General features: G+C 39.9%; 1 pseudogene; it reads left to right on the forward strand.

Moving 5' to 3' along the window:
• The first annotated feature begins 33,636 nt into the window (after positions 1-33,636).
• On the forward strand, positions 33,637-34,638 carry LOC140916616 (iron-sulfur cluster assembly enzyme ISCU-like; annotated as a pseudogene).
• Positions 34,639-72,089: the final 37,451 nt, after the last annotated feature.

The following is a 72,089-nucleotide window of genomic DNA, read 5'->3' on the forward strand; positions in this document are numbered from 1 at the left end:
TGGAGGGTCACAGTGAGCCTCTGAAGCTAGCGAAATCCATCAGGAAATGTGGGACCCACGGAGGCAAGGACAGAGCTTTGTCACACCTCGTTTGACCAAAGATCTAGAGTATAGTGGGAGGAAAGTAATAACCTAGATTATAATCTCACTAGCCTAAAGGTTTAGGGGCATCTAAATCTTTGGGGGGGAAATAGGGCTTTAACCAAACTTACATATTATCCATTGATAGTGAGTAGGACAAAGTTTCAGTTATCGGGGTTTGGATTGTGTGCATGAGTGTATATATTGCAGATAAGGAAAATCCATGGGTCTACAAATTGTGAAGATAATCTCTCTAGGAATTTTAGCAACCTAAGAAAAAGATAATGGAATATATTTAAACTATATATATAAAGTTTATTATATATGAATCCTGCCTTTCATAAGATGTTTGTTTAATCTGACATTTTATGCAATTTGGATAGGCAATAGATAACCACTTCTCTTTGCATGAGTATTTCTGTGGACCCCAAAAATAAACCATCTCTGTCAGGAAAGATTAATTAGTATGTGGGGGGAAGAGGTAGACTCCATTAGAGGAATGAAAATCACCTCAACTCTCCCATCAATATGGCATCCCACTAGCTCCTCCCCCAGCATAGCAATTTTGTCTCACAAAAAAGCAGGAATGGGGTGGGGGGAAGGCAGAATATGGGACTGGGAGAAGCAGCCTGGGACTATTTCCTATTGCATTTTGACTAATGATATCTGTTAACAGGTCACTCATAAAAGCCCACTGCTGTTCCCATTAATCAGTGTCAAAATTCTGATATCCTCAGCAGAAGGCTGGCCTGATGGTTAGGCCACTGGCCAAGTACTTGGGAGATCTGGATTCAATTCCCTGCTCCACCACAGACTTTCTGTGTAACCTTTGATAAATCATTCAGTCTTGCTGAGCATCAGTTCCTCAGCTGTAAAATGGGGTTAATTGCACTGCCCTACCTCGCGTGAGTGTTGTGACGATAAATACATTAAAGATTAGGAGTACTTGTGGCACCTTAGAGACTAACCAATTTATTTGAGCATAAGCTTTATGCTCAAATAAATTGGTTAGTCTCTAAGGTGCCACAAGTACTCCTTTTCTTTTTGTGAATACAGACTAACACGGCTGTTACTCTGAAACCTGACATTAAAGATTGTCAAGTGCTTTGAGATCTATTGATGAAAAGAGCTATAGATACTATCCTAAAAACATAACTCAACGCTCAAATACATTGTGAAAGGCCGATGGGCCTGATCCAAAGCCCACTGCAATCAGTGGGAATTTTTTCATTGATTTTGAATCAGGCCCAATGTCTGTTTCGAGACTTCATATCAATATGGGTTTTGGATCAGGCTCCAGAATAATGGATTTGCAATACTAGGAAACTGCCTTTTTAGTTCTCTGCTTACTCAGGTAAACAATCTCTTTAGTTTTGGGATGTGGGCGATGCTGTTTAAAAGATCTTTCCCGTTGATTTGAATGTGATATCCATATTTTCTAGACATGCTATTGGAGATTGCAACTGAAAGAGGGGCCTGAGGGCTACCTATCCGCTTAGCCTTTGTGAAGGTAATAAGATAACAGAGTCCTTAATGAAACACTTTATTTCCCGCAATGACAGGCAGCTCTCTTTTTTGAGGCCATTTTACTATGGAAGTGTTAAGAATGGAAAGCCTGAGTACATCATCCTGTCACCTTAATTGAATTAAACATCCTCATCCAGAAGTGCAGTCATAGAAACACCCCAAACTGCCAAAGGCAAAGATTATTGTCTCTACCTACCATGGAGCTGAATTGTTCCTTGTATTGAATTGAAAGGTTTACATAGCTCTTATCTTTTCTTATCAAGCTTCATTTGTTCCTCATCTCCTCTGCCCACAAATGTTCCAAGCCATGTCCTCCTGTTTGTCAGTGTCTCACACAATCACCACTGTGACTTCCTCTGTGTGGCCCTCTGTGAATAGTAAGACCATGCCGAGTTCATCTGCAAAGCCCCTAACCTGCCACATTTAAATTCATCTTCAAGACCCACTTCTGCCATCCTGCTTTCAGTGAACTAAGCCTGGCAGTGTCACCTATTATTGAGATTGTCTGAAGCTTCCTATTAAAGACCCTGTTTTCAGTTGCTCACAACTTTGCCAGACTTTAACCATTTGGGCAGAAATGTTCCATGCTGGGTGTCTGCTTCAGGCTGTGGGGTTTTTGGGGGGTAGGGGGAAGGGAATTTCAACCTAAATGGTACAGCTGCTTCTGCGAAGGAATATATATCTACATAGCAAAACAAAACATAGCACTGAGTCTCAGAACTCAGGTCAACTGACTTGGGCTGGTGGGACTTGTGCTTTGAGGCTAAAAATAGCAATGTAGATGACCAGGCTTGGGCTGGAGCCTGGAGTCCAAGACATTTCCCTCCTTGCTGAGGGTCAGAGCCAGGGCTCCAGTTCGAGCCCAAAATGTCTTTGCTGCTATTTTTAGTCCTGCAGTGTGAGACCTGCAAGCCCAAGTCTGTTGACATAGACTTTTGAGACTCGCTGCCATGTTTTTTTGATATGTGAACATACTAGAGAGGCTAGGGGAAAAATTCACTCTTTTGCTTTTAAAAAAAATTGTGATCTTTTCTCTGAACAGTTCTAGTGCCCCCTGGCTTTGGAGCAGGGACTTGAAATTTGGCATTGGAGGAGGGGGATGGCATTTGTGTCAGGCCAACTTTGTGCAAATCCACCCAAATGTAGCAAAGTTATAAGCCTTTAAAATCACAATTAGCACATGCTTACATAGTCTTTGATTTTTAGCAGCTAAAATCGAAGAAGATTCCATCCTCACTGAGCATGCTCAACCCTCCGACAGCCCCTAGTGCTGACCAGACTGCACATGAGCAATCCCCACAGCTACCAACCATGTTCCATCCAGCCTAGGGTTACAGGGATGTAGACAGACTTTTCCTGTAAAGACTACTTCTAGCTGCTCCACCCAAGGTGTGGCAGGGCATCAGAACTGAGAGCAGAGAATCTGTCTCTCCTGTGCTGTCAGACAACCCCTGCTGCCACCCAGGCAAAGTGGAGGAGGGAGCCATCTGATTCAAATGTAGAGGGGCCAAAAGTTGAACTGGGGAACATAAAGGAATAGATTGAGATGAATTTAGTGAGGATGGGACTGAAGGAGTGGGGAGAGAAAGGACTAGGTGGGTAAGGAGACTGGGAGCCATGTGTTGGGGAGAAGAGGCCAGCACTGTTTACGGTGAGGAGATATGGTCTGGGAGCTGGCATAGCAGAGGAGGCTGGGACTAGTTATGCAAAGAGGCTGGGCCTGGAAAGGATTGAGACTTGGAGCCTCTGAGGGAAATGGAGGGGATATGACTAGGAGCCAGTTGGCTGGGGTGGGGACTGGGACTAAGAAATGGGGGAGGGTAGCGGTGGTGGTGGGGAGACAGATCTGACAAGGAGCTGGAGTGTGGGGACACAACTGGGACTGGCTGGTCAAAAGAGCCGGGGACTGTGGAGACTGGGGAAAGGAGCTGGGGAGGGGAGGAAATTGGGATTGGATGAGAAGCCTGGGGACGGAGACTAGGACTAGGAACCAGAGGTGTGTGGGTAGAGGGAGAGACAGGTTGGACAAGGAGCCATGGGCAGGAACTGGGACTGGCACTGGGATGAGAAGCTTGAGGACTGGAGATTAGATTGGGTGGGCAAGGAGCCAGGGGTAGAGAAGAGATAGGGCTGAGAGACGGACAAGTTCAAGGGAATGGAATAGAAGGTGTCAAACTTGGAAGGAACTTGTAGAGGAAACTGTGAGAGGCTGGAATGGAACCAAAGATTAGAGACTCACCATTCCTCTGTTGTCTGCAAATATCTGATATCCACTGGCAAAATGTGTCCTAGGTCCCTCTAGTTCCTGTCCATATAGAGGATGACATTACCACTATCAATTACTCTGTTAGCTCAAATGGCAGAGGTCTGTGTGGTGGATGTTAAAGTTCCAACTCTGCTGATGACCCAAGTGGGTGTCAATGTGATGCCACATGATGGAACTTGTTTTTTTTCAATTTGCTTTTTTAAAAACAGACACACAATTGCACTCTACATTAAGTGAAGATTATTAACCTGTTGTCTGTCCATAGATTGAAAACTCTTCAGAGCAGGGACCATTCTTCCTTAGTGTTTAGAAAACGCCAATGCATAGTGGGCATTACCATAAACAAATAAAAATGAGATCCATTTTGCCTAAGATGTTATCTATTGCTAAATAACACACCACAAAACCTAAACCTATTTATTCATAACAATATGTTTTGGAGTTATTTAAAAACGCATATTAGAACTATTTACTGCTGTTTAAGACACTATGGATTTAATTGTATGTGCACTATTCTCTCAACAAGTTGGCTCTCTTCTTCAGAGAGCTTGATTAATACAAAAATATGTGGCTCTTCCAGGAATTTAACTTCCCTGTTTGCTACATTTATTAAATATATGTAGAAGTTAACTCTATAATTACCTTTTTACTCTGTCTTCTCTCACTGACCTTAAAACAACCCAAAAACTCTAGGCCAGTGTTTTTCAACATTTTTTACACCAGGGTCCGCTTACTGCCTTCCTAAACTGTGTCAGGGACAGGCCACTGAAAAGCACTGCTCTAGGCCATAATTTTCAAAATGACTAATGATTTGGGGTGCCCAATTTGAGAGACTTTAAAGGTACTGGATTATCAGAAACTGTTCAGCACCTGCCCTCTGAATATCCGGATGCTTTAAGGTGTTTTGAGCTGGGTACCCAAATGGTGAGGCACTTAATATAAGTAGGTATTTTGAAAATCTTGACGTCATTGAGTTATTCTCCCTACATTTAGCTGTCTCCCTAATTATTGTTTTTGTCTACTTTTCTAGCATGATTTGATGTACTCCTTTAAAAGCTTCTTCTATTTATGCATCTCCTGTGTTTGAGCTTGGAAAGAATCCATACTTGTAATTATTTTCAAAAGTTTGAATAAGAATACATGGAAAAACTAACTCTAAATTAGAAAATGTGTATCATCTCGATCAGAATATTCTAGCCTCCTTCCAAGGGAAAAAACAGTCCATTGTATAATGAGAACGCTTATAGGTCTCAATATTAGAGCTGAGTGGGAAAAAGTTTTCCTGTCCCATGAACATCTTCAAGAGTTCAATTTTTTTCTCTGTCTTGAATGGGGACAAAAGTAAATCTTGGTAATGTTGGTAAACTAAAAAATATTTTTTTTATTTTTGTTTTGTTCTGTTTCAGGTCAGCTGAAACATTTTGTGTAGATTTTGACCTTGTTCCCATCTAAGTAGCTTAAACATCAAAAGAAAAAAAATGTTTGTTTTTAGCCATGTTGATCCCAGGATATTAGAGAGACAAGGTGGGTGAGGACCAGCTTCTGTTGGTGAGAGAAACAAGTTTTTAAGATTATGAAGAAGAGCTCTGTGTAAGCTTGAAAGCTTGTCTCTCTCATGAACAGAAATTAGTCCAGTAAAAGATATCACCTCACCCTCCTTGTCTCTAAAACCAAAAAGTCATTTCTGACCTGGATTTCTAAATTTTTTTGCAATCCTGAGATTTGTTTAGAAAATGTCAAAGCAAAACACTTAGACAATTTTGAAACTTTTCCCCTCAACGCTTTTATGTCAGGAAATTCATCAAGACTGACCCTGCCTCATGACCAGTTTCAGTTGTGATGGGTTGGCATTTTTTGACCAAAAGAAAGATTTTTTTTTTTTTTCCAAAAAATTCCCAAGAAACTCTACTCAATACCTAATTAGCCAACTAGTAATCCTGAGATTTAGTCAATCAATCGACTAGCCCTAATAAACCACAGAACTTTCCTTCATGGCAATGTTGCAAATTGCTTTACTATCTGAGCTGCACAAGTCCTCCCATTTTAACAACTTCAGCAAATTCCAAAAGGGTCCTAGTAATTCAGACAATTAACTTTGATACCTTTACAACACTATGATGCTCCCTTCGGCACACTGAATCATTATATCTATATATAAATATATAGATAGATAATCCATATAATACTTATTTCAGCCAGGGAACTAGCTGTCTAGTAGAGGGTATGTAGATACCCATTAAAACCACTTTTTCTTATGTTAAAAATATTGTAAGCTTATTAAATCCTTAAAATGTAACCATTAACATTTAGCACACTGTACCCGAAACACTAAAAACATGATGCGCAGCTGATCTCTGACTCATTTAGGAAAAAACAAATGGTTCCAAAGTAGTTTTAGTTTATATTCTAATTTCAGATGATATTGCTCTTCTGTCTGTAACTTACTTTAGTAATCAATGTGACTTATATGGGTGGAAGATTAAACAGAAAAACTTTATGAAGCCTCCCAAAGTACTAATCTATGTGAGCAGTTTCCATATTTGTGATTATGATTTTCAAGAAGTTCCATTGTTAGAAATGGAGAAGTAAATTTGCTGTGGTTAAATTAATCCGTTAAATTAATAACTACTGTGTAATCCATCAAAAGTACTGACTTTATTTCCTTCCCTTTCCTTGCTGATTCCACAGATTACACTTCATATTTAATATTCATTACCATTCCTGAATTCCATTTTGAAAAAGTCTCCTTCTGCTCCATGACCATGTGAAACTGAATCATGTGACATACATGCGTTCTAAATATCGAAGACTGAACCCATATGCGCTGTCCAGAGGCTGAGTGCCCTCAAATTGTTGACTTCAGTAGGGAGTGAGAGGACTCGACACCTCACAAGAGTACTCGGCATACGGCAGGATCAAGCCCTACCTATCTGTGCATATTTCCTGGTCCTGAATTTTGAAAGCATATCAGCCATTCTTTCTAGCTTAGGAACTGAGAGTCATGGGCCCTTCTATGGAGATTGTGTGTATGAAGTGTGTGGACAAAGAGCTTCTCCCCACTTCCATGGCTCATGAAAAGGCTTTTCACAGTTAAAATCCCTGTGCTCAATGTGGTTCAAGAACTGATCCTTTGCAAAGCCTGGATCAACTGCATTCAGAGAATGCACACTGCCCCTGCCCCCGTGTGCACTGGGCCACTAGGGGATGTTTTTTAGTTGAAAATGACCTGGGCCTTTAACCAAACTGAACCTATGTATTTTCTTGCACTTTGGGGAACTTGTTACCTTCCCCCACTCTATCTTGTTGCTCTTGCAATTCTTTTCAGCCAAGTGAAAGGAGGAAGCAGAGGTCTCAGGAGAAATTATGATCTCCATTGAGATTCCTAGACCAAAAAAAACATGGTGGGCTACAGTTCAGGGGAGCATTAACAAATTAGGACACAAACCTGAACCAGATTGGAGCATCCACCTAAATGCAGAAGTTCAATTCCAGATACAAATTCCTAACTTCTGAGCTAGCACTGATCTCGGTAATGGACCAAACCAAAACACTGGGTCTGAAACTTGAGGGACTTTTGGCTCTAAATCTGGACTTTGAAGCTCAAGCCCATCTTTATATCTGAAATTTACCCTTCACTAATTCAGTGAACACACAACTCTTATCGTGCATTTGATTCTGCCATAGAAAAAGAAAGTGGTACATTGCCGAGAACTGATTATTTGTAGCAGATTCAGAATGACTCCATTGAAACGGCAGCATAATAAGCAAATGGAGTCTGCTTGCCCCTGCTACTCCAATGTGAAATTTGTCTTCCTAGTTAAATTCTGTTCTCTCCCTATATGCATGGTTTTACTTGCTTGTCAAAGGGAACAGAGCAGTCATAGGAAACTCTGGAGAGGTCCATTATAATTTAATGGCACATATATCTTAACAATAAGCTTATGGCTGAATTGATAACTGTGTGCTTTAATAGAATTCCATTGAGGTAATGCTTTTGTGAAGAGGAATCACACCTGTTCTCCACAGCGTGTCAATGAATATTATTATGGAACTAAATCTGTGATATATTAATATGCCACAATGGACACTGAATATAAACACACTGCATATAATTTTTGTTTTTTTTTATTAGAAGCCATATTCTTTGTTTGCCCTTTCTGTCTCATGTACATAGTTGCCTTCAAGAATTAGAAATTAAAATGCGGAGTGTTTGTCCGTGTCTGTCTCTGTGTCTGTCTGTCTGAATGGGCTCCCAGATCAGCAAGCAGCCTGGAGTAATGGAGTGGGCCTGGAGTTCTGGAGCAGGAATCCGGTTTTAAGATGGTGTGACTCTTCTGATTTTAGTAGTTACACTGGTTTTAAAAGAGGAGTAATGCTGGAGAGAATCAGTCTTAGTGTTTTTATAGCTGTAAAAAAAACCCTTTATAATTTGAGTATATTGTGTCTTTTTCATGAAAACAGATGTGACTGGAGGAGTCAGTTATGTACTCATTGAACACAGCACCCTCCACATTCAGGTCTTTGATCTCTTTGGTTTCTTAGTCATTGGGTAACGTCTGCAATTTTATCTTGCACAATAAAAAGCCTATGTAGTTATAATCCAAGCCTATTCTGTCACTGTTTTTGTGTATGTCAAGCATGATATCCTTTTATCTCGTAATTGATGTACATTTAAAATTACCTGACTTGCCTGTAGCTATTGACTGGGACATTAATCCAATCAGATATGACAAATCCGAGTGAAACACTATACCATTAAGACTGGCTTTATTGCATTCTGCTGCAATTACTTTGCTGATTTTGTGGGGCTCTAACAGTACGTGAACTTGCTTTGCATTAAACACTTTCAGAGGGATGAAACTAGTAACATTTTCTTCTATGCAATATGATATGCAATATATTCACAAGCAGTGGAGGTCATGAACAGAGGAACTGGAATATTTGAACATAAAGATGATACAATTTGAATAAATAAAATACCACACAGTCATTGTAGAAACAGTTTCAATGTCTACAATTTCAATATTTTCAGTGAGCTATATAACTATTAAAGATGTAGGCTTTAATCTTTCAAAAGTCAAAAACTCTGCATGGGCTGAAAAGGAGGAGAAGACTGCAAGAGAGCGAAACAACCAGAACATGGTAGGGTGGACAAAAGGACTGAGTTTAGGCAGGAAGCCTGGAACTTTCAAAGTTCTAATCCTCTGTCTTCTATTGACTTTTTCCCCCTTAAGCTAGTGTTGATTTGCTTTAAATCTGTCCATTCCCCAGATACAGGCTGGGCACTGCTGACATCCATCGGCATTTGGATCCCACTATCCCAACTGCACTCTGAATACAGATAATACCAGTGAATAATTTGTCAGACATGCCAGAAACTCCACTCACTTTCTATGTATCTGGTATCTTACCCTTCAGATACACACATTCCAGAGGCAACACCCTCCCTGATAAACTATTTTACTATGGCCTGAAGAGCCAAAGCAACAGCTTTCTACCTTTCCCATATCAGCTTCCTGGTGGCGGGGGGTCAGACACAGTTCAGAAATATACCTTTACCTTGCCCACTCTACACTTATTGGTGAAAGACCCAGAGCATCACATAGACATGACAAAGGATTTGACGTGTATCATGGAGGGGAAAGGGGAGCTTGTGTTTATGTATATAGTCTCTGCTGGTCAAATTCCTTGAGCCATAGGCAGTATGAATCCTACTATTTTACCTTCCTGTTCTGAAACTTTTCCTTCAGGTGTGTCAAAAATATCAGGTGATATTACCTGAAAGTGTCATTAAGGAACATAATGTCCTTCTACTCTTCTGCACATTAGATCCTGCACATTGCACTGGCAGCATGCAGATAATCATCACATGTGGATCAGCTGCTGCAAATTGGAGGGCCTTTTCCAGGCTACGATCTCGATTTCAAGGATCTGAGGACTTTCTCTTAATCTACCAAGATATGGTATGTGAAGAAGACTACTTGGAAAGATGAGTGTTGATTATATCACTCACAGACACACACAAAAACACCATATTGTTGGTATTCGTATATAGTGTAACCTTAGTTAAGTGAATACTGGAAACAATCCTTTATTGTTAGTAGTTACACTGGTAATGGCCTCTTTGATGAAATCTGGGTCCCTCAAGACATGAATGTAGTCCAGAGTAAACCAAGCCCACAGTATAACTCCAAAGATGGCCAACATTTGGAAAGCCAGGTACTAGAATTGTAACTTTGTAAACTAGAGTGATAGAAATGGGATGAAATTTAATAGTGCAAAATGAAAAGTCATGCATTTAGGAACTAACAATAAGCATTTTTGTTATAAGATGGGGACTTATCTGTTGGAACCGACAGAGGAGGAGAAAGACTTGGGTGTATTGGTTGATCTCAGGATGACTATGAGCCGTCAATGTGATGCAGCTGTGAAAAAAGGCTACGGCCATCCTAGGATGCATCAGAAAAGGTATTTCCCGTAGAGACAGGGAAGTGTTAGTTCCATTATACATGGCACTGGTGAGCCCTCATCTGGAATACTGTATTCAATTCTGGTCTTCCATGTTTAAAAAAGATGAATTCAAACTGGAACAGGTGCAGAGAAGGGCTACTAGGATGATCTGAGGAATGGAAAACCTGCCTTATGAGAGGATCCTCAAAGAGTTGACTTGTTTAGCCTAACCAAAAAAAAGGCTGAGGGGAGATATGATTGCTCTCTATAAATATTTCAGGGGGATAAATACCAGGGAGGGAGAGGAGTTATTTAAGTTAAGTACCAATGTGGATATAAGAACAAATGGATATAAACTGGCCATCAACAAGTTTAGGCTCAAAATTAGGCAAAGATTTCTAACCATCAGAGGAGTGAAGCTCAGGAACAGCCTTCAAAGGAGAGCAGTCAAGACAAAAAACCTATCTGGCTTCAAGACCAAGCTTGATAAGTTTATGGAGGGGATGGTATGATGGGACTGCCCACAATAACATGTGGCCCATCAACAACTGTCCATAGCAAAAATCCTCAATGGCCAGAGATGGGACACTAGGTGGGGAGGGCTGAGTTACTACAGAGAATTCTTCCCAGGTATCTGTGTGGTCGGTCTTGCCCACAAGCTCAGGGTCTAACCGATTGCCATATTTGGGGTCGGGAAGGAATTTCCTCCCAGGTCAGATTCGCAGAGACCTTGGGGGCTTTTTTCACCTTCTTCTACACCATAAGGCATGGGCCATTTGTAGGTTCAAACTAGTGTAAATGGCGAATTCTCTGTAACTTGAAGTCTTTAAGCCATGATTTGAAGACATCTGCAACTGAGCCCCAGGTTAGGGATCTATTTTAGGAGTCGGTGGGTGAGGTTCCGTAGCCTTCAATATGCAGGAGGTCAAAATAGATGATCATGATGGTCCCTTCTGACCTTAAAGTCTATGAGAATAACTTCACTCAACTCTCTGTTCCCTTCTGATTTGCATGCACCTGCGAAAAATCTGTACTTCTACAGCTGTGTGACGTATAAAAATAGAAGTATTTGCAAAAACTTCACACACTCATTGCTATTGCTATTTTGTTGCCATTTGTCTCTTGTATTTTCCTTACATATACTATTGAGTATTAATTTTGTATCTGGGGAGAAGATTTCTGTTAGCAGAGGATTCTTTAAACTAGCAGATAAAGGCATACAAAACAAATGCCTACAAGTTTAAGCTTGACAAATGCAAACAAGAAATAAGGTGCAGGGTTTTTTTTAACAGTGAGGATAATTAATATTGGAATAATTTGCCAAAAGATGTGCTGGATTCTCCATTCCTTGAAATCATTCACAGAAATTAATAGGCAGTAGGTTTAAAACAAACATAAAGAAGTACTTATTTATACAATGCACAGTCAACCCATGAAACTCATTGCCAGGGGACATTGTGAAGGCCAATAGTATAACTTGGTTCAAAAAAGAATTAGATAAATTCATGGCGGATAGGTCCATCAGTGGCTATTCCCCAAGATAGTCAGGGATGCAAACACAAGCTCTGTGTGTTTCTAAACCTCTGATTGTTAGAAGCTGGGATTGGGTCACTCAATAAATTGTACTATTCTGTTTATTGCCTCTGAAGCATCTGGCACTGAGTGCTGTTGGAAGACAGGATACTAAGATAGACAGACCATTGGTCTGAACCAGTATAGCCATTCTTATGAATCAGTAGATGAAATTCTGTGTCTTGTGTTATGCAGGAGGTCAGGCTGGATGATCATAACAGTACCTTCTGGTGGTAATAGTCACAAATCAATGAAACCTGTGACTCGATGGATTTCTGCGTTCTGGGTATCTATCTGAAGGCTTCTATTACAGAGAATTCCATTGACGGCTGAAGTTGGAACCTATGCAGGGGGCAGCACTGGTGGGGCGTACTTCTGCCTCTGCTGAAACTTCTTGATACTTATTTAGAGAGATTAAGTGGGTGAGTATCTTGCGGTGGACTAGGCCCTCTGCTGGAAGACTTGTGGCCCTGCCACACCCCACCCCAGCTAAGGATTAAAAGTGTGCTGGAGCCACAGGGAAGTGGCCTAGGAATAAGAGCAGCATCACAGTTTATTTAAAGGGACATTGCAGATGGCTGCTATCTATGGGGTCCCTGGGCTGGGACCTGGAGTAGAGGCTGGGCCTGGGTCCCCTGACCGACCCCCCTCCCCCAAGCCACTGGGAAAATGGCCTGGACTTTGTGGTACCCCAGAAGGGGAAATGAACTGTAGTGGCCTAGCTGAAGAGCTGGGACCAGAAATTCCCTGAGAGGGCAAAAACATTGCCTCCAGGGAAGGAGCCCTGAGACACTGCTCTATTCCAGAGCAGGGAAAACTTGAGGGAGACATTACAGAGATGCACTGAGAGAGAGGCCCCTTATGGACTTGTACCCCCAAAGGGGTATGCTTTGCTTTTATCTCATAGACAGACTGTGTATGACTTGGCCGGAGGGCTGAGTCACTGAAGACCCACCACAAACAGAGCGAGAGAGCAGGCACACGCACTTGGCCAGGGGGTGCTTGCGAGAGGTGAGTGCGACCTCATTACAGTGAGGTAGTATCTTTTATTGGCCCAACTTTCAGTTGGTGAGAGAGACAAGCTTTTGAGCTACACAGAGCTCTTCAGGTCTGAGAAAGGTACTCAGAATGACTAATTAAATACAAGATGGAACAGATTGTCTATGGTAAGTAGTTAACACATATTGTCAGAGACACTTCAAAGTGAAGTGACCTTTGTGGCAATAGGACAAAAAAGGCAGGGGGGCGATAATGGGTTACAGATTGTTGTGATAAACCATAAATCTAGTGTCTTATTCAGACTATGATTTTTTTTTTAGAGTCCAGCGAAGTTATGCATTTAAGCTCCCAGGCTCTTTTGAAGGTGTTGTGCAGGCTTTCTTTCAGGACAGAAGACTGAGAGATCAGATATATAATGATTGTTTGATGAAAAGTGTTCATCTATGGGCAGTAAGGTGTTTTTTGTCTTTTATAATTTTTCTGTGTGAGCTCATTAGAGAGTGTAGTGCCCATCTGCTCCCTGGGATGCTTCTTTCAAGAAGCATTCCCAGGTATTTGTCTTAGCTGACTGTTCCCTGATCTTTCCTTCCCAGGGTGTTTGGTTTGTCACTATATTGTGCCATATTGAACTTTTCTTTTTGGTGGCAATGAGAAGTATGTTATAGCAGCTGTTGCTTAGAGCTAGTGTGGCCAGGAGTTCCACAGTGAATTCATCCTCGCCATTCTGCAGTGATCTGCAGCCAGTAACTGAACTTGTCTCACACTGTATCTTGTTAGAAGGGGTGTGTTTGAAAATGACACTGGCACAGCTCACTGAAGAGGAAAGAAACATTCACTGCCACTTGTGTGTGTAATCTGCCACCACGCTGTCTGGAAGGTGTGACTTGTTTTCAAACGTTTTTGCCTTTCTCTAAGTTGATGATCAGATACACACATTAGCCTCTTCATAGGTAAGTGCAAATTTGCTCTTTTGGAAATGTAGCCCATCTTCTCACTAGCAAGGAGCTGACTTTGAGAGAGAGAAGATACAGTCTTCACTTAAGATGCCAACATCAGCTCTTTCCATATGCAGCATCACAAAAATTCTAATTTGATTTAGTCCTTTATTAGCTGTAGGATCTGAGGACAGGTGGGGGACATACTGGTGAGCTACTTCTCATATATGGCCAAATGTGACTTTTCAATAGCGCATTTATTAAACAGCATAAAGTTCAAAAGCAGAAAATATAAATCATAGTGCTGTAAAAATTTACAGGAATAAGAACGGCTTAGAACATTGAGGGTTATATATGCTGAACAGTAAGTGAACCTAAATTCTTTGCTCGCTGTATAAATAGATATGTTTGAAGTCAGGGAAAATGCATTGTTTTTTAAAAAAAACAAAACAAAAAAAAACTGTGAAAGGCCTTTGACAATGTAAAATACATCCCTTCCCAAGCTGGCTGATCATAAAGAATACCACCTTTTAACATATCCCCAGAGGAGCTTTAAAAATGACTCAGTGGATTGTAGAACAACACATTTTCTTTCCAATTATTTTTGAAGGGATTCTGACAAATGTTTTATAAGGGAGGAATGGCAGACTGTCTATTTTGTTTTAGTTTTATGGGACTTTTTTTATCCTGTCAGGAGAAGCAAATGGCAGAGCTATGATTAGGATAAGCCGGGTAAGAGGGGCTCAATCTGCACAATGTATGATACAGCTTTCTTTAATCTGTCAAGGAATGTGTGTTTTATGGTCTTTCAATGAGGATAGAGCTTTGGTTACGTATGTTAATAAATTCTATCCAGACAACCTCAAAAAGATGCCAACAATTGCTGGAAGTGCTTGGAGCAGAAACTGTCTGAAATCCAGAGAGGACTTGTCCTGGCTATATAAATTTATTTACAATAAATAAATACATATTTTGACATAGTATTAAAAATTAAAGACATCTTTTTGTTTTAATAGTTAATTTTAAAAATAATACTAGCCTGTTAGGATAAATGGCTATTGTGGACTATCCATTATGAGCCAGTGTGACTTTATAACTACCTTACTTCTGGGGTAGGGGAAACAGTGATCATCAGCTAGTAGGAGGAGAGGGAGAAGCACATTGGTCATAATTTTAGAAACATTTCCAATGTTGACAGCAAAGCTGCACAGTTTAGATTTTTTTTTTCAGTAGCAAGATGAAGTGTTTTTTAATACAAATCAAGTTGGTTGTATTGACCATTGACCATTGACTATGGCATGATATTATAATAGAACTGCCAGTGTAAAGGAATATGGTATGGCCACTAAGCAGCCACTCCATTTTCATGTATGTTAGTAAATATTGGTATGTTACAAGAGACCTGAAGTTCTGCAAACAATTTTGCAGCAGTTCAAAAAGTAATGGAGTACTTGTGGCACCTTAGAAACTAACAAATTTATGTGAGCATAAGCTTTCGTGAGCTACAGCTCACTTCATCGGATGCTGTAGCTCACGAAAGCTTATGCTCAAATAAATTTATTAGTCTCTAAGGTGCCACAAGTACTCCTTTTCTTTTTGCTAATATAGACTAACACGGCTACTACTCTGAAACCTGTCAAAAAGTAATGTAATTGTGAAATAATCTAATTCCCTCCACTTGTATGGATTACAGCACATTAAGAAATTGAGATTTACTACTGCTAATGATATTTTGCTCTGATGCAGTTTATTTCAGCATCACTCTAGACCTAAGCATTAATCAAGCTACACTGAACAAAAAAATAAAGGTCTTAAGATATATCTGTTGGAGCTTTACATAAATAACTTGTATTTATCTATACAAGTCTTTATTGAACTTTCACTATATTGTGATTCTGGTTCTTCTGTCATAATACTTTATATTGGTTTAGCTCCATTGACTTCAATAGACTTACTCCTGATTTCCACCAGCATGACAGGAGAATTAGACCCAATATATGCATTTATGATTTGTATCTTTAGGTTATACAACAATTTAAATAAACTGAATAGAACATTCTTGTAGAGTCGTGGTCATGGTAAAATTTAAGGTCTTTAAACTGCAGAAAGAAAAGGAGTACTTGTGGCACCTTAGACGAACAGATTTATTTGAGCATAAGCTTTCATGAGCTAGAGCTCACTTCATCAGATGCTAAGGTGCCACAAGTGCTCCTTTTCTTTTTGCAAATACAGACTAACACGGCTACTCTGAAACCTGTCTTTAAACTGCAGACTTTCCAGATAACCCTCTTAGACAAAATAAAGTAGTCCTCTGCACTGGGGCGTGAAAGAGGATACTGTCATGTGTATCTTGTATGGGTTGTGAGTGTGTGTGTACCATTCACATCTCAAAGCATCCAATTTCAGTGAATCCTGTGTTTTGCTGAGGGCAGGAAAGCTCACACTTATGGTCAGCTTCCACTGGTGTCAAGCTGTTCCCCAAATAGTGTAGTTTTCTAGGCTGTAATAAAAGAAAAGTCAAAGAAAACATATTAGAGTGTGATCATCTATCTCATTCTTTGTGTGAGTCTTTTGTCTGTCTAATGAAAATTTGCATACAAACCTGAGCAAAGGTCCATGATAACCATTCCTACCCAACACAGAACAAAGCTGTAGAAGGCAGCTATTAAAGTGAAATTGTAACCTGACATTCACTGAAGAATCAAAGCTGATAGCTAGGAATGGGAAATGTGCAGATTGCTTAGGCCAAATCATCTTCAAAGGAAACATCTTTAAAATTTTGCCTAGCAAGGATTGAGAGAAACTGAGCTCCCTAAAAGCAGGAAGACAACATTTTGCAATTCTTATGCAAAATTTGCATTGACTTTAAAAACGATTTTTTCTTGAGTGAGGACTGCAGAATTTACCCATGCATTTCTGGGTTATGCCATATACTTAGCTGGCAGAATAGCAAATGGTGTGGTGATGCTAATCTCATCAAGAAAGAGTGATCAGAGGTTCACTTAACTACACATGTGCAACTACAGTGGAAAGGAAAAGATTATCTGAAAAAATGTATTGACTACCTAATTAACATTGTATCATAATCCCTATGTAGAATGGACAGAATTAAGGTTATCTATTCAAAATTAACATTTGCATTGCCTGATGTGTGTGCTTAACCTTGATTTTAAAAAAAATTAAAGGTTTTGTTTCTATTATGTAACCAAAACCAGTTACTAGATTATAAGCATATTCCATGCATCTTAATAAGAGGGGGGAAATGTTTTCACTACAAACTCTTGAATATGCTATTATTTGTTCATTGTGCTCAACCTAAGTCTCTGGAAATATATATGTATTTTTGTTTGTTTTTGGCAAAATCTGCAAGATGGTGAATAAAGATACAAGCTTTAACAGTGATCACATCATTGAGGAGCACCCCATATTTCCTAGCATTCAAATTACATTTGAGTAGTATAGTCTCTTCTAACATTTAACCATCTCCGATATTATGAATGATTGGGATTTTATATAGACAGACTAGTACAGAGTGCCCTCGATATTGCTGATACAGTCATATGGAATGTAATAGTGATGACACCAATTGGGTTCTGTACAAATTACTCTGAAACCTATCCCCTGTTCTATGGAATAATAGCCTCAACCCTCTATAAACTGGCATAAAAATTCAACAAAGTTATTCATTCCCTAAACTTTATAAAACTTCTACCATAATAAAAATACAGACTAACATATTCCTGGAACCCATAGAAATAAAATACAGAAAGTTCAGTATTCAAACAATCTCTTTGTAAGGTCATTTTTTGGAAGCTAACCTGTTTGTTTTACAGCCAGATGCATTTAATAGGTAGATTTTGTGAAATGGTGTTAGTACAGTGCAACCTGAAATAGCTTTATAAGAGATTTTGGTGTGTCTCAGCAAAAAAATCACTGCAGAATAATTCAATCAATTCCTGGGAGAACTTTGTGATGTGAAGATATAATTGAATGCTTGACATCTAACTGTATAGGTCAAAAATTGAAAAGGCAATATCTCAGCAATAACCTGAGATGAAATTGTGGAATTTTAGTTGTGAGGTAAGTTTGTGGTTTCATGGAATAGATGAAGTGTGAGACCCTGGGCTTCAGAAAGTGCTTTCTGTGAGGTCCATAACTTTTATGGAATTGCAAACTTTATATAAAACTCGGGGGGGGGGGTATATTTTAGAGGGGTTTCATTCTGATAAATTTCTAAGTAACTTTTTTTCCAGCAAGATAAAGATTCCAGAAGCTGTTTGACCTATGGCCTAGTTTCATAAAGATCATTTGTCTGTTTTTGGATTAGTAGACAGAGTAACCATATTTCCTATGCTGAATACAGGACACCTGGTAAAAATACTTGTATTCAAACAAGTTCAATGATAATCAATCAGAACTATGCAATACAAACATTCAAATTAACATCAAGTTGACTGAGCCCCTGTTAAAATGAAATACTGCATAGTTGGATTCTTTTTATTTACCTTCTTATCTTTAAGGCTTTTGGGTTCACACACACAGTGGGGGTGACTGACCTACCTGGTACTCTCTGCTCTCTATGCCTGGCTGGGCCCCCGGGACGCACCAGCTATTCTGGTACCTGGTGTCACGTCTTCCTGAGGCAACATGGGGGCAGGGGTGAACGCAGGGTCACATGCTCCCCATCCCCAGATTTCTGCCAGGGTTCACATCAGAATGTGGCCAGCCGCAGCCTTTCAGTACTGTGTGGGAGGGACGGGAGCTACTTCCAGCCAAAGGGGAGGAGCAGGGGGGATGGATGACCTGGTCCATGTCTTTGCAAGCTCATCTCTTCTCCCCGCCAGCCCCCTTCCCTTGCATGTCTGGAAGCAGCTTGTCCCTGCCTGCCTGCACAGTATCAAAAGGCAACTAACACCTCCAGGCTCCTACTGGCCACCGACATAACCCAGCTGCCTCCGGCTACAGGGTGAGCAGGAAGGGGTTTAGCCCTAAGGATGCATTGTGCGCCAGGGCGCAGGGAACCTGACTGCACAGGCTTCAGGGAACCTGGCCAGAGGTTTCTCAGCAGGGGAGGGTGCCTAGGGGATAGAACAACCCCATGCTCCGTGAGGGCAGGAGGGAGGGTAGTGAAGAGGGTTCTAAGCCCCTGCCCTGGGAGCACGTAAAGGGCCAATTGGTGGATAGCGGAGGTGACACATAACTGGCCGCTGCCTGGTGCCTGCCCACACTTACCAGCCACCATCACGATGAGGTATAAAGCCATTATAAGGTCTCATGAGGCCTGTCTACACTAAGGACATTTCCCAAATAATAATTGACATTTTTATAGTCAGTTGAGTTTTAAAACTGGCTGGAATAGGCCTTAAGATTGTATTGTAACTGATTATTTAAAATGGCTGCCTGAACCCAGTCTACGCTACAGCTCCAATCAGTTTTTAAAACTGTATTATCCAAACCAGTAATATATTTTATCATCTGGTTAAGGTTTTTGGCTTTCATCCTGCACTGAGAACTGCACAAGGAGACATCTGTGCATCTGCTAAGTCTCATGATTACAAGAAGGCTCTCCCTGGATGCAGGGTCCTCCCGTGTGCTTCTCCATGCCTTAGTCATCCTTTGAGTTTATTGGCTCTCAGGATCTACCTGGCAGTGTGGGGAAGGTAGAGAATATCCTTCTAATACACTCCTCACTCCCTCTCATTTTTTCATTTGTTTGGTTAATTCTTTATCAACTCCATACAGACTTTGGAGGAGGGGGATATGTTCTTCAAGTCCTGAGATTGCACAAACAATCTTTCCTTTAGAGAAAGCAAATATAAGAACACGTGAATTTCTAGTAGCACTGCAGTAATGTATTACAAATGACCGCTGGGAAAATTACAGGTGTAATGTACTATATATATATAATCTGAGAAGAGTGAGAAAACATTAATTACAGGCATTGGTGCAGTAAATTAGTTTATACACTTTGCTAGTTTTGCACAAAGAGTAATTGTTCCCAATATTTCTTGCAAAGATTGTGGTTTGATACTTGATTTTTTTTCTTTGCAACATGAAACATTTGTTTGAATAAATCTAATGTGGTGTGGAATAAGCAGTGTTTATTTCTTACTGATTAATGTGGAGTAATTTCTTTCTATTTCTCCTGTTTTATTTTTAAAAGATTTTAAGGTACAGTAACCTAGCAGATATTCAGGCATTATAACATTCTCGTCGCCCTCTTTAATATGGTCCTAATTCAGAAAAGCACATATGCATGTCCTTAATTTTAAGGACATGCTTAAGTCCAATTCAACTTCAATGGGAGTTAAGCATATGCTTAAAGTTAAGCACATACCTAAATGCTTTCCTGAAAAAAAGATACTTACTTGAATCCAGGTTTATACTATGAATTTTAAGTAATTTCCGTTTTACGCTTTTGCCCTTATTCATTTAATCTCCTGGCTGCTAGAATTCCTTTGTGTAACTGCCAACGGAGTCCTAATACTGACATTTATTACATAATTATGAACCCAATAAAATTTGGAACTGGACTATAATTCAGTAGACAAGCAAACAATAAAACAGCAAGGTAATGGAAAAAGGCTTGTGGTTAGCTACTCACAGCTGAAACTCTATCAGCTAATCAGTTGTTCCCTTTCCTATTGCCAATTTTATAATTTAATATATAAAGATAGATTATGGCACTTTCACAATTTTCCTGGGGGATATTTTTGAACCCTGAAAGGATTCATTATCAGGAAAATCTTCCTGATATTCAGCCAACATTTGCTCTGTCAATCTCATCTTGTTACTGTTATTTAAACATTCTTGTGCCATCCAAAATTCCTCTCCATGCTTAGAATTTTGTAGACTATACAGCAGGTTCACAAAGCTATTTAGGTGCCTAACTTCACCCTATGTCTACTCCTTAGCTTTTGATCCTGCAAACCTGATGAATGTATCTAACATAACTCACTTAAATAGTGTTGCTGAAGTAGGTTTTTGTTTTTTGTGCTGGCTGGCATATCTTATTTTGGTCTGGGGTATGAAACTTTTTAAACTAATATAGTACAACTCATAGTGTGGACACACTTATATTGGTATACATGAGCTTTATGAGGGTATAGCTTTTCCCCTTTCCATATAGGACTACTTATATTTTGCTAGTTTCCATACTGGACCATATTTTTTTGTTGAGTACCCAAAAACAGTCTTTCATGTCTGAGATTCTGAGCAGGGATCCAAATTAATTATCTGGTCCCTTCCCTTACCACCACTTTTTTTTTTTAAGTGATCTCCTAGAACTTTTTGGATGCCTTAAAAACTGAATTGTGAATATCCCTGCTTAGACTCTGTTTTTTCCCCTTTAAGGTTGAAAATGAACACATTTTCATGTATTAATTCTAGCATAGTGGGCGATCATTGTAATGGAAGCCATCATATATTTTAACATTCTTTTAACGGATGCATGAACTCATTATCCTTGCTTTTTAGTTAAAGCATATGTAGCTTGGGTATTGGTCTATTAATCATGAGAACCCAAAGGCCTGTCTTGATTTAAGAACCCTGAACTCTCCATTAAACTAACTTCTATCTGTCAGTCATTACATTAATGATATGATTAATGTACACACAAACTATGTTAAAGTAACGTTAAAGGATCTGATTTAAACCGAGGAAAGAGAGAACATTCATAAGGAAGATTTCTGCTTTGCTCTCTGCTCACAGATGATTTCCTATGTAATGCAAATATTCTACTATAATGGGAAAAAAATAAAGCCAAGAAAAATCCACAAATGGTCAATATTGTGTCATTCCTATAGCATACAGCTCATTATTACAAAGATGTATACACATAATTAGAAATCAGTGCATTAAGTGGTTATAACTCATTCAAAATCCAAATTCAGTGTAGAATTAAGGTTGGAAAATTAAGCATAAAAATACAGGAAATTCCTAAAAAAGCTAAGATTTCTATGGAACTATTAAAACAAGCTATGTAAATTTACTGCACACGTTTAACAGCACAAATGAATATGCTAGGGATATATTATACAAGGAAAGCAGGAATAGAAAGTACTACATCAGGTTACACTTTACAGTCAACATGGCTAAGTTAACATTATTGTAGACCAGGTACCAGCATATTTAGCCCACGCTAAATGGATGTGATTCCACAGAAGCCAGCTTTGAGTTTCTCAATTTTGGGGCATACTTGTTTTCTGAATCTGAATATTGCAATAAACACCGGTTTATGATCAATAGAGTAAATTGTTCTGGAGGAGGGGTAAGAGAGAGTATATTCAAAGAGGGCTGTGCAAACAATGTAAATTCAAATGTTAGAAAACTAAACAGATTTTCTTCAAACTTAATGAGTTTCTCCTTTGTCAAGTGAAGACTTCAATATGGAAGCCAAATATGAAGTTTATAGTATCAGCTGTATTTGAGTTGTGCAAATTCTACAATTTAAATCCAACTATACAAATATATTTTTCGCTTCTTGGCCAAGACTTACCCCAATACAGCTTTTCATCCAAAGCTCTCAAAGCACTTTAAATACACTAATTAAACTTACAACATTCTGCCGAGAAAGGTGTGGTGTTCATCAGTTTAAAACCATAAATCTAAAAGTATGGAAACTAGATAAATGCTGTCTTCTTAGTGATAAACATTATTGTATACACTATGCATGTGTAAATGAGGAATAAAAAGATTAAGGCATTGATGTGCTCAGTGTTGCAACACCTAACTGATTTAGGAGCGTAAGCTTCATTTTCAGAAGTCATTTGGGCACTTAGAAGCCTAAATCCCAATGGAATTTTGTCTCAAGTGCCTAAATCTCCTTTGAAATGAAATGTAGGCTCCTGATCAGTTCAGCATTGAAACACTGACTGCAGCATAAGAAGATAAGAACAGCCATGCTGGGTCAGACTGAAGGCCCATCTAGCCCAATATCCTGTCTTCCGACAGTGACCAATGCCAGGTGCCCCAGAGGGTAATCATCAAGTGACCCATTTCCTGTTGCCCATTTCCAGCTTCCGGCAAACAGAGGCTAGGGATGCTATTCATGGACCTATCCTGCATGAATTTATCTAGTTCTTTTTTGAACCCTCTTATAGTCTTGACCTTCACAATAACTTCTGGCAAGGAATTCCATGGGTTGACTGTGCATTGTGGGGGGGAGAAAAACTTCCTTTTGTTTGTTTTTAAAACTCCTGCCTATTAATTTCATTTTGTGACCCCCTAGTTCTTGTGTTATGAGGAGTAAATAGCACTTCCTTATTTACTTTCTCCACACGAGTCATGATTTTATAGACCTCAATCATAACCCTCCCCCCTTAATCATCTCTTTTTTTCAAGCTGAAAAATCCCAGTCTTATTAATTTATCCTTATACAGAAGCTGTTCCATACCCCTAAAATAATTTGTTGCACTTTTCTGAGCCTTTTCCAGTTCCAATATATATCTTTTTTTGAGATGGAGTGATCACATCTGCATTCAGTATTCAAGATGTTGGCGTACCATGGATTTATATAAGCAATATGATATTTTCTGTCCTATCTATCCCTTTCTTAATGATTCCCAACATTCTGTTCACTTTTTTGACTGCTGCTGCACATTGACTGGATGCTTAAATACCTTGGACAAATCACTTAGGAACAGATTTTTAAAAGGCTAGTGTGTGAGTGAATGGAGAGCCAAGTACAGAACCTAACAGCCTTGGGGCTGAAGTCCTGGTCCACTGAAATCAGTAGCAAAACTCCTATTGATTTCAGTGGAGTCTGAAGGTCACTCATGAATTCTAGTTCTATACTCTCTACGTATAGATCCATGGTTAAGTAGCATTTATCTGTCTGATTCCTGTCAATCTCAGAGAGACGGAGGTATTAGCAAGTTTGTGGCAGAAGTATCTTTAGAACTGGACTGAGACTACTAAACAATCAGCACTGGATTTGGTTATATAGAGGTGAGATATCAACATTCATCCAGTTCCTTGAACTGTACTGTGACATACTATACCTTGGGGGAATGTCTTGTAACCCCCATATTCCTCATTTTTATATAATTGTGATCTTACATATAAAGCATGCCTTGTAAGGTATACGGAGAGAGGTTATGCTCTGCTAAAAGTCATTTCTCTATCCATATATGTATATCATTAATGCATATGAAATTATGAGAGTTGTGCTGTATGGTGGTCACTAAAACATGCTGTAAATTGGGGAATCAGCCAGGTATTAACTCCCCAGAGGCAACAGCAAGGAAAGTAACCAACACCTGGGCAAGGTGTTAAACAACCCATCAACAAGCATTGTCCAGCAAGGAGCTAAAATTAAGTGACTCACCTGCATGAGGCCACACCAAGGGAATTGCTTGACCTTGGCTGGAGACTCAGTAATGCTCCCAGACATGCCTGGACATATCTGAGGGTATAAAACAGATACAATGGCCACATGCTGGACTTTTCTCCTTCACCCACCTACACTTCAAGCAACAAGGACACCCTGAAGACTGCAAATGAGGGGACTGGCCCAGATTACAAGGGTGAAATCTATGTACTATGAACTGCAATATCCAGTGAGGAGAGAAAAACAGTTTAGTCTAGGTGTTGCCCAGTCTAGTAGGGTTGAGAGTTTAGACTGCATGCTTACATTTTATTTTTATTTTTGGTAACTAACTCAGGCAAAAAGTCAATCACTTAATATTGCTTAAAATCTCTCGTTTGTAGTCAATACATTTGTTTAACTGTTTATCTTTACCAGTGAATTTGCTTGAAGTGTATAGTAAATCTGCTCAGGTTTTGCAAAGGCTGGTGTATATCCACTTTCCATTGATGAAGTGATGAACCAATTAATAAATCTGCATTTCTCGTATTGAGCAGTGTAAGACTATATATTCCGGAGGTGCAAGGCTGGGACCTGGGGGGATTTGGCTGGTGCCTTTCCCTGTGTGATTCCTGAGTGTCTCTGGGAGCATTCATGCAATCTGTCTGGGTGTGGGGCTCCACATACGGTTGTGCTGAGTAATAACAATGCCTGAAGGGGTTTGCTGCTGGTCACTAGCAAGGCATTGTGTGAGAGACAGCCCAGGCTGGAGAGAATTAAGGGGGTACAGTCCCAGTCTGCACCCTGGGGATTCTGTCACACATCCCATCCCTCCTAGAATCTTCCTTTAAATAGTTCTATCCATTTTTTCTCCATCCTGTGGAAGTATATAAAGGAAATTTGGATGCAGGCCTCTGAAATGAGCAGGAGTCGAGGCTAACTCTAGCTTTAATAACATGAGATTTGTAGAAGCAGGGATTCTGCGAAGCGAGTGAGAAAAGAACTGTGAGAGAGGCTGTTGTGACCTTGTATTAGATAAGAATAGAATGTAGACTATAAGAGAAATTGGTGAGAAAAATAAGATATCATGAAGGAACACGTATAAACAATATGCAGCTGTTGCTCATTATTGTCTGTAATAAAGGTATAAATGCTTGCACTAATTGTTTATCTTTAGAAAGACCTGCCTAGGTAGGGGAAACCCTGTGGCCTAGTGTGCACTCTCCCTCTGTGCAACTGCTTGAGAAAACAAAGTGTATCTGACTTGCTGCACCCAACCTGAAGAGTGAGAACTGTGTTTTTCTCTGACAATCCTAAAATACAAGGGTCCAATCTTGTGCGCGCGCACACACACATTCTGTACTCACATGAGCAGCTCATTTATTTCACAGGAATCATGGGGCTGTTTGCATGAGCCAAGGTTCCTGGATCTGGCCTCAAATCAACACACTGGTGTAGACTCCTATACAGCATGTGCTTAACTTTAAATGCTTAAGTAGTTCTACTGACTCCAAACTTTAAGCACATGCTGCAGTGCACTACAGGATCTAGGTCATAAAAGTTCTAACAAATATCCTTTATTCTTTGGGTTTTTTATTGTACATTGTTTCATATTTTAATTTATAAGAGAATTCATATAAATCATGCAGAATCAATATCAGGCTTCATTGAAGTTCAGCAATAGGAAATTTATTTTAAATGCTGTATTGATTTGTCTATTGCAATCTGAAACTTATAAATTGTTCACAAATTCTAGTGCATTAATTAGGACTGCTCTTAAGACCTTATCTCTGCCCTTACCCTCGTAACATTTTAGTTAAGAAAACCTTCTATAAAAATGGCTTGTTCACTGAAAAGTATTGTCTAAAGGGCAATTAAAATATAGTTAAATATTAAGCACTACTTTATTAAAATGACATACTCAACTATTTTATCAATATAAAACAGGATTTGGGTCTGTATTGGGAAATTGGATTTAGAACTCGGTGAAGAAATTTCTATGGAACTTTATTCTGTTGGATATGAATTTCTACCTAATTAAAACACTTTGCAAGATTGAGTTGATTGTCATTGGAATTTTGTTTCAGAAGAAAACTAGGAAAATGTTCTGACAATGCTGAAACACTCCAGTTTCAGAATTAAATGTTTTGATTTTTAATTTGAGGATTTATTTTATTTTTATTTTTATATTATTAGTGAGCAAAAAAGGCCTGCAAACATAAAATGTACTCTTTTGTAATCTTGATCCATTTTATGTGACTGGGGCCAGGGAACAAATACCAGTTTCTTACTAGCACTCCTGGATGTCATACCTATATACAATATCTAAGCATGTATACCACCCTTATCAGTGTAGGGTGTGTACTCATGTGGTGGTATGTGGAAAATGCACATTGTGCTGTAAGACCTGATTCTGGCACCTTGGCTTTCAGAAGTACTGAGCACCTACTATTTCCCTTGATTCCAGTTAGAATTGTAGATGGTCTGGAGTTCTTTACATCAGACCAAGGGGGTGGGGGGTCTCAAGTGATAACCATTGAAAAATCTGGCCCAAGAAGCTTGCCCATGATCACAGAGGAAATCTGTTTTTAAAAGTGCAAGTAGAAGAAACTCTATGGGAAAGCTGGGAACTGAGACTAGGTCTCTGATACTATTTTACTAAATTCCCAATATTTCCAGTATCTTCTCTATAAGAGTTAGAGACATGGAGACTTGTCAGAATTTTTAGATGTGTCTGCTATTTTCAAATAGATTTAAATGTTTTTAAAAGGAAGTTGAACTATGAGTGCACTATCTGCAGCTTAATAATCTGCATATGATGATCCTGCAAAAAGTATGATAATCTGAGGTATGTATAAAATGGACTAATGTGAACTGAGCAAGAACTCCAGCATATGTACAATTGCTTTATGATTATTTTCTTGTTATGCAAAGTCAGTGCTCAGGCCACTGCAGATATTTAGAATTTGAATTTCTGTAATCAGAATATATAACACAAAGTGTTTGCAATAGAATGATAACATTATAAAGTTTGAACTAAAGAAAAACCTTTTGTGAACTTTACTTAAGGGGCATGATTTTTAGTACAATCAATTATTGTAATCTCAGTCTCTTAAATAAATCCTAGCCTTCTATTGTCTGATTAGCTTTGAAGTAATTCATTTCATCTAGTTGAGGGTTTGGCTGCTCTTTAATTCTAGTATTTGCTTCAACCTTTGCTGAATTGTAGACTATTCAGGTCTTTAGTTTAAGATCTTCTTGCAGGAAACATAGTGTATAATAAGTAAATGATTTACTTATAAAATGTGCTGATGAAATGCTAAGTGTGTATTAAGGTTATGGATACATTAATTAAATAAAAGAGAACTGACTCAATCAATTAAAGGGCTCTAAATCTTCATCCCAGAAAAGAATCTCAAACCCCACCCCAAGCAAAAGCCTCTGAATAGACAGACCTTGCAGCATGCCTAAAAATCAATAAACTTGAATTTTGTTGGACCAGTGAGGTAAAATGAACCCCAAAGCACAGGCACTTGTTGCATATATGTTGCCCACAGTTTCCTGATAATTTAACACAGGAGCAGTTAATTTTCCCACCTCAAGATTTGTAGGGAAAACTCACAGGCTCAGATGCAGAGAATTGCAAAGAACAGTGTACTTTCCATTATGAAACTCTTCATGGATGTGAGTGATCAAGTGGTCATCTCGGGGGATGCCCTCCAACAATCCCCAGCCGGTCTATTTCCTTTCACAGAAATCCTCCTTCACACACAAACACTTTCTTGTGCCTAACTCTGATGTACATAGTGACCCTTCAGCTCTTCCTCTGTATTGCCCCTCCCAGAATTGGCCACAAATCTTCCTTCCTGACTGCAATCCCTCTTCATCTTGTCGTCTTTCATCCATCTCACCTTTACGCTTTCCCCTTACACCTAGCTGTACCCAATTTTTTTCTCCCACATTTAGAGGTTTTCTCCCATACAGTCCCCTGCCCCACCCCAAAAATATCCATACTACTCTCTCTCTCTTCTTCCCCACAATGGCTCCATTGAGGAGAGGAGAGGTGATTGGCTTCCTGGCTGTCTAATGGACAATTTACAGGGGAAAGCCCATCACTTCACTATATACCTGATGACTGCAAGATTCCGGTGGGGATGTGCAATATAAGGGAACAACAGATACATATGTCATGTGGTTTGCATAACACTTGCCACGTCTGGAGATATCCTTAAAAGTCGGGATGCCTATCTCAATGCCAGGAGCTTACAAACTTAGCAATGAGATCTCACAAGAACAGTCAGTTAGGGGATCATCATACCTCCTGCTTTCACTGGTGAGGAAGTAGTTCTAGGGCTCTGTTGCAAAAGAGTTTCACACATGCCTTCCTCCCTCCACCAAAGCAATTCTTTTACAAAGAAACCTCCATTTAGCAATGCATCCTCAGGAAATGAACAACCTGTCCAAGCTGGAATTCCTGCTAGCTATGAGAGTCTGTAATTCAAAGGGACCTAAATCAGATAATTCAGAAAGAAAGAAAAACTTCCTTCCAACCCTGAAAGTTTTCTATTGGCAGCAGTTTACTTCACGACTGCCTAGACAACAATGATCTACTTGTATACTTCATGTCTCCTATTTTATAGATTGCTTCTGCATCATTTAAATCTTTCCCATCCATAGATAACTTGAGCTCTACAGGCAATTATAAAGTATGATTTCTGACTCATAGTTAACACTCTTATGACAAAAAGTAAACTGCCTAAACAGTTTGGAAATCCACTAATGATATGACCTATTCCATTTGCACAATAGTTAGGAACACCTTAGATTTTTCTGTATCTTTCATAGATAAGTATGATCTATTAGCTGGTGGACTGGAGATTTTAGTTGTAAATTATATATGTGACAATTTTGGTTTCAAAAGGCCAGGTTTTCAAATGCTCAGCACCAACAACTGGGGCCAAAATTTTAAAAAAATCACCTTTTATTTAGCAGACTTTAATAAGAACCATTCCCCGCCACCCCCACCCCCACCTCCAATAATTCAGCATTCAGCAGCTCCCATTGTGATACTTTTGGCCAGGTTTTTCAAAAGAGTTCAGCATCCAATATGCTTAAATCTTTTGAAAATCTGGTCACTTATTTTGGTGCTTAAATGGAAGCCGAGATCTCTTGAGAATCCATCTGCCTAATGGTGCACATTAAGGATGATAATTTTAAAGCGGGGAGGGGGGATGCATTTCTAGCAATGGAAGATTTACTAGGAGTGGATTCTACAGGTACTAACATTTAGGAGAGAGTACAGTCCAGTGATATCCTGTCAGTAACAGAAAAGAGAGAGAAAGGAACTCCTAGCACTTTTAGATCCTGGACCTGATCCTTTACTCTGTTACAGAGGTTTTACAGTGATGTAGCTCACTGGAGTCACTGGAACTATATTGGAATAAGGGAATGGTGTACCAGGAAACCTGTCTTTTGACAAGAAGGTGTGAGTAACAGAAGGGGGGGAATTTCCCCCTACTAATTTCCCCCTAATGTTACTCTGACCTTCTTGTCAACTGTTTGAAAATGGACCACCCTCATTATCACTAGAAAAGTGATTTTTCCTCCCTTGGTATTGTACTGTTAATTGAATTGTCTCATTAGCACTGACTCCCCCCCCCACTTGGCAAGGCAACTCCCATCTTTGCATGTACTGTTTATATATACCTGCTACTGTATTTTCCACTCCATGCATCTGATGAAGTTTTCGCCCACAAAAGCTTATGCCCAAATAAATTTGTTAGTCTCAAAAGTGCCATAAGGGCTCCTTATTGTTTTTTTCAGTTTATTCTGTTGTTCCTCTTTACAAAATGACATAATTTGTTAACAACCCTACAGGACCTGGCATTATAAGATTGTACAATGTGGTCTACGTAAATAAAGATTAGATGCTATTATGGAAAATTGCTATTTACTATAAATATTACATGTATGGATTCAGTAAATAAAGCAGGCAGATGACTGATGCAGTGAGGGAATGGGAATATGATTGAATAAGTTGTCAGAAGAAATTAACCATTTCTGTCATGGCCATCACTTTCTGAAACAATCACCTAGTAAATTCCTTCTAGCTTTTCAGCTGTTACATGTCATAGCTGGTGATGGGCCTGAGCCAACCCCCTGAATCTCAATGCCACCACATATTGAAAGTTCAGATCAGGATCCAAACTTCTCCGTTAACTGTTCTGCATCATGACCTGAACCACAGCCAGTAAATCAAACACTCCTGAACTTTGGGAGACTTTCGATCTGATTCAGACTTTGTAACTTGGACTCATCATTAGAAATGAACATAGACCATGCAAGAAGGAGGTGGGAGAGGATATAATGGTGAATTTTTAAGCTCCAACTTATTCTGCTTTTCATTGTATAAAAATGTGGCAAGGGTGAGATTGGTTGATGGTATTTTTGTTTGTTTGGTTTTTTTGTTTTGATTCACTGGCTTCAGTCACAAAGTATATATAAAGATTCCTTTACATTAAATAAATGAAAACACACCAGTTTGAAGGCTTGGAAAAATAGCTTCTTTATGCAGAATGGGAGTTACTGCTTTGGATTCTCTGAGGCTAAAATGTGCTCTTTCTCCCCACACCCCCCGCTCCCCCACTTGATGGGCATAAAAACAACTGCTTTCTTGGTAGAGTGTTCTGAAATAGTCAACCCCCAGGTCTGCCCATCTCTAAATTAGGAAGGATCAATAGAAGTAATACATCAAAACAGGAGAGGCAAACCACATTGTGCAGCTCATCTTGAATAAGATGATTCCCCCTGCCCCTGCATGGATGAGTGCAAATCCCAGGGAATCCTATAAAGAATTTAAAGCAGGTAAATATTCTGAACTCACATTCTATCTTCTGTATTAGTGGTGGTAAGTTCATGTTAATAGCTTTCATTGCATTGTTCATGTTTTAAACATGATGTATGGGGAAATGATCATTACCTGTCATTCTGAATATTTCCAGAGGACATAGTAATTTCTGTCAATTACTTTACAGCCAGCTTTTGGAACTGTGTTCTGTATATATGTATTTGGTATTGTCAAGATGACGCCAGAATGCTTGAGTGATGTCTTCTTTGGGAGCAGCTAAATATTAACTATCATTAACTGTATAGAAAACAAAATCATTGAGAAGAAATTCTTTGACTCATATTGCCTATCATAACCAGAGATGTATGATCTACCTCTCTACATTCGGATGGTACAAATATGAAGTACCTCTGGCCAAGCTTTGAGAATCAAGGAATGTGTTAGAACTGCTGGGTGGTAATCTATGTTCGCTGTTAATAAATAAATAAACAAATAAATAAATGTTGGAGTCCACAGAACTGGAGTTAGGATTTTTTTTTTTTGTATTTAAAATAAATAAGTCTGGAATTTCAAATGAGACTAAAGGAATTAGGTGGCCAAATCCCCTAGAATTTCAATGAGTCTTCGGTACTCAATTTTACCTTAGAAAAGTCACAAAAGATACTTTCCGGTAAATAAAAAGAAATACAGAAACCCGGAATCAGTGACGTTTAAAACATTTTCCCCAAGTTGTTTTGAGTATTTTCTTCAAGCTTTATTTTTTATTCCTTTCATAAAAAGTTCTACTCAGACATCTCATTTTTACCACTGAGCTTCAGGAGTGCGCTGTTAGTCCCATTAGCTTTGCTGTTAGCTTCTGTTGTAGGAATTCAGATTCTTTCAGAAAAATGCTAATGGTATCTTGGCACTTGTACCCTTTTGGTTAAGTAACTGGAAGCTTAATTGGGGTGGTTTCCCTTTCTTCTTCTTCTTCCTTTTTTTTTTTTTTTTTTTTTGCATTTCAGTTACTATACAAATGCAAGCCAAATGCATTTATATATAAACAAATACATATGCCACAGGAGCGTGTAAAATAGTAACAGCTTTTATATACTGAAGTTATTTTTGACAATGGTAAAAATGTATTTATACAATATGCTCAACTAAATCTCTTTTAAAAAACAAATCTAATGCAATTGGAACTATGTTTCCCCAATTCAACAAAAATTAACCTGCTACTACAAGATCAATTTGGTACAAAACTTTTCAAAAGTATAGCCTACCTAAGATTGAGTACCGTTTGTTTCATATTTCAGATAAAACATTACAACCAATTTCATTGACATGTATTCCCTTTTTGTGCATCTTGTGTCTTAAAAATTCTACCTACTGCTGTCACTCTGACAACCAATTCAATTTCATTTTGCAGCTGTTTCCTGGGTAACCCAAACAGCTATGGGGGGAAAAAAGGAATATAATAGAAAGAAACCAAGAAGTCGGCAGCCTTTCCACTTTGTTTCAGGTGCATCCCAAGTGTGAAACCCATTACCAAATATAAAGGTACAGAAAACTACTGTATTATACCCAATGGATCAAATTCTGACTGGTGATATCCAGAGGTGCACACCAGAAAGCCTGTTTGAAAACATGCTGGAAGTTGGTTTTCTTGCTTGGTTCCAATTCAGAAAAACTGCCCTAAAGCTGCTCTACCACTGATATAGGAGAGGAGCATAACAGAATGCAGCCACTGCCCAAGCAAAAGTAGAACAGTGTGCATGTACTGTATCATAGCTGTTTGTACACACACACCTTTCTAAGTACTTCTATGAACCACCCTCTGTCTCCACCATTACATCTGAGCACTTCATAATCATTAATGTATTAAAGCTATTCAGAATATTTTTTCCCTTGAATTTTGATAGAAAAATTTGAGTGGAAATTTTCAGTTTTTGGTTAAACTTTTCATTTTCTGAGTTTGATGTTTGTTGGTGAGAAGGTAAAATCCTCTGTAGAAATCAGACATTTTTCATGGGGGCAGAGGAGGGAAGTACTCATGTTGTACTCATATCAACTCGGGGTAACAGTGGCAGACTCAGGCTCACAGTTGTTTAGTTCTGTGCTAATATGAGAGTTATAAAGAACAAAAACTTGCCAGACACTTTCAAAGAGATTGCCATAGGGAGTTTTTTAAAAAAAGGATAGAGAGCAGGACTACAGTCGAAACTCAGATTTCTACACTAATGTAACATCCATCATATATGGCCAGATCATTATTTAACTCTGTTTGGGGGTGAAGAAGGCTAAAAAACATTTTAAATCGCTACAGTGAAAGGACTTCATTTTTTTTCTTTTGATTTTTGTATCCTGAACATACAAATAACTTGCTGTGTAGGCCAGCTAAAGGCAAAAAATATCACTTCAGTGTGCTTGTGCCAAGGTTTGAACCAAACAAGTAATAAAGGTAAATCTACCAGACATTTAAAAAGTGTTAACCTTTTTTTTCTTAATTAAGGGGAATCAATTCACTGTGAAATGCTATATCACACATTCCATTGAATTTTTCATATCAAATAAGAAGCCTGCAGAATGGGGATCAATGACCTGAGGTATTACAATACAGAACAGATAACATTAGGGACGGACAAATGAAGACAAAAGTTTTCTCTCCATGGCTATGCTTGTAACTGATGTCCCATTGGATTTAATTGTACAGGGCCTGATACAAAGCCCACTGAAGTCAGAGGGAGTCTTTACATTGACTTCAGTAGGCTTTGGATAGGTCCATGGTGAAAACTCATGACTTAACCTTAAAGGGTTGAAGTTTGGGTTTGGATAAGGACACACAGGTTTGAAAGTTTATCTGAAGACTATTTATGTCTCTTAGGCCTGTAAACTTTGGCCATCTGTAAACTCATTACCCTAAGCCCTATAGGACAGGGAGTCTGGGTAAGATTCTGATCCTGTCCCCATACACCAAGTAAAAGAGGCATAGCTGTGAAAAGGGGCCCTGAAAGCCCTGTATGCAGGTGTAGGAAAAATCTCCCCAGCAATCACTAGAGAAGACAGCCATAAAGCTGCCTCCCAAGGACCCCCCACCCCTCAAAGCCCTGGTGTAGGAGGTATGATGGAGACCAGGTGAAGGAGAGGCATGTGAAGGGTGAGGCTGCAAAACAGCACACCGGCTCCTCCGGCACAAGATGGTGGTGCTGAGAGCTGGACTGGGGTGGCACCCCTGGAGCTGGCAGGTTCTACAATGGGGTATCATGAGGAAGTAGGGGATCACTAGGGGAATCCTAGAAATATGGGCTCCCTTGATAACACTGGTAAGAATATTTGTTACTGGATAAGTGGGTGCTCCTGCTTGTGGAGCTGTGATGAAACTACAGGCTGAAGTGGACAAAAACAGAAAAAAAATGTTGATACAAGATTCAAAACATTTGGCTATGGATAGGCAAGTGTCTCAAGCTCACTGGCCATGGAGTGGATTAAAGGAAAAACTGTTGATAAAGATTTGACTATCAGGAATTTTGATATCGCTAAAGAACTCTGCCATCTTCCAGTTAAACTACTCTGCTCTATGCTGGCTAAAGATGAAATCAAGGTTGCCTTGACAGATTATAAATTGAAACAGGATCCTAAGAAAGAACAGCCAGAGAAGAAAGCAGCCAAAGCCTAAATTTAATGTATGAGAGTATAAAGTTTGCTCTCTCATGCCACTTAAATTTGCAGTGCAATGACTTTAGAGATGGGAATCAGTGCACTAATAAATGAAGCTATAGGATATGCACATAAGATAAGTACAATATTCCACTGTTCCAAGTGTATTAAACCACTGTTGTCATGCTCAAATTATTGGATCCTCCTCTTCAGCTTATTTCAGCACAGACTACTCTCCTGTCTTGATTTCATATGACCTGAATGGATGAGGCAAGCAAGTACTGGATTCTGAGTGTGACCATTTTCGGCAAAGAAGGCTGCCATAATACCATATCTTTAGAAAGTTCAGCACTGTCCTCCATGAAGTTAAGAGCCATGTGACAGAGTGCTGGCTTGAAAAGCCTGAGCCAGTCTTCTGACACACCAGCTCCAATCAGAAAAGGGGTATTGGAGCTGGCTGAGTAAGCCCAGGCCTAAGCGGTAAACGGGGGAACAGCTGCTGGCCTTGTTAGCCAGGGCTACGTACAGGCTGTCAGGAAGAAAGCCGGGGGAGAGGAAAGGGAGGAGCCAGGGAGTTAGAGGCTACTTTCCCCTGCTGCTGCTGCAGAAGCTGGCAGTCCCTGAGGCTGAGAGCCTGACACTGTCTGTAGCTACAAGGTGGTGGGAACTTGTAGTGTAAATAAATTGCACTAAGCAGAGGTCTCTAGCTGGCTTGTGGGAGCAGAATTGGCCAAAGATAAAGGGGCCCACTGGCACTCTGTTACTCGTGGTGGCTTGTCTGGTATCCTGAGCCAATGGACGTGGTTGGCAGCCCAGAGATGGACAGGACCCTGCAATGGCTCATCAAACACCAGGAGCAGATGCAGAAGGTGCTGCAAGGCTTCCAGCAGTCCCACCAGGCCAAGAGATAGGCCTTGCTAACCTTGCAGGCAGGACAGCAGAGAAGCCTACAGGACTTTGTAAGAGACCAGGCCAGCGTGCAGCAGCAACTCCTGCAACAAATGGTGAGTCCTGTGGTAGGGGATGGCACCTGGCTGCCAGGCTTGGGACTCTGTAAAGTGGTCTTGGCAGATGACCCGGATGCCTTTCTCGGTATGTTTGTGTGGAGCCATGGGCGCAAGATGGAATGGGGCAACCTGGGCGCTATGGCTGGCTCCCTACTGGTGGGAGAAACTTAAGTGGCCTTCATGGCCTTGAGTGAGGAACAGGCCTGGAATTATGAGATGGTGAGGGCGGCCATCCTAGACTGTGTGGGCCTGTTGGCAGAGAAATACTGCTAAAAGTTCCGGTCAGCCCCATGGATGGGGGCTGTGTGGCCCAGAACCTGATGGACTGGGCCACCTATTGGCTGAGGCCCGAGGTGCAAACAGTAGGGGAGATAATGGACGCCGTTGTCCTAGAACAATTGCTGCAGGGCCTCCCTGAGGATAACAGAGTCTGAGTCAGGCGACATCAGCCAAGTATGGTCGATGCAGCAGTCAAGCTGACCAAGGAGTACACGGTGGCAGATGTTCCCCGAAGGGAGGGCTGACCTTACAAAGACAAAGAACCTTAGACTTGAATGGAAACATGAGAACCTTAGACAACAGAGCCCGGATAGAGCAGAGTAGAGGTAGGGAGGTATGGGGGAGATGGCCAGCCCAATCCCCATAGAGGGAGAAAAGGGGCAACTGGAACTCCCTACAATGCATCTCCCAGAGAAGAAATGGGGAGTCCAGTTGGTGGCTTGGGAGAACCCGTTGCCTGACGTGTCCAGCAGGAGGTCAGGATTGGCCTCGACCCCCTACAGGAAGGAAAGGGGATAAAGGAGAAGGGACGCCTGCAGGGGTGCAATATTTCTGAGGATCTGTGGGTGGTGGCAGAGCTATGGGGACATCCACCTTCCGACCAGTGTACTTTTTGCGGGTGGGGATGAAGGAACCCCCAGGAGATGATGCAGGTAATCCCTCGAAAGAGGGGGAGAGGCTTCCCCGGAAGAACCCCACCGGATGGGAGCGGAGAGGCCAAGGAAGCACAAACCTGGAGGCCTATAAGGGGGGAGGTGTGTGACAGGGTGATTGCTGGGAAACCCTGGGCCAGATTTCTGCCACGCCCTCTCCAATCAGAAAAGGTGTATTGGAGCTGGCTGAGTAAGCCCAGGCCTAAGTGGCAAATAGGGAACAGCTGCTGGCCTCATTAGCCAAGGGCTACATAAAGGCTGGCAGGACAGAAGTTGTGGTACGCTCCTCTGCTGGTTGCAGAAGCTAGTAGTCCCTGAGGCTGTGGGAACTTGTACAGTAAATAAAGAGCATGAGTGATTGTACCAAAGCAGTCGGAGAACACTTCAATCTCTCTGGTCACGCGATCACAGACATGAAGGTCGCTATCTTAAAACAAAAAAACTTCAAATCCAGACTCCAGCGAGAAACTGCTGAATTGGAATTCATTTGCAAATTGGATACTATTAATTTAGGCTTAAATAGAGACTTGGAGTGGCTAAGTCATTATGCAAGGTAGCCTGTTTCCTCTTGTTTTTTCCTACCCCCCCCCCCCCAGATGTTCTGGTTTAACTTGGATTTTAACTTGAAGAGTGGTCAGTTTGGATGAGCTATTACCAGCAGGAGAGTGAGTTTGTGTGTGTATGGGGGTGGGGGGGATGTGAGAACCTGGATTTGTGCAGGAAATAGCCCAGCTTGATTGTCATGCACATTGTGTAAAGAGTTGTCACTTTGGATGGGCTATCACCAGCAGGAGAGTGAATTTGTGTGGGGGGGTGGAGGGTGAGAAAACCTGGATTTGTGCTGGAAATCACTTTAGATAAGCTATTACCAGCAGGACAGTGGGGTGGGAATAGGTATTGTTTCATATTCTCTGTGTGTATATAAAGCCTGCTGCAGTTTCCACGATATGCATCTGAGGAAGTGAGCTGTAGCTCACGAAAGCTTATGCTCTAATAAATTGGTTAGTCTCTAAGGTGCCACAAGTCCTCCTTTTCTTTTTGCGAATACAGACTAACACGCTGTTACTCTGAAACCTGTACCAAAGCAGAGATACTCTGGCTGGTTTGTGGGCACAGAAGTGGCTGAAGATAGAGGGCCCACCTGCACCCTGTTACAAGGCCCTTCCACATATGCACTCCATCCAGTTCAGCCCTGTTACAAGACCCTTCCACACATGTGCTCCACATGTACTTAGCTTTAACTCCTTTCTTTGTTTAAACAGAACTTTAAGTGGTAGTTGAAGGCTCTCAGCAACTTAAAGGATCTTGGTATTAGTGTATGGCAGTGGTTTTATGGAGTACAATGGATGTATATGCAAACACAGCTGGGCAAAATTTTTTTTGTCCAAAACTTTTTCAGCTAAAAAATGCAGATTTGGATTTGGGTCAATTAATATATTTTGTGAATTTATGCTGAATTTGCGAAATTGTTTCAGTCCCTCCCTCATTCTTCTTCTTTCTCTCCCCTTGCCCCTCCCTCGTCCATGTTTGACATTTACTTCCATTTTTTTAAAAGGTGGTAATGACCCAAATGTGACCCAAAATGAATCTTTTACTTTTTTCAGTTCACTGAAAAAGGTTTTTTTTCTTGTTTTCTGTGTGTGTGTGTTTCCCCACCCCCCATTTTAGTCAGTGAAGTGAGCTGTAGCTCACGAAAGCTTATGATCAAATAAATTGGTTAGTCTCTAAGGTGCCACAAGTACTCCTTTTCTTTTTGAAAAATCAGTAATTCACCCAGCTCTACATATAAATTTAACATGGCCATTTCTTGGTGTCTGGGGCTGTGTGTTTACCACACCATGTTAATGCAGGAGGGGTCAGAGTGAATATTGTCCATATAACGTTTGTGTCCATTTCTTGACTTTATGTTCTTACCAGTACAACCTTATTTTATATATATATATATATATATACACACACACACACACACATTTAACGTAATACAATTTGTTGTGGTTAATAGGAAGCACATTATTTCAGAACAGGCTCATCCAAACTATAATCATTTGCCAATCTTATAATTATTTTACTTGCAAACATATATAATTATGTGCACTGACATAGCCCAAAGCTATAAAAGTGTTTTGAAAGTTAGGCAGTTGCTAACTGTAAAATCCATACACTTCAGAGAAGAATTTCTCCCATTATACTTGAAAATAGCTTTAATGAACATTAATGAAAATTACTGGGAAATATAATTTCACATACTGTTTAGTTTATCCTTACCCTTTTCTCCACATCTCAGAGTAGCATTTAATTGCTTTAATGGTTCCATGATAAAGTGACACTCAATGGTAGCAGATTTGTATAGCCCCTGTAAGAGCTATTTAAATATATACCCAATACTCTATTACAGTTGTCTGGGTTCTGATTTTACCCAGGCATCCAATTATTCTACACTCTTAAAAACAGGACCAATATTCATGTAGAAAGAACAAACATTTCTGTATTGCTTCCTTCCCAAGAATACCACATTCAATACTGTCATCCCCCACATGGGAAAGATTCTTGACCAAGCAAATGGATGTATTATTTCACCTATCAACATTGATATTCTGAAAATCCTTAAAGTCAGAAGTACAAACCTAATGAAGATAATTAAAAGGAATATAAGCTGTCATCTAAAACAGAAGGAAATTAGCTGGGCTATAAGGGAATTTGAAAAGCAAATAGCCAAAGGCACAAAAAAACAATATTAAAAAAACTCCTTATGTTTAACAGAAGCCTGTGAGAGGGACAGGGGGACTACAGAAGGGAGTAAGTGGAGTTAAGGAGGATCACTGACAACTGGCATACATAAGGGCAGCCTTTTGGTTGCTATAATTTGTAGGCTGTTGCAATTTGTGTTTGGAACCAGACCTGCACCTGGATGCCCAAGGACAGGTGAGCACAAAGGTACCTTACATCTACCTCCTTCTGAACAATGCTAAGTGCTTCTAGGGCACAGATCAGGATCTGGGCTATTATTGCAGTTCCCAGCAAAATCAATAGAAGCACCAGGTGATCACCACTCTGAAGATCAAATCAGTTATTTAAGTGTATAAATGAGGATTTAGATGCCTCACTTTAGGGACTCCAGTTTGAACATTATATTCTTTGATTTGTATCTTATTTAAGTTGAAAAAATCCCACCCTTGCTTGCATTTTCTTTCTGCTTCCTACTCCATCTGATTGCACTGCCCATTTCAAAATGGGCTTAGATATACACTGAATTTGTATTGAATCTACTAAATCTCCTTAAGTGCTGCTAAAGCTCCCTGTTGGGGGCAAAATACCCATCAGCAGTCCCTTATATTCCAGATATGTCTGCTGTGGAATGTTTTCATTTCCAATGAACAACATTTTGTTTTGCTGCCGTGACACACAGCAGTGATTAGGTTCTTGTCTAAATTAAGACCATAATAATGAAAGGCTTTTAAAGTCAGAATAGCAATTAGAAACTAAGACTTTCAAAAAGCATCTTTTACAAGCACAAACCCACTTGGAACACCACTAGGACTTATGCTCCTAAATCATGTAAATGCTTTTGAAAATCTACCCAAATAAAACCGCTTCTTGGTTTTTACTCCATTGATTTGTTCCATGACTTGTTAGGGCACAGTGGATGGAGAGGGAATACACAGACCCAAACGGTGGGGAGAGGGGTTTTCCATTTAGATTTAAGTAAAATTATTCAGGTGAACTGTTTTAAGATAGAGTATTGTAAATGAGCACCAATGCTACCAGAATTCAGGGCCATTGGGCTGGGATTTTCAGAAGAACCTAGTGGAATCAGGTGCCTGTCTCAAGGCACTATCTGTAGCATTTTGGTCACTGAGGTTGTTGCAGCACTGGGAAGGTTGCAGACACAACTGAAGTTAATTAATCAGCTTGTTGGGGATTAGTGACAGTTTGGTGGCAATTGCTGGGCTATGAGGCAATTAGCTCAGTAATTGGGAGGATATATATATATGGGAGGATCAGCAAAATAAGAGGGGTCTCAGAGTGGGAGCAGTGAACTAGAGAGGAAGCTGTATGGAAGTTTCCTCCTCCTCCTCCTGCTGTAGCCCTCCCAAATATATTCTTATGGGTTGAAACTGAAGATTAAAAGCACACATAGTCAAAAAAGAAACAGTTTCTCTGTGGTTGTGACAAGGAGATCATTTGAACAAACTAGGTGGCAGTATTCATAGGGTACGAAAAGGGATGCCCTGTGATAGTGCCGAACCCCCATTAAAAGTCAATGGGTGTTAGAAACATAACTCTTAGACCCTTTTGAAAATCCCTGTTTTAATATATATTTTACTCTAGCCTATAGTGTGAAAGAACCTGGAAAGAATTCCTACATAAAATAAAATCTCTAAATGAACAAAACAGAAAATGTCATTAAATTTTAGGCTAGTTTGTTAATGTCATATCTATTAAGAACATCTAAAAATATTTATAAAACTGAGATTAGAACTATTTATTGACTAGCAAACTTTCTATTTTCCTTTTATTTATATTTATATCTAAGAAGCTTGTTTATATTTTATAAAAGAAATAAACTGATCTTTCAATATGTTATCATTTCTAGGAGTTCATGTTCAAGAAGGAAAGCTGTCTGTGTCTTTCCTTCAGCATAAATCTACAGCACTGCTTCTGTGAAACCAAACCCGATATCACAGAGAAAAATGAGTTCATTAATTTGGGGCCTTATTGATCAGAGAGTTATGAAGTCTGTTTATAACATGTCTGATGTTTTAAATGGTTGTTGAATCGAACAACTCTTGTTTCCTTCAGATGTATATGCCATTACCTCTATATTATGATCCTAAGAGATTATAATAAGAAGGCATCATTTTCATTTAAAACAGTGTCAGACTGATCTTGTTGTACAGTTCAGTTGCTTATGCTTACTGTGATAAATAACTATACTGTAATACAAGAATCAACAGTGGCAGAAACAAACCTGGGGATTTCTGTGATCACTGATTACACTTTTGAAAATAGTGCAGCTCCTTAAAGTATATCACATACTATCTGCTTCGACATTCATGAATACAATTCAAATGTGAGTTTAGAGAACTCAGTCAAGTGGCTTCCCAAGAGATTTTAAATCTGCTGCCATTCAGAAGGGGACTTGGAAATGTGCTGTTTTCTCTTAAATGGCATCCAGAAGGGAAACGGATTTAATTATACTGTTTGTTTCTAAATGCGGCTTGTATTTACTGTGTTCATTACAATTAATGGTTAATAAAGGAGGCATTCTCCTCAACAGCTAAACATTTACTGCATGCAACAGCACAGCATGCACATTCTTATTGGTTACGTTGCCCAACACTGAGCAAGGTAATCAACTAGGCTCTATTCATGAATACTTAAGCTATGTGAAAGATTTACGGTCAACCTGTCCCACAGAGCCTTGGGTTTAAAATCAGATGAGTTTGCATGTCTCAACCCTGTGGATGCTTGTGAAGGTTTGGCAAAAGTGTTCCTAGCCTAGAGTAGATTTAACTAGTCATACTCCCACCGCAAACCGTTCAACAATCAATTTCATGAGGTAATCCTGGGGGAATTCTGCACCTAAAAATTATGTGCACAATATTTTAAAATTCTGCATATTTTGTCAAAATAACATAATATAATCATACCAGTTTCAATTATTTTGGTAATTTATTTCAGAATAAATGTCAGCAAGTATGTCTGAAACAATACAGATTTAAAAAAAAGATTCAGGAATTTTTTTTTTTGACAAATATACTCCTTACTAGACATATTAATATAGAACTTTGAGTAATAATTCATTTAAGTTACAATACAGCACCGTATTTCTTGCACCCCTCAGAAGCAGTGTAAAGGCTTGGGAGTCAGGAGTAACAGAGGAGCTGAGGGAGAGGGAAGTAATTGCTGGGAAGGAGCCTGACTGTGAACTTGGAGGGTTGTTGAATATGGGTGGGAAAAGTATGGAACAGGGTTTTTTTTGGCAGGGAGGGCTGGTTAGGGAGCTTCCGCCATGTAGATCCTGGCTGACCCTTACCCTCTCCCATTTAGTCAGGCACATCTGCCCCATCCCCATGTGTCCATGCATCCCCATGTGTCCTTGCACCTCTGTCCCCATGTGTCCCTCCACCTGCACACCTGTCTGTATGTGTCCCTGCACTCCCTCCCCCTCTCTATGTCTCTGAGCCCCCACCCAGCCATCCGTCTCCACCCCCCTCCCAAGGTAGTCCTGCACCCCTCAGCCAGCACTCTCACCTCATCCCCATGTGTCCTTGTGTGTCTCTATGCTCCCACTCGGCCATCCCCCTTCACCCATGTGGCTCTGCACCTCTACTCCCATTCAGCCCCTGCCCCAGTCTGTTCTCCACCACTAACCCTTATTAGCCCCTGTCTGACCCACACTGTTTGTCTCCCCATATCCCCTGTCTCCTGACCTGGCCCGACAGATTCTGTGAAGAAGGCGCTGCACTCTCTTTCTCTTCCCTAGCTTGAGTGGCTGCTCTGTTCTAGCCCCACAGCACTCTTTTGTGGGCAAAAGGCAGAACTGCAGCAACTTTCCAGCCAATGCGATTTTCTGCCCCCCCCACCCCCACCAAAAAAATTAAAATGTGTGGCACATTAATTATGTGCATGCACAATGGCACAGAATTCCCTCATGAGTAATGAGGATGTGTTAGTCCCTACTAGAAATCTGGACCTCATGACTGGACTAAAGGTGGGGATTCCTGAATACATACTTCTCCAGGAAGCCTTAGACCATCTGAGTTCTAGCTTTCATGCCTTCTTCTGTGAGGTTCTCTAGTTAGTGATTTATTTATTTAAACTCCTCACCAATGTTTAAGATTCATGTTAAAATCAAGGCTGTAATAATGAAAGGCTTTCAAAACCATGATAGTGATAAAAGACAATCAAGTGTCAAATGATTCTCATACCTTGTAAGGTTTTTTCCTATCACTGAGTTATCACTGAGTTTTTTCCTATCACAGTTGAACAGAAACTGGTGAGAGGGACTATATACCGGGAAGCATAGTGAGCAGTTAAGGAGGGTCTTTGTCAACGAGTATAAATTAGAACAGCCTTCTGAGCTTGCACTCTAGTCTAGTATAGCATGGATGTAACAAAGAATAGGAAAGGAGCCAGTGGGGTGCGTGTGTGAAGACAAAGAAAACAGCAAAAGGTGTATGTCTTAACACATAACAGATGTGTGCAAACCTAGATGTCTGTATCTATGGAATATTAAAGGTAAAAGTACATTTAAGTCAGAGGTGCCTAATTCTCTTAAAACTCTCTGAAATCCCAGTCTAAATGCTTGGTGATGAAAGGGAAATCCCACAGGTTTTCCATCATGTATGATCATGTATCTCTAGCAATCATGTAGTTTTTCTCAAATTTGTTTTGAGGTCACTACCAGGACTTTCAGTCCCTCCGGTGTTAAAAAATATTATCTTGCATTCATTCAAATGAATAGTGTTGCAGTTCTTCTCCAGTTGAAAACACTGTACTAAAAGAGGAATGATCATATAACCAAAAATCATTAGCACCACTGTAAACGTAGTCATTTAGCGTGTGAGACATGTTCATTGCCTTGTAGATCTTGCAAAATATTAAAGTACCTCAATATTATGGAAAGTAGCAATGTATTTGGGGAAATTTTGACTTCACTTGAAGACAGAGATTTTCAAACTTTCAGACAGAAATGAATCTTCTGAGGCTTGAGTTCCATTTATCATTACCTCTTTATGGGCCTTCTCACATGTTACTTGCTTGCAGAAGTACAGTAAATTAATCATGAACAGGCAGTGCAATTCACTCTCTGGAGTCCTTCTGGTCAAATTAATACAATCAATATAGCACATACTGTCAAGCACTTTTTTTTATATTCTACTGCATTTACGTATATGATAAAGTAGACCTGCTAAAATGTGGCCATTCCACAATATATGATCTTACATATAGTATAGACAAAATATTGAAAGAAGCTTCTTGTTTCATTGGAAAAACAACAAATTGTTACTTTACACTTTCTTATATGTAATTCTATGACCATATCTTCAGCAAAAGACCAGGAAAATTCAATGCACTCTGTGTATGTGTGCACATGCAAAGTTCAGCTTTGCACTCTGCCAATCCTGTGACCATAGGGGGTCCCTGAATGTAAATTGGAGCAGCTAACCGCAGTACTAATTTAAACTGATTGTTAATAGACATGAGGTGTTGTGTGCTGGGATCAGTGTAGGCATTCAAGCTCTTCCCCCTTTCCTCCAGCCATGCCTCTGCACCAGCAGTAGTGGGAGGAACAGAAATGCATTTTGTGCTGGCTCTATACCATGGGAGAATCATCTTTATAGTAATGACTTTACAGCCAAAATCTGCAGACAGTATTGCCTAAAGCCATCACCCCACATTCCAGGATCAGAGAGGATATGAATTTGCAATCAAAACAAACCAAGTCCACTAGAAAAATAATCATATGATCTCTGCCTATGAACCAGGGCAGTCAGGAGACATACCAGATGCATCCTCCTTTCTCAATTAGCAATTGAGCACTTGGACCTTGCCGTCTCTAAATAGTAATCCTACGCAGGAGAGGCTGCTCCAGTTTGATCCTTAATGGTAGCAAAGTAATTGAGTTTAATCCAACCTGATAAAGAGATCCTCTGAGATACAGTGCATGCGGGGATGCAGCACACTGAGCTTTTCCAGTAATGTGCTAGAAGCCTGTCTGCTGAAGATAGGTGATTTATGTAAAGTGTGAACTGATTTGACTACTTAGTGGGTGATCACACTGCTTTCACACAGGGAAGAGTTAATATCATGCTGACCTACCTTGTTCATGATTTATGTTGTTCAAATTGATGCTTAAGCATTGTACACTACTTAAACCAGAGAACAGATTGAAGTCTTCATATCCTGTAATTAATATTCCTCCCAAAATATTACTATATTTGATGGAGCTAGTTGCCTAAGATTTGGCCAAAAGTGCTTTGACATTAGATTCTCAAAACTTTAAGACTCAGAATAGAGTGAGGCCTGTGAAAGGCAATTACAGTGTGATTCATTTATCTTGTATAGTACAGCGGATGGCTCCAGGCTGGGTAGAATTAAAAATAGACTGTGTTTTATGTGTTATCATGGTTTGATACTATGCTTTTTCCTTAACAATTTGGGGATTGGGGGAACTTTTTCAAGCCTACAACAGCATGAGTAACATTTCTTCCAATCTTGAAAAAGCCTTCTCCCCCCCGTTCAAAAATCTATCTATATATATTTCCCCCCCCCCCCCTCTTTCTAGCACTGGTTCAACAACCATATTCTAGAGAGAGATCCGGCTTCTGTATTGTCAAGAGAAGCTAAAGTTTGTGTAGGAAAAACCACTGATTGTGTTAACCACTGAATTCTGATTTGCTGCTGTTGCTGCTTTTTCCTCTTCCTGTCTTTAGATCTGGTGTATGTCAAAGAAAATGCAAGAGCTTCAAATAAGTTTTATACAGAAACTGATGACAAATGCTTCAGTTATATGCTCGAACATGAGAAAAGTGGAATTCTTTAACTGCCTGAAGTGCAAGCACAGAAACTCCCTACATGTCATAAAACAAATCATAATTGAGAAGCCAGGAACTGATTGTCTAAAATCGGAACTGTCTTGAAGCTTAGTCGTTGCCATGAAGTTGTGAGAGACTGACCATGTGAGCTAGCTAACACAGTGCTTAGTAAAAAGAAAAGGAGTACTTGTGGCACCTTAGAGACTAACCAATTTTTTTGAGCATGAGCTTTCGTGAGCTACAGCTCACTTCATCGGATGCATACTGTGGAAACTGCAGCAGACTTTATATACACACAGAGAATATGAAACAATACCTCCTCCCACCCCACTGTCCTGCTTGTAATAGCTTATCTAAAGTGATCATCAAGTTGGGCCATTTCCAGCACAAATCCAGGTTTTCTCACCCTCCACCCCCCCACACAAATTCACTCTCCTGCTGGTGATAGCCCATCCAAAGTGACAACTCTCTACACAATGTGCATGATACATTGTGTAGAGAGTTGTCACTTTGGATGGGCTATCACCAGCAGGAGAGTGAATTTGTGTGGGGGGGTGGAGGGTGAGAAAACCTGGATTTGTGCTGGAAATGGCCCAACTTGATGATCACTTTAGATAAGCTATTACAAGCAGGACAGTGGGGTGGGAGGAGGTATTGTTTCATATTCTCTGTGTGTATATAAAGTCTGCTGCAGTTTCCACAGTATGCATCCGATGAAGTGAGCTGTAGCTCACGAAAGCTCATGCTCAAATAAATTGGTTAGTCTCTAAGGTGTCACAAGTACTCCTTTTCTTTTTGCGAATACAGACTAACACGGCTGTTACTCTGAAACAGTGCCTAGTGTTACACTAATAAGTAATATCAATAGGATCTTATAAGAGGGAAAACACAAAATGCCACATTTATTGTAAATACAGCAGTTGGCATATGCTTTTCAGGCACGCACACACACACCCACACGTCCTGCAGATGGTCTTTATAGTTACCAGTCTGTTGTAGCTCAAGTCAATCTATGTCCAGTTAGATTGAGCACGAGTGAGGAGCAGAGCTCAGTCAGTCGCGATCTGATGTTTTGAGGCTTTGCAGGATTAAACCCAGAGTTCCATGGCAAAACACCCCATCTTTATATTGTAAATTCCCATTTGAGTCCATGCATTTTGCAACGTCATCCTGTAATCATTAGTCTTTAAGTGGTGTTAATCTTGGGGTTTTCTGCTATTGTTATTTAGTTGTTGTTTCGCCTTCGGGGGCGCCTGCCTCACCTCTGAGGTCCTCAATGCTGCTAACATGTTTAGCGTGGATACAATGGATATTTTCTGATTGTCTCCTGCTGCTTCCAAGTCTCTCACTTTTTCTTGACCATCTGGACATTTGTGATGGCTTTTACACCTTATCTTTTCCTGATGCATGCATTCCTCATTCACACAAACAGTCTCTCACAGAAACCTTCAAAGGTATACAGAATACATTGTAAATTAAGCCTTGCTAAATCTTATAACTAAAATAATTCACATTGGGGCTTTAGGCCCTCAACATTTCTCTAATCTATTTATCATAGACACAATACAAAATCCTGTCTTTTACTAATTAAACTTTATAACAGGTCCTAATTGTAATGCATATGGGAAACAGGATCCCAGTCTCAGACAGTCATTCCTTTCTGTTATTCAAAAAGGGTGGCTGGCAGAATGAAATCAAGGTTTATATCAATTCTTATAGTACAATTTTAAAATTTAGCCCTACACTAGCACAGTGGGGCCCTGGTCCATGACTGGGGTTCCTACATTCCACTTCAATACAAATAATAAATGTTTAATAAAAGTTACAGAACCAAAAATCTTTAGTATACAAGCAATGTGTAAAAAGAATTGGGGTCCAGACTACCAAGAGTGTCTGAGGGTCATTGTTAACAGCTAGTATAAAGAAACGTGAAGAAAAATAGCAGGTTCCTGCCACAATAAATATTATAAAGAATATGCAAAACTAGGAACATCCAAGAGACAATTCAGCCATATCACACTGTTGCCATGATCCACTTTGCAGTATGGAATGCATTCACTTTCTGCAGGAAGGTGTTCTTCTGGTATGAAGTAAGGAGGGAGAAAAGCTATGATGATCAGGGCAACATAAACACTTGGATGGATAGATACAATTTCCTTTTTCTTTCCTTTCCCTTCAGTAATCAATATTGGTCCACAATGCACAGTAATACCTAAATCTAAGAGAGCATTAAAGTATTAAGGAAATCCCATTTAGCAGCAATCCTGTAAGGAGTCATAAGCCATATTAATGACCAAAGATTTACATTGCAACAACAAAACCTTCCAGGAGAATAGTTTGCCTTTCATTCCTTATCCCCTGTGATAAATGAAGAGGGGGGAGGTAGCTCCCTTTTATGGACACCCAGCCAGCCAGCTAGTTAGCTACAAAATTCCTCTTAGTAGCTGTTCTCTACTTGCTTTACCAAAAAAGGGTTAACAAGCTCACAGGTAAAAGGAAAGGAGTGGGCACCTGACCAAAAGAGCCAATGGGAGGGCTGGAACTTTTTAAAATTGGGAACAAACTTCCCTTTTTCTGTGTGTTGTGGTTCTCCAGGAAAGAAGGGAACAGGAAGCAGTTATGCTCTAAAAAGCTTTAAGCCAGGTATGAAAAACCATTAGACAATACCTAAAGATTGCTTATCTGAAACCCCAGAATAGTAAGTAAATTAGGTAATGTCTAGGAAGACACAATTAGTTATTTCTTTTATTTTTTTATTGACTAGTGGACTCCTCTGTGCTAACTCCAAATGCTTTTTGTTTTGCTTGTAACCTTTAAGCTGGACCTCAAGAAGGTTATTCTTGATGTTTAAATTTTGTAAGTGGGTTTGTTAAATCTGGCAAAAAGTTTCAGATGTATTTTCTTTGTTTTGTTTTTAATAATATTTACCTTTTTTAAGAACAGGATTGGATTTTTGTTGTCCTAAGAGTTTTGTGTAAATGTTGTTTAATAAACCTGTAGGAACAGCTGATTTCCTTTTTCTCTGCTCTTCCCTGGAGAGGGGTGGAGTGGAGGGTGAAAGGGCTTGAGGGTACCTCATAGGAAGGAATTTCCAAGTGTGCCTTTCTGGTTTCAAAGGGTGTTTTTTGGTTTTGGTTTTTGGTTTTTTTTTTTTTGCATTTGAGTGGTGGCAGCATCTACCCATCCAAGATCAGAGAGAAGCTGTGACCTTGGGAGTTTAATACCAGCCTGGAGTGGCTAGTATTAATTTTTAAAATCCTTGTGGGCCCCCACCTTCTGCACTCAAAGTGCCAGAGTGGGAAATCAGCATTGACATCCCCTTATTCAAAAGTTTATTATGTTTACACAGAGTAGGCATTCTTCCCCCTTTACTGGTCAGAGCAAAAAGAATTCAGCTAAGCGTGCATGCTCGCTCTCTCCAAAATATGTTGCCTAAGCTTAAACAAATGTAGCTCCCTTTTATTTCCCCTCAGTCATGTGCCTGCCTCTTATTAAAATAGGAAAAATGATTCTTATCAATAGTAGGGCAAGTAATTAACTGAATAATTGTCACATAGTCAGTAGGAAAGTACTAGTAATCTATGCTGCTCTCAGTCATTCACGCCAGTTGGCCAACCATTTCTACATTGCTGCAAAGTAACTGCATGCATTTCCCATATGCACTTCAGCTATCAGTTAAGGGAGAAAAGGTATTTCCCCAGACAATCATGTAGTAATGAATTGTAAGAGAATTAGTCAACATGGCAGAACACTGGATTAAAAGGAAAAAAATTGTCTTCTAGAGGTAATTTTTGGTTTACCTTTAATTATTGAGGTACTCAGGTGCTATGGTAATGCACACCTTGGAAATATCGGTAAATAAAATAAATATTAAAGAAAATTAGGGTTATACTTCCAGATTATTTACATCTGGATTAACAGATTCTCCCCTCAGACACACTAACATTGGACAAGGGCAGGGTTTAAGGTTTTGCTTCTGGTCTGTTTCAACTGAAAACACTTAACAGGTTTGCCCATCAGTAGCTGAAAATTAGGGAGAGGATATCATATGCTAGAGCTGGACAAAGAAAAGGAGCTGGTTGCCTAGAAGCTCTGGGAGCCTGGGCTCCCAGTAGCCCATCAAAGAGACTTCTGAGAAACTGGGAGGAACTCCTGCCTGATTTCCATTGTGATTGCTTTGAAATTGACAGGTTTCCAGGGAATGTTTTGGATTTTGATGAATCAGCAAATTTGGACAAAAATGGTTTGTTTGATTTTTTTTTTTTTCTGACTAACTCTATCAACCATTCATTTAACCTACAGTACTTGTATTATATTTTTATTATATTACCTAACGAGAGTCTGTCAAGCATCAATCCATTTGTGATATAAAACTTTTACAGTTCTACTGCTCTTCTTATTCTTAAGCGTTTCATTGGTACTTCCTGATATCTTTTTCTGTTTTGTTCATAACTTGTCACAGGTGAACTTTTCACATTACTTTACATAAGCTTTTTAATGGTTGGTAGCTTATCTCTCTTATACTCTACTAAACTTATTTTGATTGTCTAGTAGGAGATTCTGTTGTATTTCTTAATTCAGTTCGCTGTGGATTTTTTTTTTAACCAGCCTCCAGGACTATTTTGTATAATAAAAGGCTTTGAGTATATTTTGCTTACACTTTTGTTTAAATAGAATATCCAAACAGATATTATTTCCAAGAAATTTCCTTTGCAATTATCATGTTTCCTTTGTTAACAGAAGAAGATATTTCAGAGCACATGTTTTCAAAAGGGAGTGGTATAACATTTAGTAAAGTAATAGAAGTGACCATATTTATGGTGTTGTATCAGATTAATTTAGTCAATGTTGGATAACTGAGGTGAGGTAGATAGGACGGCACGTAAAAATTGAGCCCCAAAATTGTGAATAGAGGAGGATTTTTTTCCCCCTTTGACTGAATAAGTGTGCCACCTTTCTCCCAGATTTTGTGCATGAAAAATATGCTGTTCAAAATTGAGCTTCTGAGCAGAGCTTAGTGAATAATTGATTTTTCAGTTCATTGGCTGAATCAAAAAATCCAGGAAGAAAAAAATCTTTCAAACCCCAAAACTGATTTTTGTTTTGGTTTCACACTGAACCAAAACCTTGAAAAAAATTCCATTTGGGTCAAACAAAACGTTTTGAAAATGTCAATTTGAAACGACATTTTGATTTGAAAATGTCACTTTAAAACAAAATGCCAAAATAGTTGATTAGAAAACTTTGAAACAAAATGTTTCAATATTTGCAAAGTTTTGATGTTTTGATTTTTTGGGGCCAAAAAACTGTCAAATTCAACCCAAATTCCTGATTAGTTACAATGCCCCCCAAAATGCATTTTTGGGTCAATTTACTCTTCGTCCAAAAAAAGAAAAAAGCTGCCCAGCTCGACTGAGTACCAATATATAAAGGGAAGATCTATCTGTAAAACAGAGATCTGTCTCTGAACATAACTGAGTCTGCTTAGTGTAGTCCTATGATTTCAGTTCCAGCTCTTTGCTATATTTGCATTTTTACATTGTTTTTAGGAGACTTTTTGGGATGGTTGAGATAATGTCTCAAGATATCCATAGACCTAGTGACCTTGGATCCATGGATGAGCCTGAACTTACTGGAAAATGGGGGGAGGTTCTTTATTTGCATAAAGGTGACCCATTTGCTTGCAATGGCTTGCTTCCGTGGCTACTGCTGTGGCCCTTGGTTTCTGGCTATGCAATTCCACCATGCCTGACAAAGAGGTTTTTTCCACCCACCCTCATCCAACTAGCTACCAATGGGTAAGCGATTTTCTTTATATAATTAATTTAATTATTTTTAAGTTAATTTATTTTCCTACTGAGCTTGAAGAATCAAGCTTTGCCCTTAATAACCTTTTTCTTTGAAACCATGAGGGCTAGAAATTTACTTTTAAAAAATTTGATAGTTGAATGTCTCACATGGATTTAAGAAAATGCAAAATATCACAAGAGCTGTCAATGCTGCAATCTTCAAAGCTGTGAGAGCCCCAAACAAAACATTTGGTTAACTTTGACCAGTATCACACTAACACATGTCGTAAGATCAAAGGAATTAAGAAGTTCTCATTTGACATCACATTATACTCCACTTCTCAATGCCAGCTACTCTTCTCTTCCATAGATATCTTCATTCTGATTTTCAACAACCAAAGTGCAACCTTATTTCCTGCCAGTATATTGGTTATAAGCAGAGTTAGGCAGCAAATGATTTTCCAATCCCAGAAAAAAATTTGAGATTTCAAAAAATGTTCATGTTGAATCAGGATGAAAAGTTGACATCATGAAAATTGTCATGAGCAGACAATCGGGGTGATGGTGGCAAGGGGGAGTTTGCGTCAATGGCAACTTTAAAAAAAATTGTGGAATGTTTAGTTTTCATTTCAACTTTATTTCAATCATTTTTACTATAATTAGCTTAAATTACAAAATAATAATTAATAATAAAAAACTAAAACAAAAAAACCCAGAATTTTTCATTTTGAAAATGTCAAAATGTGACATTTTGAAAATTTTTCCTAAAAATTATTTAGAAACAAGAAATTTGTCAAAATTGATCCCTTTCCCATTAACCGTTTAAGTTTTGATGAACTGGCATTTTCTGACAAAATAATAGTACATTAAAATTTAAAACTATTTTAAAATTAATATCTGTATTTATAAAGTTCATGTATTTTAACATAGTGCTAGTGTGGCTGTCAGAAATTGCATATATGTGCTTTTGTATTGGTTTGTAGAAGTCAGAGAGGTGTGAATTCAGACTGCAAAAACAAATTATGCGTTTTTTTCCCTTTTAATGGCCAGGAAAAGTTCTGAGGTTGAGTGGTCTGTGGTGTTAGTGATTGCTCTACATATAATTGTAATTTTCATGTAGAAATTTCAGAACTGAAATATGAATGTGTGTGGTAGTATATTTATGGTCAGAGTTAATGCTGCAATTGGATATCCCCTTCCCATGCTTCATAGATTTAACAGATTTTAAGCAGAGACCATTATGGTAATTAGGTTTGACCCCCTGAATGATACATGACAGATAGAAATTCATCCCATAATTCCTGAATCAAGTCCAATAACATGTGATTGAGCTAGAGCAGGGGTTCTCAAACTGTGGGTTGGGACCCCAAAGTGGGTCGCAACCCCATTTTAATGGGGTTACCAGGGCTGGTTTTAGACTTGCTGTGGCCCAGGGCCGAAGACCGAGCTCCACTGCCTGGGGCCGAAGCCCAAGGGTTTCCGCGCAGAGTGGTGAGGCTCAGGCTTCAGCTTGAGCCCATGGCCCTGGCCCCCAGGTCTGAAGCCCTTGGGCTTTGGCCCCGCTGCCTGGGATAGTGGGGCTCGAGTGGGCTTAGGCTTTGGTTCCACCTCCTGGGGTTCTGTAATATTTTTTCTTGTCAGAAGGGGGTCGTGGTGCAATGAAGTTTAAGAACCACTGAGCTAAAGCAGGTTTCGGGGTAACAGCCATGTTAGACTGTAACCACAAAAAGAAAAGGAGTACTTATAGCACCTCAGAGACTAAATTTGTTAGTATCTAAGGTGCCACAAGTACTCCTTTTCTTTTCTGAGCTAGAGCAGACATAGTTCTAATGCTTCTCCTCTCTCTGCTGCATTTCCCTCACTCTCTCCACCTTCTGCCTCCCAGTCCAGTGCTCGAATCAAAACCAAATACCCGCTGTTTCTGTATTTTTTCTGTATGATGTGAAGCTCTGGCTTTACACCTCCTTGAAACACAATGCCTTCAGCAGTTCCTTCTGGGATGGCACTGCTGCTGGGCAATGCCATAACAAAGATCACGAGAGAGCCCATTATACCACAAAATACATTATTATGTTTTCCCCTTTCCAAGTTGAAAATCTCTAGAATTTCTAACTCATCCAAGTAATGTGTTCTGACATCCTCCACTGACAAAAGATGGGGGATAGAAATCCTGCTACTAGGGAATTAACCCTTCACTTGCCAGCCTTTCTTTCAATAGCTCAACCAGAGTGAAACCACTGCCAAAGTAATGAACTTCATAAAAATAAACCCACAAAGAAAACTTATTTCCTGATCTGGGTCAAATGGTATGCACCTTTCTAAAATGATTTTTATAAATTCTCTTTGCAGAAACGTTTAACGATGGAATGCAGAATGTCAACAGACTGGAATTCGAATGCTTTATTATTCCTGATGTAAAATACGTTAATTTTCTTTTTAGTCTAGCCCATGTTCATACATCATTTGCCTTGCTCTTGTGAAATGGGAATAGCAGCTCCTGGCTCTAAAAAGTGTTTTCATTGTTTTCTCTATCAAATGTTTCAAGATACATTGTATCAAATTAAAATAGAATTGAATTGCAGTAAAGCTACTAAAAGAATTCATTGCACTCCACACAGTTTGCTACTAAATATATTATGCAGTGTGAATGGGCAGTTCAATGCCAAAGGATTTGTACTTATGTGCTTGTTGTAATAAAAGTTGCATATGAATACATCATTCAGTGTATTTAATTACAACGAATAATGGTCATTCATACATGCCCAAGACTGCCTCACTGTATTAAAAATCATTTCAGTGAGATTATATTTCCTGTCTCTTCCTGGATGGAATAATGGTTCTTTTAGGTGTACTCTTCAGTAACAGATAGGCTTGGTATGCAATAATTTCCCACACAACAGTTTTGTTGACAATATCATAATTTTCCATATATTTGATGGAAGAACTCTACAACTGGAGAAGAAGCTGTGCTGACTTTGTGAACAGGGATTATGCAGTTATCTGCCTTTTAAAATGATTTACACAAACCATTTGGAACATTTAAATAATTCAACAGATTCTAGATGTAATAGCCTATTGATTCTGTTGCTGGGAAAACCGAAATTTTACAATACTAGAGATGTATTCAATTAAAACAAAATCAGTTCTTTAAAAGCCAAATTTGATTTGGTTTATGTGAAGCAGTATGATCTACTTTGATAATTTCATTGTTGTACCTCATGCTATAGATCTTTGGTGAATGGCTAACAACCTGATCCTGTGAAGTGCTGATCTGCTTCAGTTCCTGTTGACACCACTGGGACCTTAGGACACTTGGCATCTTCCAGGAAATGCCAGAGAACTGGGCCTGGGATACTATTTATAGCTTTACATGGTAAGATGCATGGGAGGGTGGCAGATAATGCTGGAAACATTCTGGAGAATGTCACTGCCTTCCTCTTGTGGGTGAAGGAGAGTAAAAGATCACATAGGAGGTAGGGAGTGCAACCTTCAAAAGTCTTTGTGGCTCTCTAGGAAGATAAAGCTCCAGCCTCACAATGTGCCAACCCCTCCATAATACTGCTTGATTCTCTGCACCTGGCCATGGCACCTTTAAGAGCCTCACTCCAATTTCATCTTATGACTACACTTGCACAATATGCCCTCTTAGAAGGAGTACAGGGGTGGGGTACATGTTAATCATGCTAGAAGCACAGAGTTCTGAAGTGAAGATGTTACAAGGATTGACCGGGGTGGGGTGGGGTGGGGTGGGGGTGGGAGTGGGGGGAATCACTCTTCCATTTTGGGCTATTCACTTCTCAAATGTAGCTTCATTTGACTGGAGATGTTTTCTGCAAAAACTAGTTTAACAAAGCAGCAGTACGCCATTATATACTATGCTGACTATATCATGGCCCTGAAGGCCAGATTCTCTCCTGCCCAATTTAAATTCCCATATAGAGTTTTATCTTCACTTGAGAACTGAGTTGTGTTCGGTTCAGGCTGCCTTTTCTTATCCTAGATCCCTAGAATGGCCACCTAGACCTAGGAAGACAGTCCATTATTATTTACATATTATATTCTAGGTAAAAACAAATCAAATTAGGATGTGTAATGTTGCCAAATTAAACACAACTTTTCAGTTAGTGGGAACAGGGACAAGCTGTGTTTAACATAATGTCAGCTGATTGTGGTTAATGATACGTCTAACACTGCCAAAGAAACCCCACAGTAGCATGTCTCAGAGCCCGAGTCTATTGACCCAGGTTCTGAGACTCGCTGTGTGTGTGTGTTTGCATTGCAGACCTATTCTAAATCCTACTGGAATCATAGGTTTAACCCCAGCAGCTGGCACAATGTTCAAGAAAACATATCTTGTCTCTGTCTATACCAACTGCAAAGTCATATTTAACATCCTGTTATTTAACATGACCCCTTGTGGGTGGGAAGCTTCATAACAGTTTCATTTGCAGTTTCCTTCCAATTCTTGCATGATGCAGGAGGGGCAGGGATTGCTTTTTCTCCCCCAGAAGTGGCAGGAGTTTCTCCCCATACAACCCAAGGATCAACACGATAACTTTAAAGGACTTGGCTGTATCACGTGAATTATTGGTGAGAGGGTGACCCTGGGGCTTGCTTGCCTTCAGTGATCCAAGCTGATGGGAGTTTTCCAGATACTCCACAACATGTCAAGGTTTTCGCTGCACTTTTCCTCCCACCATTTGAATTTTTGGCATGCAATGGTGAACGAGGCAAATGTCCTTCATGGGTCAAAGAGGCATTAAATAGAAGGCATTGCTTCTGAAATGCTGACTAAGCATAGTGAAAATAGAGATGTCGTGAGTATTTGGAACACTAAAATAATGAGTGGGAAAGAAGAAAAGAAAGGAACACGAAGAAAAGCAAGAGGTTCTTCTCTCAAATTTTCATCCTTTACCTATCCTTCATATGAAAACAGTTTGGAGTTTTCTGAAGTCCTAATGTTGTCTTTGTGAAGGTCTTTTAGTGTTGAGGGAACTTATCTTTTTGGCCCGCTTCCCTACTTAAACAATTTTATGATTTGAAAAGATGTCTTAATGACAATTCCTTGCTTTATGGCAATAAGATCATTTTAGATTGATGTTAGTGCATTAAAATTATAGGACGTGAAGATGTTAAGCATAGAAAATGCAACCAAAGCAGCATAAAAGGTCATAAAACCACTGACATGATTGACAATTTACCAGAAATTCAGGGGGAAGGGAAGGGGAAGGCAATATAAAGTTTTTTTTCCTTTTAGTTTAGATACTATAATTCCTCAGAAAAAAGGCTATACCCATTCCTAGGCCAGCAATAGACACTTATAGTTAGCAGTCTTTCCTTCCTTTTCACGATATTTATTAATATAGATTCATTCACAATAGAGTTAAATAGTTAATACAGTATCTGTAAAAATTAATAAACCCATCGGAGCTTTGGAAATTCAGTCCAGATAAACACTCAAAGGTTCAAGTTTTCAAACATGGCTAGTTATTGTTGTCTCAATTTTTGGGTGCCCAAATTGAGATGTCTTAAAGAGGCCTGAGTTTTAAAAAGTATTGGGTGACACTGAAGTAGAGAGAGAGTGTGATCCCTGCCCAACCAGTCAAATCCTACTTCCTGCTAGCTATGCCTGCTCATGCATCTGCAGTGGCTCTAAAAGAAACATGCTTTTTGTGCCCTGCAGTGAGGAAACTTGCTTTCTTACCTGCTGTGATGGCCCTTCCGGGAAAGGACTAGATTCATTTCATCCCTATTATTCCATCGTCCAGAAATCTGTCACCCCACCTTCTGCTTTCTCTTGTTTAAGGCGGGACATCCCACCTTACTTGCCTTTAGGGCCAGCATTTTCTAAAGCAGGTGCCTAAAGTGTGCCCAGTGGCAAGTTTGTTCTTCCTCCTAGAGTCAAGGAAGGAGGAGACATACGTTATTTTATGATGTTTCACTGCTGGAAGGTACTCCAGTAGCGCAGAGATGGGGGGGCCGTATAGGACCTAGACAGACTTGGCAAGAGCTGTTCCTCTTCCCCAATAGTGATTGTGAGGTTCAGGAGTGAACTCAGGGAGTTTTAGTCCTGGGAGACAAGTTAGGTCAGAAAGAGAATTGGAACAATGTTCCCTTCAAAACAACTTGTAAGTAAACAAAATTGGTTTTGCCAAATTCTCCAGTTTCACAGATGTTTTCTATATCCCAAACGTATGCATTAGAAACAAATGTCAAATGAAGTTCACATCAGTTCTACTCACAGCAGCAGATGGGCATTATTATTTCCAGTGTATAGATAGGGAAACTGAGACACAGAGGATTCATAACTTGCACAAGTTTAGCCTGCGAGTCAGGAGTAGACACGCTGCCTCCCACAATATAAGCTGCTTCCTTATTCAGTCTTTGTTTATTGCTCATCATCACCCTCAGTCTTTGCAAATGTAATGTATTTGTTCCACAGCCTGTTTTTAGAAAGTAATATATATATATATATATATATATAGGAAAAAAGACCATATTAAACAAGTGTTCCAAGTATTAGGGCCTGTTTCACTTATCTCCATGACTATGATCTTTACAGAGCAATTTCATGGACGATTTGAACAATAACATATCAAATTTGGATTCTCAGTGTCAGGTAACAGGAAAATAAGAAACCTATTCAGTTTATGCCAGAAGTTTTGGATTCTGTCTCCAGTTTATTGACCCCCTAGGGCAGTGCTTTTTTTTTTTTTTTTTTTAAATTCATTGTACACTTATATAATCCAACAAGCTAAGTCCAGGAACATTTCTGTCTAAACCTAGACTGAGAACATGTGCTATACGGTCTGCTCAGCTGAGATTTCTGTCTAAATAATTAAAATATTGTCCCATAAAGATTCTCTGTCTCAGGAAATTTCCCATCATGACAGTCAATCATTTCAGAGGTCAACTCAACCTTTCCTGCATTTACTTTCGTGTAAATTAACACCTGGCAATAAAGAAAAGGGTATTGCCCTCAGAGTTAAGTTGCGGTGTTTTAACATCCCACTGAGGAATGAAAAAGACGGTGCCAATATAAAAAGAAAATAAGGGAGATGTCTGGACAACTTGCCAAAGGTCTGTATCATTCTTGGATTTATTGGCACTGAGTTAGCTATGGGAAAATAGCAGGACAATAGAATTTGTTTCTATAAAGTGGCCATGAGCTGTTTGCTAGTTGTCACATAACCAGTTCTTCAGATTGCAGAGGATAAGACACAGACATTAACTATTCCAGCAGTTACCGTTTAGTGTAATTAGAGCCTCATATTTCCCTCCATGTATTTATGTGGAGAGGACCCAGGAGAGTTGCACCTCTTTGCCATGCATCCCCTTCCCCGCCATTTCATGGAAGCTCCTCTGACAGTATTGCATTGTTATGGCAGGAATCAACAAGTGGCTCTGTTACACAAAGGCTTGCAAATTATTTTTCTTAGCATGCAAGTAGTGTACAGTCCTTGAAGAAATGCTGTATTGTTTGTTTGTTTGCTGTGGCTTCTTACAACAGCAAAAATTTTCTTTTTCTCTGCCTTAATTTCTTTTACTAGTCAATTGCTTAGGATAGAGTTGCTTCCTGATGTTGATCATATATGCTGGGTATCATATATACATACCATATTAATATGCATTATCCACACCATAGATAGAATATAGCCTACATCGGACTATGGTTTTTGTATAACCCTGATCACTTATGCTAAGTATCTCATAACCTCTAGGAACTTACTGAAGTAAGTTTTGGCTTGAGCAAATAGGCAAGCTGTCAAGATCAGGACAGATGAGTGCTTAGTGCTTTACTATAGCAACAGAAAGGAAGCTTCTTTCACAGGTCTGTGCTGAAATGACTCAAAGAAAGAGGACAAGACATGTGATTGTTCAACCCTAGTACAAACCTAGAAGGTGCTGCCATGCCCTTTGGTACCTGAAATGCATGTATCCAGAATAAAGACATAAGGAATACACCATGGTACCAGAAAAATAAGGTAGAAAGCTGATTGGCTAAACCTAGTTTCAAATGTTGTTCACAGTTCCTTTTACTTGTGAACAGGTAGGGTATAAAATATATCTTTACATATATAACTTTGGGGAGAACACCTTCTGCATAAGGTGAATGTAACATTGCTGCACAAGATGCTTCCCAGAGACTGGTAACATAGAATTTTTGTTGTTGTTTTGGTACTGTATTAGCTTAGAGCAATAAACTTGACTGACATTGGTTATTTGGCCTTTTGAATATATTTCATAATGAATCAAAGTATGGTCAAGAAACTGACTAGCATTTATCAACACTGGGAATGAGGTATTTGTGTTTTAGCTGAGATTTCTAAAAGCCGGGTTCATCTGCATGCTGTTTGTGACCATATCTGTTTAAGGACTGGTGTACATAATGTAATAGACTATAGTAAGAAAGTACCTTTGTCACTGATTTTCCTCCAGCAGGAGGTTGATCTACAAGGCCCTGACATCCACTACTTCTTGGCATAGGCGCAGCAATAGTAAATTGTGCTGGCCTGTTGCTCTGCTCTGCTGAACCTCACTTGAAAGTGAGGGGTTGTCCAGGGAAAGTGGCAAGCAGGAGTATCCCCAGCAGCAAGGCTGTAGTGGAGCTGCTTTGCCAAGGAATTGGAAGTGACTCTGAAGTCAGTATGCATGTGCTCATTCTATGACCTATACATGAGGTTTTGGATACATATTGAATGAAAACACTTAAAAGTGCCATTTGGGATGTTAGCATCTTGCTTCCCATTTTCTGAGATTTTAAAATTTGGAAATTAAAAATACTCCCTGGCATACAGAGCAAAACCCCACAGTTTTCTGGAATCTTTTTGGTGCAATCTTTCAATGTTTTTATTGTTTAACTATGGAACACATTTAATCGGCCTAATTCAGCCCAGCTGTTTGCATCTGCCTCTCTCAGGCTTCACTGGCTTCCTGACAATTCCTCATGTGTGAGTGGGTGGATGTTGGGGGAATCTTCAGCACATCTCCTGGTATGGGGAACTCCATTTCACTCCTCTCAACAGTATTGGAAGCCAATCAGAACTGCTTCTGCTGCCACAGATGCTCCGAGTCACAGACCTGCTTTTGGTCCCCTTCCAAGCCAAGGGTAACTGTTCTGGCCAATCTCTCCTGTCCAGTGGCAGCCTTGCTGAACACAAAACTGCAACTGATTGCAGTGACATTACATAGCGAGAAATTTAGGGCCTGTCTACACTAGCACGCTACAGCGCTGCAACGTTCTTCCTCAGGGGTGTGAAAAAACACCCCCCTGAGTGCAGCAAGTTTCAGCACTGTAAAGCGCCAGTGTGGACAGTGCCCCAGCGCTGGGTTTTGTTGGTTGTGGGTTTTTGTTTCTTTTTAATAGCACTGTGGGAGCTCTCTCCCAGTGCTCTGCTGTGACTACACAAGCCATGTTTAAGGGCTGCTGCGGCTTAACGGCAGCGCTTAACATGCACAAAACAAATTAATAATATAACATGCTCCACAACACCTGAGGCCAATTGTCCTTTAATTTACAGTGTTTTTAACTAATTACACCTAGCTTCCCCTGGTGTAAGTAAGAGGGAAAACGAGGCCCACCCGATGAGTTTTCTCCTAGGTCGGGGTGGCCAACCCGTGGCTCCGGAGACGCATGTAGCTCTTCACAGGTTAATATGTGGCTCCTTACATAGGCACTGACTCCGGGGCTGGAGCTATAGATGCTAACTTTCCAACGTGCGGGGGAGTGCTCAGTGCTCAATCACCTGCCATGCCCTCACTCTTTCCCCCGTCCCCACCAGAGCCTTCTGTGCACTGTGTAACAGCTGATCGCGGGAGGCATGGGGCGGGAGCAGGAGGCTCTGATTGGTGGGGCTGCCGGCGGGCAGGAGGCACTGCAGGTTGGAGTTTGAGGGGCTGCTGACATGTTAGTGGTGGCTCTCTAACAAAGTACATTGGTAAATTCTGGCTCCTTCTCAGGCTCAGGTTGGCTGTCCCTGTCCTAGGTATTCACATTGCTTTATTTCTTGTGGGGAGGAAAGTAGGAGAAACTTAAAAGCTTCTAAGTACTAACATACACTAAATGCATCCCGGAAATCAAAATAGTTTTAAAATGAAATCCTTGTTTTTATTGGGCTCCAAAGTACTAAGAATTCAGTGAAACAGATGTTGTAGAACTAAAACAGAATACTTTGTATCACATGGTATAAATAAAAGAAAGAAACAAACACAAAACCTTAAAGGTGCCGGGCCTCTGTGTTTGAAATTCTTTTAGGCTTTGGCTCTTAATAGATATTCTTTACTATGTGCCTTGTTTCTTTCTTCCAATCCTCCTCTTCTCTCCCAACCTGTTTATCCATTGAAGTCAATAGGAGTTAAGGATGTATTAAATGCTTCGCTGAATTGGGAACCTCTGCATAACTTAGCTTCCCTGGCTCATTCTTTTCTTCAAGCATCATTCTTCAGATTTCCCACTACAATCTGACCTATTCTTTGTCAGTTCCATCAGTCAAAATTGCTCCCAGGGCAGTTGGAGAGCACCATTAAAAATCAATCATTGATGCCATTTTGACTCATGGGCTGTGATTTCCTTCTTCACAGCTAAAATTCTTGTAGAAGTTGATCAAAGAGCAACAAGGCAAGAAACTAATAGAGAAAGAAATGTGTTCTACCTGGCTGAATATTAATCATACCTGAACTTTCTTTTTATACTCATTTGTAACAAAAACAAATTTTGAAACGTTGGAATTTCCTGTGGAATGTAACATCCATTTCCCAACCAGTTCTAAGTGTTCATATTTGAATGAGCAGCTTAAAAAAAATGTCCATAATTAATTAAGAAAAGGAGTACTTGTGGCACCTTAGAGACTAACCAATTTATTTGAGCATGAGCTTTCGTGAAAGCTCATGCTCAAATAAATTGGTTAGTCTCTAAGGTGCCACAAGTACTCCTTTTCTTTTTGCAAAGAGAGACTAACACGGCTGTTACTCTGAAACCTGTCATAATTAATTATTATCTTTGCCTTGTTGTTCACTTAGTGATGTCTCCAAATTTACTAATTAACTCAAACTCATATAGAGCAGAAATATATAATTTATATTTCTTCCTTTTTTTGGCTGTTAAAGTGCATCTCAACAGTAATTCTTGTACTTTGTGTGAAAACATGCCACATTCAAACTATTACAGATCTCTTGTTGGAACAGAGATTCAAGGCAAAGTCTCTTTACTGTCCTTTTCATACCTGCACATATATGTTGGCTAATTTTGAGTTCCATGCAGTTAACTGAAAATCTTCAGTTTGCAATCCATGCAGTCCCATACAGATAACTCCTTAAACTCGAAAAGAAAAGGAGGACTTGTGGCACCTTAGAGACTAACCAATTTATTTGAGTATAAGCTTTCGTGAGCTACAGCTCACTTCATCGGATGCATACTGTGGAAAATGCAGAAGACATTATATACACAGAGACCATGAAACAATACCTCCTCCCACCCCACTCTCCTGCTGGTAATAGCTTATCTAAAGTGATCACTCTCCTTACAATGTGTATGAAAATCAAGGTGGGCCATTTCCAGCACAAATCCAGGTTTTCTCACCCTCTGCCCGCCCCCCCCACACACAAACTCACTCTCCTGCTGGTAATAGATCATCCAAAGTGACCACTCTCTTTACAATGTGTATGAAAATCAAGGTGGGCCATTTCCAGCACAAATCCAGGTTTTCTCACCCCTCACCCCCATACGCACACAAACTCACTCTCCTGCTGGTAATAGCTTATCCAAAGTGACCACTCTCCCTACAATGTGCATGATATTCAAGTTGGGCCATTTCCAGCACAAATCCAGGTTTTCTCACCCTCCGCCCCCCCCCCCCCAACTCACTCTCCTGCTGGTAATAGCTCATCCAAACTGATCACTCTCCTTACAATGTGTATGATAATCAAGGTGGACCATTTCCAGCATAAATCCAAGTTTAACCAGAATGCCTGGGGAGGGGGGTAGGAAAAAACAAGGGGAAATAGGCTACCTTGCATAATGACTTAGCCACTCCCAGTCTCTATTTAAGCCTAAATTAATAGTATCCAATTTGCAAATGAATTCCAATTCAGCAGTTTCTCGCTGGAGTCTGGATTTGAAGTTTTTTTGTTTTAAGATAGTGACCTTCATGTCTGTAATTGTGTGACCAGAGAGATTGAAGGCCTAACAACCACATACCACACAAAAGAACCACTAACTCAGGAACCTATCCTTGCAACAAAGCCAACTGTGCCCACATATCTATTCAGGGGACACCATCACATGGCCTAATAACATCAGCCACACTATCAGAGGCTCGTTCACCTGCTCATCCACCAATGTGATATATGCCATCATGTGCCAGCAATGCCCCTCTGCCATGTACATTGGTCAAACTGGACAGTCTCTATGTAAAAGAATGAATGGACACAAATCAGATGTCAAGAATTATAACATTCATAAACCAGTCAGAGAACACTTCAATCTCTCTGGTCACGCAATCACAGACATGAAGGTCGCTATCTTAAAACAAAAAAACTTCAAATCCAGACTCCAGCGAGAAACTGCTGAATTGGAATTCATTTGCAAATTGGATACTATTAATTTAGGCTTAAATAGAGACTGGGAGTGGCTAAGTCATTATGCAACTTAGCCTATTTCCCCTTGTTTTTTCCTACCCTCCCCCCCCTCCAGACATTCTGGTTAAACTTGGATTTATGCTGGAAATGGCCCACCTTGATTATCATGCACATTGAAGGGAGAGTGGTCACTTTGGATAAGCTATTACCAGCAGGAGAGTGAGTTTGTGATTCTGTGTTTTGGTGGGGTGGGGGTGGGAGAACCTGGATTTGTGCTGGAAATGGCCCACCTTGATTTTCATACACATTGTAAGGAGAGTGGTCACTTTGGATGATCTATTACCAGCAGGAGAGTGAGTTTGTGGGGGGGAGGGGGGGGCGGAGGGTGAGAAAACCTGGATTTGTGCTGGAAATGGCCCACCTTGATTATCATACACATTGTAAAGAGAGTGGTCACTTTGGATGGGCTATTACCAGCAGGAGAGTGGGGTGGGAGGAGGTATTGTTTCATGGTCTCTGTGTATATAATGTCTTCTGCAGTTTCCACAGTATGCATCCGATGAAGTGAGCTGTAGCTCACGAAAGCTTATGCTCAAATAAATTGGTTAGTCTCTAAGGTGCCACAAGTACTCCTTTTCTTTTTGCGAATACAGACTAACATGGCTGTTATTCTGAAACCTATCCTTAAACTCAGAGGTCCTGTCCCTGCTATATGATATTGGATAATCCATCACCTAGTTTGGTGGCATTCACAGTCAGAGATGGTCAGAAAATGGAGGTTTCTTCCACAGAAAATTTGAAAATGAAAACAATTAGTTTTTGGTCAAAATTTTCAGTGGAAAAGTTTGATTTTTTTTGTTTCTGTTTTTAAACCCCCAAAACCATTTTTTTTTAAATTTGGTGGCTTTTTTTAGCAACAGAAACATGATTTTTTTAGCAACAGAAACATTATTATTATTATTATTTTTTTGGTCTTCTGACCAATTTAAAAATTCAACAAAAGTAGAGGCTTTCTGTAAAAAAATTTAATTTAGTCAAAAACCTAATTTCAGTTGGGGGCCTGGGGGGCGGGGGAAATGCTGGCCAGACTACCTAAACTGACACCTGTTGGTCAGACTAGCTAAGCTTCTGCGGACCGTATATCAGAGTCACAATGCCTTCTTACAACCTGTCTAATGTAACGTTGTAACGCTTAGCTCCTGATATGGAATGCCGCTATGCAAACTTTCTGGTTGCATCTGGCAAATCTCTGTTAAACACATGATTGTTTGAAACAATGGTATTGATGGAATGGTAATGGACTCTAATACCAGTTATGAGGTAGGTTTTCCAAAGTACCTAGTCCCGTAGAATGTCACTGGGACTTGTACTTTGAAATCCCTTAGGAGCTTTTGAAATTCTCCCTCTGTAGTTAGGCAGTGGGGCTTAGTGGATAACATACTAGGGTGGGGGATCTGGGTTCTATTCTGGGCTTGGCCACAGACCTGCTGTGTGATCTTGGGCAAGTCACTTCACTATTCTGTGTCTCAGTTTCCCCATCTGTAAAATGGAGATGATTATCTTCTTTGAGATCTACTGGTGAAAAGGGCTATATGAGTATATAAATTATGATTACTACATATATAGCTTCAGCATTTGCTTTAATAAGAGATGTTTTAAATTTTCTTTTTTTTTAATTCCTTAAAGTATAATCATAAGAGTTCCTAAGGACTTACGAAAACATAACCTTAAAGATTACATATTTATTATGACTGATGGGCACAAATTTAACAAGAATAATAAAAAATTTCAACTGTGTCAGTCAAAAGGGTATGTAAGTGCTAAAGCTATGCTGCACAGAAGGTGAACTCACCCTTTCTTTTACTCATCAATGTCCATTAGAGCAATTTGTTTCAAATTGCCTCGTACACATATTAAATCCTTGCATTTCTTCCATCATGAAATTGGCACCTTTTTGTTTTAGTGATAGTATCACCATATATTGCTTTAAGTGTAATCCAGGGTGCTAATTTAAAGGTTGCAATAAAATATCTTTTATTTGTATCACTTTTAAAAAAAATACCTCATATGAAGTAAGCTGTTATAGGAAAAGTTTTTGAACACCTCATTCTGATTAAGGTTATGATTTAATTACAAAACAAGTTCTCAGTGTTGACCTTTGCTTCACACAGACCCACAATATCAATTGCCAGACAAAGTTTAAGGATAGTAAGATGTGTGCTTGGGCATCATACAGGTGAAATTCACAAATCTGCTCTTAAGGGCAATTAGTCTGCTGTGCATGTGTGCTGAGGCGCGGTGCCTTCTGCAGATTTATAGTGGAGTTTTCAAAAGCACCTAAGGGCCAGGAATTTTAAACCGGATTTAGATTGTTGCTTGTCTCTGTGTTGCAAGGCCCAAGGGTGGGATTTTTTTAAAGGTATTTTGGTGCCTAAAGACACAGACAGACATCTAGTCGTCTTCTTCAACACTTAGCTGAACAGTCAGCCGTAGTGATCATTCGCCATTTGGTCCGTTCCTGCGCGGCTGCAAGGGCTTGACGGCCCACGAGAGTCCAACATTCAAACAGACTTGATGAACCCATTTCCTGGAGTGCCTCGTGAAACCCGTTGAGACTCTGTATAGATGAACAATGTCATCAGCGTAGTCAAGGTTTGAGAGTGAGAGATCAACAATCTTAATGCCTATGGACTTGACGGAATGCATTATGAAATCTATTGCCTGACAAAAAAGTGGAGGGGCCAAGATGAGGCCCTGCCTGACACCAGATACAGATTTTAAGTGTGCTGACCTCTGATTCCCCAGACTTACATGGTCAGTGGTTCCATTATGCAGCTCTCTAATCAAGCCCAGCACAGTGGTAGGGACACCTATGCTCTTTAAGGCCTTCCATAGCATAACATGGTCAACTGAATCAAATGCAGCCTTAAGATCAATGTATGCTACATGCAGGGCTTCCTGAACTCATGGTGTATCTCTGAAAACAAGCGAAGGCCAAAATGATGTCTGAGGTGGACTGGTTCCTTATAAAACCCAACTGTTGGAGGCGATGCTTCCAATATAGCAGAGGCTTCAAGCACGCCACCAGAACATGCACAAACACCTTCCCTGGAAGGTGATCAGCCTGTAGCTCTTACATTCACTGCACGGTCCCTGGCCCTTATAAATGAAATCACAATACCAGCCTTCCAGGTGGTTGGCAAGGTTCCAGTTCTCCACACCAGATGAAAGATAGCCAGAAGTGATTCTACTATAGGGTCAAACAGCACATTTTAACAGTTCTGGGGGGATGCCATCAGTGCTGGCTGTGTGTCCATTGCTCAGTTTACAGATGTCAAGCTTCACTTCATCCAATGTTGGTGCATCGGTACAAGTGTGTGTGTTCGGAATTGCAGTGGTTGCCAGATCATTCAGCTCTGAGCAAGCAGCAGCTGGAGAGTAATTCAACATACTGATATTGTTCCACCCACCATGAGAAAATGTCATCATCCAATTTACATGGCTGGCCTTGGCTGTTATTCAGGATGTCGTTCGTAGCGACTACCTTTTGACCACTGAGATTGCGGATTGTGTGAAATTCTGGCTTTAATTCGTCCCTGGCTAAGCCAAATTCAACATTGTCCACCACTTGGTTATAATATGCCCTGTGATCACGGAGTGCCAGGGTGTTAAATTTTCACTTCAGCTGCTTGTGGGTACTCTTATCGCTATGCTGGCAGATGTGGCCTTCAATGTAATTATCTGGAGGGCCTCCCCAATAGTTAGGGTCAGCATGCTGGATGCACATAGTCAATTGTCTGCTCAACAGACTGGTGGAGGATAGAAGCAGATAGACACCAGGCAACCTCCATGTCATTCAGCAGTTTGGCTAGAGCCGAGAATCTATTGCTGACATTGATACAAAACCTGTTGGCTAAACCTGGCTCGCGAAGTGCGTCAATATCAAACTTCTTCATCACAGAGGGCTTACTTCCTCGTTGGAGTATCAACACCATATGGACAACCACTAGGTGGTGATCTGTGTTTGGCCAGACATTCTACACCACAATATACTCTACAGAAGGTGAAGAGAAGTCTTTAAACCGTGATTTGAGGATTTCAATAACTCAGACATAGGTGAGAGGTTTATTGCAAGAGTGGGTGGGTGAGATTCTGTGGCCTGCACTGTGCAGGAGGTCAGACTAGATGATCATAATGGTCCCTTCTGACCTTAATATCTATGAGTCTATGAGATGCCTGTCACATGTGATGATATGGTCCATCTCCTTCTGAGTGATGCCATTGTGAGAGATCAGTGACATCTGATATATGTCGCTTGAACCATGACCCAAGAATGGAAAGCTTCTGGGAGGCGCAGAATGTGAGCAAGCAGCAAGAGTGATCATTGGGTATACCTGAACCATAATGACCAATGACCTCTTCAAACCCAGTTCACAGAGAGCCAGTAACTGCATTTAGGTCACCCAGGATCATGAAATTATCATGTGGAGGGACCATGCATACTAGAGATTCCATTTGATCTTAAAAATGATCTTTAACTGAATCAACAGATTCCTCTGTCAGCGCATAGACTAGTATGACAGCGAGGTAACCGTGCCAATGTTTAAGATGTGCAATAAGTAACTGAGAAGACATGGGTATCCAGGTTATCAAGAAGGACTTGACCTTGCTTCACAGTAGCAGAGCTACCCCATGTCAGTGGTTGAGACTGCCAGAATACAGAAGTGAGGAATCTTCCACCTCGTGATGTTCATGATGTATCAGCGTTGCTTCTGTTAGGCCTGCGATTGATATGCCAAGACAGTCCATTTCACATGAGACAGCAACCTGATGACCACTCTTGTGATGGGTTTCAATATTCCGGGTTGCAATTTTGATGGACAAGTTGAGATCCCAGACACAATTGGATGTTTTATAATGGTATACTGCAGACATGCCTGCCAACATCAGAGGACGTGCATCCTCAGGGCATCTTTAGCATGAGTCCATCATATTTGCGCCGAGGGAAGACAGCACTGGCAAGGCATCTACATATGAGAATAAGGCAGGGGCTTTAACCCTGGTGCAGAGTGCTAAGTTATTCATGGTCAAAAGCAAGAGTGATGATTATTCCAAAAAAATACCTCATCTCACTGGGATGAGATGGAGATACAGCAACGTGACCCTTTTTCTGGTCTACCGGTACTGGCTTCATGTTTGTGACCCAAGCCATTGAGTCTTTCTCAGTGACTTCCTTCTTCACACTGCATCTTCGCCACCTGTCTTAGCCATCATTTTCAGGATTCTTGTTGGATCTGCAGAATTCTCAAGGCGATATTCCGGATAAGCTTTCATCACTGATGGCATAGCTCCAATGAGAGATCCCCTACTTCAGATGTTATATCTCTTCACCATGATGAGGTACAGGTCGGACTCAGGGGGAGACATCTAGTGGGAGTTTTCAAAAGTGCCTAGGCACTACCCACTTATTTGCACTTCTAAAAAAATACCTTTAAAAAAATCTGGCCCTAAGTGATTTAGGAGTTGTCTCACTGAAAGTGAATAATGTTCACTACTGAGTTACTGACCCTACTAACAGTTATGGTGGTTTCCATCCAGGACTTCCATTAAATCACTTCATTTAGAATGTTCAGCAGATTGGTTCAGTTCAAAGCATTTACAACCACAATGTGGGAAACCGTGATGTTAATAATAATGCCTAGCTCTTATAATAACTCTTTTTTTCAGTGGATCTCAGCTCTTTACAAAGCAGATATGTATCATTGTACCTATTTTACAGATGGTGAAACTGAGGTACAGAGAGGTGAATAGATTTGCCCCAGGTCACCCAGGAGGCTAGAGGCAGAGCCAGGAATAGAACTAAAATCTTCTGAGTCCCATTCCAGTGCTCTATTCTCTAGGCCACATGGCCTGATAACACAATTTCATGTCAATATCCTAAGCATTTTTATGATGGATTGGTCACGATAAATTGGTCAATATTTCTCATTCTCCACTATCTTACATATCCTGTGGTCATTTACACTCATGTAAAGACTGTGTAAGTGAGTGTAAACCACACAGTCATTTCATGCAGATGTCAAGGGTTACTGCTGAGGAGATGTGCTGCAACATTCTGTGCTACATGGAGTTTCCTGAGGACTGATGGCTTCATTCTCATGTATATTGCATTGCTGAAGTCCAGGCAAGAGGTGACAAAGGTATGTGTAACTGAAGCCAGGTCACTGTCTTTCAGGATGGGATGGAACCTCCTAGCCAACTAGAGACAATAGAGAGCATTATTCATGTATGATGCTATGTGAGAGCTTAGCATCGGGAAGAAATTCAAGATCTCTCTCAAATTATGGACTGAATTGAACAATTGTGGGTGTATGCCTTCAGCCAAAGGGACAGCAGTGTGGCTGCAAATTCTTTAAAGGTGCTTTCCTTTTCAACATACACACTCTCTTGTTCAGATTTAGTTTCAATCAGCTTATCCATGAGCTGATCTCATGTCTGTACTGGGCCATTTGGTGGTGGTATGTGGGGAAGATAAATAGGACAGGTGCAGGACCCCTGACTTAATTGGTTATTCCTGATTTATATTTTTAAGCAAGAAGAATCCAGCCCAATATTGAAGCTTTCAGTGATACAATATCTCCAAAGTCTTTACCTTCTCAGGGACAATATGGCAAACATTATTCTGAGAAATAAGAAATAGTATTGCTGTGGTTTTCACAGCCTGTGAAACTGTTCAGACTAAACTTGGACAAACCACAGAAGATTATGGTCTTCAACATGCATAGTTCTGGACTATAGCTGGTGTGGAACAGGGGTTTTGTATCTGGATATAGATGATGGACTCCTTCCCTAGGCACTACTGCCTTTTTCAATAGGGTCCATAAGTACTGTAGGATCAAAGACAATGTACACCTCACATCTGGAAAAGGAAAGCCTCCAGCACTCGGAGAGCAATATTTTCTGAAAATAGTCTCCCCACTTGTCACATATCCCAAGTATCCTGCATGTATAATCCACTGTAAAATTAATAATCCATTGAAATCACAGTCTGCTTCACCAAGTCTTTAGAAGCAAAGCTATCTGCCTACCACGTAATCATAGTCAGGAGTGAATTATCCTTTGCAGCTGATACTGCCTACATTTCAAGCAGATTTTGAAGGTGAAAACAATGAGGCAAAATAATATAAAATTAAATTAATTTTTTTTAGGGACCAACCTCAACCTTTCTCCCAAACTTTAGTCCAGAGTTGAATATGGTATGCAGCTACTGAAAAATTCCCAATTTGGATGACTGGAACATACGTGGAAGAATACTTTGTGTCTTCTACACAGATACTGCACATTATCACTTTGAGGAGCTCAGATCTGCTTGATAGATCTGATAGGTGTCACAGTAACTTAGTACCAGTGTATTCCTACTGTAGTCATAATTATGTTGATAGCCCAATGACCTATATTTCTTTTAGTGGCATGCATTCTTTTAAGATTTACAACTATTGCATAAGATTAGAGTCTTTGGAAATATAAAATGGAAATCTGTGGCTAACAAATGTATAAAAAATAAATCCAGCAAGTGTTCTGTGAGAAACATCTTGTAACATAGCTGAACAGAGAGGACTAAACT

Source organism: Lepidochelys kempii, chromosome 8 (genome assembly GCF_965140285.1).
Source record: "Lepidochelys kempii isolate rLepKem1 chromosome 8, rLepKem1.hap1, whole genome shotgun sequence".
Classification (NCBI taxonomy): Eukaryota; Metazoa; Chordata; order Testudines; family Cheloniidae; genus Lepidochelys; species Lepidochelys kempii.